Below are 52,130 nucleotides of genomic sequence, written 5' to 3'. Positions count from 1 at the left end.
CCGTAGCTCCACAAGACAAGACAATGCAGACAATAAAAGATCTTAGATAATCTATGCAAGTAAATTCCTAGATTCCAGATCTACACTGAACATGTACTGAATAAAAATGACCTTCTTTAAAAAAATTAAAGGACGAGACCATTTATAACAGTGGATCAATTTCAGCTAATAAATATCATTTTCTGTTTTTGCTTACTCTTTTTCAAAGTTATGCATCTTTAATTTGACAACTCTTCAATTTTAATAATATCTGCAGTTCCTAAGAGGACATGATTTCTTGCATACCTAAATGCAGATTCAGTAATTATCCAGATCTGCTTTTTATGAAATCACAGGGGGGAGCCTATCAAGAATGCTGACAGAGCAAATCTGCCTGTTGCAGTGAATTGAGTAAATTGCTGATAAATTATGCTTATAGTTAGAAAAGGCTTTAGTTTACTGTTTAGTGTTTACAATGTACAATTGTTAAGAGTCAAGACAGACGCAGCTAAATGCTTATTCAGAAATGATGGCTAAACATTTATTTATCATGCTTAGTAGGCCTGGTAATGCACAAATGACCTTAGAATTAATTCTCTATTTGACATTTTTCATGAGAGTACAGATGGGAATAATCTATATTGTATGCTTAGGAATAATATCAACCACAAAAGCTATAAAATGTGCAGTAGATGAAAGGACGGTATGAGCAGAGATAAGTAATTAGGCTGAATCTGGACTGGTTCCGGCATGAACATAGATAAATGCTGAGAAAGACAAAACTTGGAAGGAGCAAAAGAGATGCATCTGTTTACTAAGCTGCAGACAGATTTAAGGCCTTGAGGAGTGTAGAGAAGATTTGTATACATCTATGTTTAATCTCCAAATGGGGCTGGTTGCCCTTACTGTAAAATGTTATTTGAAAAAATATTTGTCCATTTTGTAATAGATCTTTGATCTTTATTTTCGATAGTATTGTATTGTATAGGGACATCATTCTGGAATTGTTTTTATTTTCTGGTGGACATGTCCATCTTGCATGATAATAACGGTTACACACAGTGAGACATAATATAGACATGGATCTGACTTTTCTCAACCAATATGTTTTTTTTTCTCTTTATAATTTTAAACTGGTTAAATTGTGTTTTTAAAATAATTTTTCATACAAAATCAATCAATAGAGTTGAACGAAACCAACTCTTAAATGCATCCTTAAATAGGTCCTATATAGCGACAAAAGGCAACAAATCAACCATTATTTTCAAAGAGTTAAGGATGTAAGACCATCAAAAAAAAAATATAACGCAGAATGTAATGTGTTGGTTATATGTGATTATTTTATTATGTATGTACATCTAGTCCAGTGTAAATGTGCTTCACCACAGGCACAGGCTTCTGCTTTTCTATTAAAATAACACTTTTATGGAAGTTATATGAGCTGTTTGTTTTGCAGCAGGGACTTTTCACTTTAAAGTCAATTCAAACTTGTAATAGTCAGTTACTTCCCAACTGCATGAGACCTGAATGGCAATATACTATAATAGTATATTGCCATTCCGGTCTCATGCAGTTGGGAAGTAACTGACTAGTAATAGTAATAGTATTACTATTTAATACTTTTCTACACACCTGGCTGTATCATCTATTGCCAGGGTTTTCAACCAGGGAAAGATCTGCAGGGGGTCCACAGAGAAGAATTATCATAAACGATTATGAATAAACAATAATTAGATCAGACAAGAATAAATGTGATCAAACTTTATAGCTTTTTATATAGGAGGTCTGAAAGTCTGGCTGTGTAAAAGTTGTAAATATGCTATCAATTATTTCGAAGGTCTATATTCTGATACATAAACGCATAAAAAGTCTGGATGCTGACGATAGATTGTTGAAATTTCTTAGTTTTAATTAGCAGGCAGGCTTATTGAAAATAAATCTGGCGTAATAAGGCATTCACACCAGCAGATGGAGTCCTTCTCCACACGCGTTCATGCTGTCCGGAAGACAGATGTAAATATTTTCATGACGTAAAGACAAGAGACAATCTCACAGTACCCATCCTCTACAGTCGTCCACCTCTAGAAATACTCCGTTTCTCCGTGAATAATCTATTCTTCGAAACAGCCTTCGTCCTTCCTGTCAGAGGACCACGCGAGGTGGTCGCTGACAGCATTCTGTCTTTATTTATATATTTATTTTAAAGCAAACCGCGATTGGTAGGGTGTGATAGGCTATTCATAGCTTATGCATCATTGCTCTGTGGGCGAGTTGGTGTAGTCTGCGGATCAGATTGCTCCTGTTTGAATTTTTTCTTTTCACTGCCGAGAAGCCAGCTATCAGGATTCATCATGCAAAAAAGGAGGAAGCCAGAGCCGATCCAGCTGAACCCAATTCCAGATGGGAACGCTGTAAACGGAACCGGGGCCACAGAGTGAGTTGGCGTCAGTCTTACGATGCCATTTCATGGCGAATAAGCTATTAGAAGACTTCACGTTCACTTTAAGTTGCTTAGGCTAATTCATGGATTGTTTGGCTCCTTAAGAATATTGTTTGACACTAACAGGAATACTTCATAGATTTGGCATTGCTTAATCTGATTTATTGGGCATTCAATTGTGGATATTTTTAAGGGTGGGTGTGTTGGTGTTTGCAAGTGTCAACAGAATTAAAGCCCACGAATGAATTGTAAGGTCATTATTAGTTGACTTACATAATACCACAAATGGGGGGTCATTTTACAAAATTGGGTGACTTTTTAAATTTAATAAAGTGATTTTAACTGTCAAATTTTAAACATTCAATCAGATAATGTCAAATCAAGTCACCTTGCTTTATACAAGACAGATTGTTTCAAAGCAGCTTCAAAGTACTAAACAGGAAAATGCCGGTCATATAAACTTAATCAAATATGAGACAAATTCTGCGGTAAATCAGCTTTACAGAAAACAACAGTATCATTATTCAGCTTAAGTCAGTTCAGCATTGATTCAGTAAAGTTTAAAAACTTCATAGAGTATAAAATGACTACAGAAGACAGTAGTATCATTATTCAGCTCAATTCAGTTCAATAAATTCAATAACCGGTGTTGCAAAATTTGTCAATCAAGAAAGTTGAATCAGCTAAAGCAGCTCTGCAAAAAACTGGTGTCATCATCGTTCAAGTGTTAGGGCTGTCAAATTAATAATATTACTCAATATTAAGTCTTTACACGTTAATAAATTGCATTGGGCCATATCAAGCTAACTTAATAGATTGGAATGTTGGAATATAGCTATGAGACTTGTAACAGGTTTGAGGATGCTAGGGGCGGTTTTAGTTCACAGTATTTCTGTTTTCATTATTTATCAACAAATAAATGCTGCCTTGAGCATAAGAGACATCTTTTGACCCCAGTATATAGTGTTATTGAATGTTTTTTTAGCTGTGCTTAGAAAAATGTCCATTTTAACACAGTAAAAGATGGCCTCAGTTATGTATTGTTAGTCATTTTAATGAGGAACACACTGTTTGTGGAATGACCCATATATCAGTGTTGTTTAGTATCCATCAGGTGAACATAAAAGTGCTGCATCTCCTGCCACTAAGATCAATGAGAATAGCTTATCACATTTGGACAGAGCAGCCAACACACACAACACTGCTGTCCTCTAGTATGTGGTTCAGACATAAATTAGTGTAGAGGCCACAACTCTGTGTTTTGTTGATCCTGATGGATATGTTTAATTAATGTCACAGCATTCTCTGAGCTCAAGTATCCACCAGTTTATCTCAGTATGTGATTACGGAGGATTTTTAAACTGACCACCATATAGATACAAGTGATGGCGTATTGATTTGTTTGCCTGCTTCACATCCCCACAGACAGATATGGTGACAGTGAGGACCACCTCTGTCAGTGCTATACCTTCGTTTGGCAGACCTGTGATTTTTTTCCTCTTGATGTCGAGCCAGTGGCAATCCTCACAGCCTGAGCCAGTGGTGCATGTCATTGCCTCTTGTTTCGTCGGGCTCATTTGAGGGCTCAGACACTTTCCCCTCTTGTAGTCTCTCCATTTGGCATTAAGAGACTATTCATTATTTGAGGATAAAGTTTCAGTCTGGTATATAGAAAATGGTTATTATTTCTACATAAATAAGAAGTATTAGCTGTGCTATAATAGTGCTGCAGAAGTGATGTTTGGGAGAATGACGGTAAAGTACAATTACATTCCTTCCTGAAGAGCAGGACAGGCTGAGGCGAGCTCGCTTTGGAATGTGTGTGTGTGTGTGTGTGTGTGTGTGTGTGTGTGTGTGTGTGTGTGTGTGTGTGTAGTGGTGATTCAATCCTGTGGAAGTCAGTGTTATTGAGGGAGGCTCAGTGGAATGTTAAATACTGTGACAACACTTTTTTCCTAGAAGTTTCTGCTTTAAATCTGTCGTGGAAAGAGTGCTGTTATATTCTTTTCTAAGTTCCTGCTTATCGCTTGAGAAGAACTTCATATGCATCACCTCTTTAATGCATTTACTAATTATGTAAATTAGAAATATGAATGCAATTGTAACTGCCTCCAATGATGAGTAAATTGATTTACCAGTCATAAATATTATCTTAAGTTTTTTAAGACCGGATATGATTTTCTTCTTCGTCTTTTTTGTTTTGGTGACTTAATGCAAACCAATATTCTACGTTCAGTGTGTCTCACCACATATACATTACCGTTCAAAAGTTTGGGGTCTGTACGATTTTTTAACATTTCGAAAGGAGTCTCTTATGCTCACAGAGGCTGCATTTATTTGATCAAAAATGCATTATAAACTGTAATTTAAACTACAGTTTAAAATGAACGTTTTCTATTTTAATCTATTTAAAAATGTAATTTATTCCTTTAAATTGTTATATTCTAATAGGCTGATGTGGTGCTCAAGTAACATTTCTTATAATCAATGTTGAAAACAGCTCAATGTTTTTGTGGAACATGTAATAGTATACATTTTCATTTTCGCTTGTGTCATTCATATTAGAAAAAAGTGTCTGACTTGCAATATGTTGTATTTATGTATTGTATGTATGATGTCCAAATGACTAGTAACCTTGTTTTAGTAATTTGCCAAAGCCAGTTTTACTTACATTTGGCACTTGGCTATGCTAATTTTGTATGCTGCCAATTTTGTTTCATCTCTCTCCATTGGCAGCAGTACCTCTGCTGCTATTGTTTCCCATGAGCTCTATGCTGCATTGTGTCTTTTCAAGATAATAATCAGTAGGAAACCACACAATGTTACAGTGTTACACAATCACACCACTCACACACCATGGCACCATCTGCTGCTCTCCATTTTACTTAAGAGCACTGCTGGGTGTATGAATGCTCTATAGTGCATAAAAAAAGAGCTTGATTATTCCCATACATTCCCTACCTGTTCCCTAATTCTCTTCTTTTAATGTGCTTATGTCTGAGTTTAAATTGATGACAACACAGATGTATCCACAGGAATGATTTATGGAGCGTATAGTTAAATATTGACCACAGAACATAATCTCAGGTTTTGTGCACCTCCCTAGCGGAAAAATGGTTTGCTTCTGTCTAACCTCAGCTGATCCCGGCGCTCCCTAGTGTTTACATTCACATTCCAAGGTACGACATGTGAAGTTGACCACTTATTTCCTGTGTTTGATCATACTGTATCCACACACACATCTTCAAAAACGCTTGAAAAAAATGGAATTGAAGTTATGATTCTTTCAAGTACTCTTCTTGGGCCTTCAGAGGCTTTTCTGTGTTTGAATCTCAAACCATAAGTAGCTTATGCAATTTTGTATCTTTTCTCAGAAAGAATTTGCCCTTTTTGTGGTGTATCAAAGGGTAGACTAAATAATTCACTGCATAGTAGGATTGAATTATTTATTACTTCGTTCCAAACCCATAAGACTTTTGTTCATTTTCGGAACACAAATGAAGATATTTTTAATGAAATTTGAGCGATTTCTGTCCCTCCATAGACAGCTTCTCAACTGACATTATTTGTGTTCTGAAGATGAATGAAAGTCTTGCGGGTTTGGAACGACATTATGGGTGTAAGGTTGCGTCCGAAATCGCATACCCTTTTGAGTAGGTACTTATTTTGAATTAGTAATCACTTCACGACCACTAAAAAAAATATGTTCTTAATAGCATGAATGTGTGTAGTATGATGGTAATGTGGACATTCGGGATGTTGTCATTATCATGTGACCTACCAGGGTTTCGTCACTTCACTGCCATTCATAAATCCTCTCTCGTGGCCTCATGGGATAGTAAAGTGTCCATCGGATGCACACTTCAGAATCTCACTAGAAGAAGTAGGTCATCCGGGTACTTTTTGCCTAATCTTTTATGAGTACTGTGAATTCGGACATACTTCTTTTGTCACATGCTGTTTTTCGCCTACTATATTGTAGGGAAGAATGCGATTTCGGTTGCAGTTTTCCTACCTATTTGGCAAAAGGGAAGGCAACAGCTCTATTTCTCTGTCATCGGGTAGCACTGATTCCCCCCCCCCCGTTGAAGTACCCTTTTATCATCTGAGTTTTTTGTGATGTATTGAACAATGTTGTCAATTTTGCTGTTATGCATTTTATTAACCAATTTTTCAAATTATAAATAATGAATTTGTTATGCATTTTATATGTAGTTGTCATTGTGTTCCAGAAATGATTCATGTTGTTTTTATTATAATATAATAAATAAAGATAATCTTCAGATATTACTGAAAAATAAAAACCAAGCAAAAAATTAAACATGGTAAATTATAAACCAAATTAAAATGTTACAAAAAATTAAATGTATCTTTTTTTGTGATGGGGCAAAAAAAAATGTTGGCATGGCATTGGCAAGTAAAAATTTGAACTACTGGTCTGACTAGGCCAGCAAAAAAAAAAAAAAAAAATCTTGCAGTGGAATCACTCTGGATATGGAGTCATTGTTCGCCCTCCTACATGCAACACAAGTTCCACAAGTATTTTTCTCCACTCTGGCATCTTGTGCGTCCTTCACCATTATCACGTCTCCACCACAGCTCATCCACGCCACCCACTTACACCCACACAGCAGCCTCGTAACCATGGTTATAACTGGCCTTGCTGTCAAAAATGAAAACACTTTGCCTCGTTCTGCATATAGATTAGATAAAGACATCCTGGAGTACTTGCGCTGCTCTCATCCACCTGAGTCGTGCTGTCTGTCCTGGAGCAAAGCGTGTTGCAATATGTTGCGGACTGATCAGCACGGTTTGATGTAAATTTATGTGTGAGTGTCAATTATTGTGGCCTGAAACATTGTTCAGCAGCAGGACAACATGTTTTCCATCTGAATCGGCTCAATGCTTAAAAGCCCTTGAGGCTCATAGTGTCCGATGGTTCTGAAAACATTCATTTTAAGATACAGCCGCATCACAGATGTTTGCAACGTGTGGCACACAAGCTGCATGAAAAGTTATGTTTAAATAATTCATAATTGGTATCAACATCATAATCGTAAGACTTTTAATTGGTTCGTTTGAAAAATCCACTTGGTAGATGCAGTTAAGCCATGGTGAAGAACAGTGGTGTTGAAGGAGATGCAGAGAGGATGGAGAGCAGAGGGTCACGGAAGTTCACTCTTCCAGCAGAAAGCTAAGGAAATACATCACCATGACAACAGGGCCAAGGGAAAGGCTCTCGCATGCTTAGAGGAACTCACTGTTTCCTCAAACAGAACTTTAGGAAGAAGATGTTATAAAGCCTTCCCACCACTTTGTACAATAGCATATTCAATATTTCTACATGTTTTCTTCCTTAAGGATGGGAATGTGTTTCAGCATGCAATAATTTGTCTTCTTATGTTTTTACTTATCTCTAAAGAGGAATCCTTCTTGTAGATTGACATTAATGTTTAACAAAAAAGCAGGAATAAAGGCCCATTCACACTAAGAACGATAACTATAAAGATAACTAGTAGCCAGTGTTGGGCAAGTTACTTAAAAAAAGTAATTAGTTATAGTTACTAGTTACTTCTCACAAAAAGTAACTGCGTTAGTAACTGAATTACATCATTACAAAAGTAACTAATTACCAGGGAAAGTAACTATTGCGTTACTTAAATTTTTTTTTAAAAAGTTTAAATATAAGAAATTTCTTGGATACCCCCAATATGAAATGTTAAATGAATGAAATTGACACTAAATAGAACATCTTATTATTATAAAACATTGTACACTAATCTACACTATTTTAATGTTGCTGTGGGACAATGTGAGAGACACCTATTAATTTAAATATTAAAATAGTATCATTACTATAGTGCAACAATAAAACAATAGATGGTTTAGAACTTTTAATATTTATTGCACAGACCACAACTGGCCAACAAATAAGTCTAAAAATAAATTATGCTTCTTAAGAAATGTACCAAAAATAAATAAATAGTAGCCTAATAAAAATATACATACACTAGTGCATATAATTAAAATGATAAAACTCACACACCTTTACAACTGGTAGACATTCTGTATAGCCTACTTGAAGTATTTTCTTCCTCACAATAGTAAGTTTAACAAAAAGAGCTTTCAATATAATACTGAACAATGTATCAACATAAATAATAATAATACAATATAATCTTTTGGGGGTTTATTTTTATAACCTACAGAGAACGTCATTATCAGAGGTTATTTTAGCCAAATTCTAGTCGTGTTTGCCGCACGTGCTCACAACCTTCAAACAAATAGGCCTATGTTTGAACGTTCCCTGCAGGTTATTTTGGAGTTTATGTTATATAAACTAATTAAAACATTGCATATGATACCAATATGCTACAGAGATTATTCAAATGCTGATATGTGTAATTTATTTATAAATAAAGTATTTATGCTCGGACACATTCGGTCTCTGTCGCGCACTGTCGAGCGCGTTCTCGGACACACTCGGTCTCTCTCGTGCACTGTCGAGCGCGTTCTCGGACACACTCGGTCTCTCTCGTGCACTGTCGAGCGCGTTCTCGGACACACTCGGTCTCTCTCGCGCACTGTCGAGCGCGTTCTCGGACACACTCGGTCTCTCTCGTGCACTGTCGAGCACGCTCGCGGCATTCGCCTCGCTTTTGTCGAGTCCCGCGCCTCATAAACACTCACACACCAGAGAAAAAACTTTGCAGCTCCCATGGCTGAGAGAGAGCCTACTCGGATGAAAACCGCTTCAGTGAGCTCAATTAAAGTAACGCCGCATTTTTATTGACAGTAACGGTAACGGCGTTGTAATGGAGGAAGCAGTAATTAGTTAGATTACTCGTTACTGAAAAAAATAACGCCGTTAGTAACGCCGTTTATTTATAACGCCGTTATTCCCATCACTGCTAGTAGCATCCACATATCATTCTGTTTATTCTAAACACGGGCTTGTCTGCCGCTTTAAATGCTTGAGCTCGTTACAGCAGGATGGATTCTGATTGGCTGTCAATGTTTTTATCGTTCATCAGCTGGATAAAATCTGAAAGTGATTCCATCTATATCGTTTTCTCGGTGCCGTTATCGTTATAGCTGTGGTGTGAACTCTGCTATTCTTTAATATTGTGAACGATTTTATATACTATTATATAATTTATTCTTAATTTGAAATGGCTTTTATTTTTATATTTTCAGTTTTCATTTTAATTTGTTTTTAGTAATTTTGTTGTTAGTCATTTTGTCATTAGTGTTTTTTTATATTTCTATTTAGCTTTAATTTATTTTTATATAATTGTTTGTGTAATTTTAGTACTTAAACTTCAGCTTTTTTTCAGTTAGATGCCAAGGCAATATACATTTTTTTTCAGCTTATTTCAATAAATGAAAATTATTTTTAATAGCTTAAGTTTTAGTTCACAATAACGAAACTGCACTGTAGTTTGAAAAATGGAAAAGGTGTCATGACATGATGCAGTTTTGTTCTGTTTATGTAATCAAACATACATTAAAAATGTAATGCATCTAAAAATATGATGACTTGAATACACATATCCTGTGATGAGCATTTATTTATATATTGAATTAAAATTCATTTTGAAAGTTTTGAAAAAAAATATGTCAGGGTGATTCAACTGTTGAAGAAAATTCATTACATATTTAAAAGTATGACATTTTTGGAAGTAAGAACATTTTGGCATAACGAAATGAATAGGGAGGACCACTGCAAATTCTCATTACTGTATTGATTTGTTGATTAAGCCATTTAGCTTCAGCATTTTAGAAATTAAATTCATTTCTGTCTGTGTTTGTGTTAGAACAAATCTGGAAGCTCTGCAGAAGAAGCTAGAGGAACTGGAACTGGATGAGCAGCAGAAGAAACGCCTGGAAGCTTTCCTTACCCAAAAGCAGAAGGTTGGAGAGTTAAAAGATGATGACTTTGAGAAGATTTGTGAGTTGGGTGCAGGCAATGGAGGAGTGGTCTTCAAGGTCTTACACAGACCCTCAGGCTTCATCATGGCCAGGAAGGTAAGTTATGGTGAAGCAAACTTTATATTTCAGTTTCAGCTTCAAGTTTGTAAGAAAGGTCACTGAAGTCCATTGATTGTCTTTTCCAGCCTTGAATCGATCAGATGCCGTTTTAGAGCTCAGCTTCAGCTATTCATGTCATCATGTCTTTTTATAGATTGGAAGACTTTAAGAGATTGCAGCAAAAAACCATGACATTCTGTTCTTAGCATGCTGAATGGATACTATATGCTAATTGCATTTGAGTCAAATAACACTTAAAAAACGTGTCCAAGAAAAGACATCTACTATTAAAGCCAAATTACCAGTAGTCCACTACATACTGTGATGAAACAAATGGTTTTAATATGAGAGCTCCCAGGGAAGAAAACAAGCTGAACTCCAAACAACTCATTTACAGCATACATGAAACAAAGAACTGACAGTATGCATGCAGAGAAGTAACTCCTCCTTATCAGCTAACTGTATAATGCAGACACCCCTGGTAATTACAGAGAGCCTGGTAGAGCCTGGTACTGAAGGAAATTAATGAGGCTTCAGAATTATGCTTTGTACTGCACTTATTAAGACAAAATCGCAACATGGTAAACATCAGGATGAATGTTAAACATTAAATAAAGTCAAAATATGTCAATGTTTCTTCAATTTCAGGGGTTGGTTTTTATTAAAACAAACCTATTTTTTCACTTTTTCTTATTTTCATGTAGTTGATCCACCTCGAGATCAAGCCAGCGATAAGGAATCAGATCATCAGAGAGTTGCAGGTGCTGCATGAATGTAACTCTCCCTACATAGTGGGCTTCTACGGGGCTTTCTACAGTGATGGAGAGATCAGCATATGCATGGAGAACATGGTACTGTGTCCTCTCTCGGTGTCAAACATAATACAGAGGAAAATGAGAGAGTTTATCTAAATATATTAAGTTCAGTAGTTTACGGTCAGTAAGATTTTAATAATTTTATTTGTCAAGGATCCATCAAATTTATTCAAACTGATATTTCAAATAAATGCTGTTCCTTTTACTTTCTATTCATCAAAGAATCCTCAGAAAGAAAAAAAGTATCATGGTTTCAATGATACCAAATATTAAGCAGCGCAACTGTTTTCAACATTGATAATAATAAGAAAAGTTTCTTGAGCATCAAATCAGCATGTTAGAATGATATTTGAAGGATCATGTGACGATGAAGACTGGAGTAATGATGTTGAAAATTAAGCTTTGACATCACAGGAATAGATTACTTTAAAATATATTAAATAGAAAACAGTTATTTTAAATTGGAATAGTATTTCACAACTGCTGAATATATATCCATCGAATTCTTTTTTTTAGGATGGCGGCTCCCTGGATCAGTCCCTGAAGAAAGCAGGCAAGATCCCAGAACAAATACTGGGCAAAGTTAGCATTGCGGTCAGTATCTCTGTAACCTATCTCAAAAATATCCTCGATCTCTTGTGGACTGTTTCCAAAAAAATAAGGCTGAAGTACAATGCTCTATGTTTCTGGACCTGTTTTCTTTCCATTCATGCAGGTGATAAAAGGCCTTTCCTACCTGCGGGAGAAACACAAGATCATGCACAGAGGTGATTGGAGTCACGCTATCTCAAACCGTCATTTGTTCATTTACTCTTTCTGTTGACACAGTATTTACTGAAGGGAAGACCTTTTCCTTTTCTTGCAGATGTTAAACCATCCAACATCCTGGTGAACTCGCGTGGTGAGATCAAGCTGTGTGACTTTGGTGTGAGCGGACAACTCATTGACTCCATGGCCAATTCGTTTGTGGGCACCAGGTCCTATATGTCTGTAAGTTTACATTCTCAGCAAAAAAAAAAAAAAAAAATCTATATCTATCTATCTATGTCTATCTATCTGTCTATCTATCTACCTATATATATATATATATATATATATATATATACCTGTCTATCTACCATCATATATGATGATTTGATGCTCAAGAAACATTAATTATTATTATCAATTATTATTATCAATAGTTTAAAAATTCTTTGATGAATAGAATGTTCAAAAGAACAGCATTTATTTAAAATAGAATATTTTCTAACATTATAAATGTCTTTACTGTAACTTTTGATCAGTTTAACTCATCCTTGATGAATAAAAGTATTGATTTATTTTATTTATTTCCCCCAAAAATAAAATAAAAATTCTTACTGACCCCAAACTTTTGAACGGTAGTGTTTAGTGTTACAAAAGCTTTAGATTTCAGATAAATGCTGTTCTTTTGAACTTTCTATTCATCATAGCATCATGAAATAAAAATGTAAATAACTGTTTTCAACATTGATAATAATCATAAATGTTTCTTGAGCATCAAATCATCATATTATAATGATTTCTGAAGGATCATGTGACACTGAAGACTGGAGTAATGATGCTGAAAATTCAGCTTTGATCACAGGAATAAATTACACTTTACTGTATATTCACATAGAAAACAGCTATTTTAAATTGGAATAATATTTCACAATATTACTGTTTTTGTTTGTATTTTTAATCGAATAAATGCAGCCTTGGTGAGCAGAAGATACTTCTTTTAAAAACATAAAAAATCTTACTGACCCCAAACTTTTGAACGGTAGTGTATATATATATTTTATTTTTTATTTCTACAACATAATTAGGTTCTAGATTATTTGACATTGTGATTATTTCCTCAATATTTAATTTGGAGTATCTCAGAGCAGCCATTTGTTTGTTCAGGCTCCTGTTTTTCATCATATCTCTTCCTGTATGATAATGTTAATTTCCTCTCCGTATGATCCCTGTTTTTCTGTGTCCATCTGTAGCCTGAACGCCTTCAAGGGACTCACTACTCTGTCCAGTCTGACATATGGAGCATGGGTCTCTCTCTAGTGGAGATGGCCATTGGACGCTTCCCTATCCCACCACCTGATGCCAAGGAACTGGAGCAAATCTTTGGTCAGCCCCTCGAGGGTGACCCCTCCGCCAGCGAGGCCTCCCCTAAACCCAGGCCCCCTGGTCGACCCGGCGGGTGTGAGTGGCTTTTTACCATCCTATCTGCAAGAACATGTACAAACTGATCAATTATGTTTAAGGTGTTTCTGACTATAAAACATTTGATTTATTTTTTATCTGTTTGTCCTGTCAGCATATGGTCCAGACAGCAGACCTCCCATGGCGATATTTGAGCTGCTTGACTATATTGTCAATGAGGTAAGTTTAAAGTGGTACTTATAAGACCACTAAACAGCTTTATGGCAGTGAATTAATTAAAGTGAGGATTAATTGGCTGCTTCACTTAGGCTTAATGGAGCATTTTTCCTTTTTCAGCCACCTCCTAAGCTACCAAGCATCTTTGGTGCAGAATTTCAAGACTTTGTTAACAAATGGTAAGCAAAAACATAATGTTATTTGCATTTAGTTTTATTCCTGTAGCTCACCTATTAGAGCACGACACTAGCTGTGCATGTTAAGGTCATGGGTTTGATTTCCAGGCAACTAGGATACTTATAAAATGCAGTGCACTGAAAGCTGCTTTGGATAAAAGCATATTCTAATCTAAATGCACAAATGCTTCTTCAGTGGAGCTTGCTGCTCCATCTGGTGGTTGAACTAAAAAACAGTTTGAAATCTGTTGCCGTTCTACGGAGCCCCTAAATGGACATGGCAAAAAAAAAAAAGAAAAAAAAAAGGGAGATTTGCTCTCAAAAGTATTGTTACTTCAAGAAACATTTTGCATCCCATCTAATCAATATTTTGACATTTTTCATACTTTATTTCTCAATGTGTTTCCTTGTTTTGCTTAGTTTAATCAAAAATCCAGCAGAAAGAGCAGACCTCAAGCAACTGATGGTAGGAACAATCCTTTTCTATCAGTTCTCATATACAGATATTATTTTCTATTGCAAGAATGCACCTCATACATCTAACATAATTGTCTTTTTCAGGTCCATGCCTTCATTAAGAACTCTGAGGCAGAGGAGGTTGACTTTGCTGGATGGCTATGCAGCACCATTGGGCTAAATCAGCCAGCAACTCCAACTCACAGTGTGGGAATGTGAGAGCAGCCATCTTTTTCTAAGCCAACCATTTAGTGTTTCTTCTCACACAACATCTCCAGTTCCACCCTGAGGCCAACAGTAAACTGCTGTCTCCTGAATCCACCCCCACCTTTTTTTAAATGTTGTCTTGAGTATTAACAAGCATACTGCTGTAATTAACAATGCATCAACCTGATGGGGGCTTGAAATCTGTTCTGTCAAATACTGTTTGTTAAACGCTTTGATCAATAAGACTTTTTTTTTTAACAACCAAATCAATGTCATTTTGATTGCAAAAGCTATCAAAAGGCTGACACACTGCACAGGAACTTAAATGCAAAGGATTCCCCTCTAAATATGAACTTATCAGGATATACTTTTTACATTTTCAGCTATCCCTGAAGTGGTTACATCATTTCATTGTTATATTTTGTATTCTGCTTTATTTCAATATGGTGAATGTGCGGTCTTTAACTCAAAGTGAGAGAAAAAAAAAAGGTAATTTAACTTATACAAACTTATATATTATAATAAGAGATTTATTTAACATGACAACTGATTGAATGTGGCAGTGCTTAAGTGGTATGCAGTGGATTAAAAAAGACAGATTTATCAATTTTCAACAGTTGTTTTATTTGAAAAGCATTTGTGAACTCCAGTCTGTTTATGAGCCCTAAGCTTGAGCCGGAGCCGGAGCAGCTGCCGGCTTCTGGGCCTTGGTCTTCTTCACAACCCTCTTCTTCTTGGGTTTCAGCATCTTGGCCTTGATCTGCACAGAGTTCAAAGGGTTAGGAATTGCTCAGCTAGTGATTAGACAAGAGACTTGGTCATGAGGGAACTTACATCAGGGTTGTGTTCCAGGATAGCACGGCGACGTGCAGTCTTGGCGTATGGGTTGAGCTTCAACATCACTCTCAGGTTCTTCAGAGGGTTCTTCTTAAACACTCTGCGATTAATTTTGCGGCTGCAATAAAATTAAATAAAAGTTACTCGACTTGTACTGTAAGCCTTTGAGATTCAAAGCAAGATGGCTCGTTACTCGACTTGTACTGTAAGCCTTTGAGATTCAAAGCAAGATGGCTCAGAACTTCCATTACAATCAGTGGTCAGAAACACGGACCAGAAGTAGGAATCTCATCATTGCAATATGTTGGCAAAATGACAGTCAAAGTAACCAAAACCTACTTAGCAGGACGAAGTGCCTTCTGGACTTCCTCACTCTGGATGATTCTGTGCAGATCTGTGGTGTTCATTTTGTGCATGGGCAAGCTGGAACATGACAAGAACGTAAGTCCACAAGCTTGTGTTCAATATCTACACACATATACATGCATATATAAAAAATGTTGCGCATTTGAACAAGTGCGGATTCATTCCACCATATGCTGACTCAGAACTTAAAATGTTATCATTGTGTTCATAAACACGGACTAAGTACAAGTTCATCACTGTTGTACAAAGCACAACCAGAAAAGGATAAGATGAAAGGTTAAGGTTACAACTCACTTGTAGTCAACTTTAAGGGAGGAAGCTTTGCGCCAAGTGCCGTACAGGTTATCCAGCTTGCGGAAGGCACCCTCGGTCCAAATGCAAAAGCGTCCGATGTGTCCACCTGGAGCCAGCTTTAACAGGTCCAGTCTGCTTACGGACTGCAGTGTGACGCCTGAGTAAAAAAAAACAACCTTGTTAATGATTTTACATCTAGACAAATGAAATCCATTGTGTTCAATTAGTCAGAACTTCCACTAAGATCATAGAATTCATAAACACGGACCTAGAAGTGGACATCATCATATATTAAGTGTGTTAAGGTTGAGGCAAATGTCAAATACAAGATCACTTTGCGTACCAGGGATGTTTCTGAAAGCTCGTGTCACACCGTTGTCTTCGTTGTAGATGATGCATGGTCCTTTACGCTGGATACGCCTTCGGTTCCTCATCTTACCCTTACCGGCACGCATGCGCTGAGAAGCATAAACCTGGAGACCAGAAATACACAAAATATTTAATTGTGGTAAACTGCAACATTTTCAGTCAATATCAAGAGTTTGAGAGTAGCTCACCTTCTTGATGTCATTCCATGCCTTAAGTTTCTTCAAGAGAAGCACAGCTTCCTTAGTCTTCTTGTATCCTTCAACTTTATCATCAACGACAACTGGGACTTCAGGAATCTCCTCAATGCGGTGACCTGAAACATTTGTCATTCGTCACAAGTCAGGGAAACAAAATAAATTAAGTTTAAGTATGGTCATTTTTTAAATATTCTATATTTGTTACTATTCTCAGCTTCTGAAAGGGAAAAACCAAATAGTTTTGATTCGGCCCTTCTGCAAACGGAGGATTCTTTTGCACTGAATTGAGCAGAATGCTCAAGCATTATGAAGCACTTGTTCGCTCACCTTTTGCCAAGACCAGGGCAGGCAGAGCAGAAGCAGCCAGGGCAGAGCAGATGGCGTAACGCTTCTGGTTAACATTGATCCTGCGGTGCCAACGGCGCCAGGTCTTTGTGGGGGCAAACATGCGGCCACCACGACACATCTACAGCGGAGTCAAGGGTCAACATTTCCCACTAAACGCTCGTTCACACCAAACGCATGTTCACACCAGAGCAAATTTGTTAACATCTTTCAGACCAACACAAACATTTTCATGTTGTCAAAAAAAATAATAATTGTACAATCTTTCATCACAATTCGCAGAAAACTGCAATGTAAGATCTGTGCTTTTGGTCAAATGCCCAGACCAGCTGCTGTAACAAAACAGAATACTAGAGAAAGTCAGTACTTGGTGAATGTGCTTTTCTACAAGGCCACTTGATTTACATGCTCATTCAACCCATCTATTGCTCTTTTCTTGGTGTGAACAGCCCTTAATACCCAAATATATATGTGAACTTGCTCAGACTCAGAATATTCGTCAACCTTCCACACCAGCATAAGACAGCAGGCAACTGTCGCTGTGTGTAGAGTCGGACGCAAATTACACCATCACAGCAAGGGTTGCTTACAATCAAAGATTTGACAAGTTCTTCAAGTAAATAGCGAGTTAGTTCAGGATACATTTCCGAAAGCACCCTGTCCGGAGCGGTGGGTACCACCACCGCGCACACGGGGGATACGGGCCACGGCTCTTCCTGTGCCCCAGGATTCGGCGCTGGTCTGGTGACCTGAAATGACACATCTTTTGGAGTTATATTTGATCACATCATAACAGTGAAATATTTCAGACACAGACCAAGTCTCATCAGAACTTCCATCATAATCAGTTGTCAGAAACACGGACCGAAGTGGAATATCATCATTGAAGCAACGTCTTAACTCTGGATTTAAAACAGCACTCACCGGCCTGTTCGCTTACAGCATAGGGCTGGCGCTTGTTCTTGCGCATGTTGGTGTGCACAAAGTTCACAACATCAGGGCGGATGGGAGCCCTGAACACTGCAGGCATGACCACATTTTTGCCAGTTGTCTCCCCTTTCTCGGAGTAGACCGAGACTAACGGTCGGGCACAAGCCTAAAACAAAAAAGACGTATGAATAACTTCCACATATTTCCAGGTTTATTCATTAGTTAGATATTTTAATCTTGCTCAGTCTTTGTTTTCATCAACCTCTTGTGCCAGCATGAGACAGCAGGCTACTGTCACTGATCACAGAGTAAGACGCAAATTACACCATCATAGCAAGAGCACCATTTTTAATAAAGAAAATTAAACCAGTAAATACAGTGATAAGTGATGTGAATTAAAGTAACAGTTCAGCCTAAATAAAACATGTGCCATCATTGACTTACCCTCAGGTAGCTTGTATTACTTTCTTTTAATATTCATTTTTTGTTAGCAGGAGGATGAAAAAACGACAAACTGTCGTTTTAAAGTGAACTATCTTTAATATTTAAAGATCCAAGAGCCAAGCGTCTGCGGCTCAATAAAACTAGGCCACAACACGCAAGTTGACATTTCCAACAATGTTCTTACATGTGTTGTCAACTTGGCTGTCAAATTCTACTGGATCACAAAGTGGAGCTCTAAAGAGAATAAATATGTGTTCTTTATAAGCACGTCTGAATATTGGAGTCAGCTTCCAAATCATGACTACTACACGTGCATACACGCCGCACTGAATCAAAATGGCTGCCGAGATTCGCTGTAGTGCGAGGATAATAGCTAACGCCTAACATTTCATCCAAAAAACAACTCATCATGACGTACATACACGCAAAACAACGAAATTAAGAATCTTTATTGAAAAAAGCATTCATTGGGCTCACCATTATAGTAAGTTTTCACGGCACGCCAGGAACCACGGTCCTAACTCGATGGCGGCCACGGAAGAAAAGGAAGAATGATGCACTACACAGGCACTTGCATATCCATCCGACACACGTCACTTCCGTGTCGGTGGTTTCATAGTAGCCAATATCTTATTTTATTAATTTTGATCTAGATATAATATAAATATTAGTTTTAATTAAATCATTTTAAATCATCATTTATTATTTATTGACAATGAATTGCAATAAGATAAAAGAATAAAAGTGGAAGTGTATATTTTGGCACTATTTAAGTAGTGGAAGCTGGCGGATGGGTCATGTGGAACTACTTTAAATAATTATTTAAAATATTTATAAACGTTTGGATTTTTTGGGGGTATTTAATTTATCGCATTTTTAGATGAAAATAATATAGAATTTTAGTTTTTTTAAATCGTTTTGTTGTTGAAGATTCATTTTTAACAACAATAGGCGTGGCAAAAAGACGTCTGCGTGACTGCGTCTTAACCCCTGGTGACGTACATTTGGCGCGCTGTAATCAAATTGTTTTTCAGCAAAAGTTTTTCATTCAAACGGGGAACATTCTTTATCACATCTTTATATTGACTTTGTTTTCAAACGAGGGGAATGGGATCCAAAATAGTTTCCGACGCCAACGCTTTTGTTAAATTTCTCAAGTGAGTAATTGTCGTTATATTTTCTACTGCGATTAAACTTGAATAACTGGCAGGTCTGTCATATTTTACTACGTACAGTATATGTTATTTACGTAATTCATATGCTTAACTCATATTTCTTTCCTTGCCTGTTTTAGGTTATGTCAGGATGAAAGTAAAGACAACTGCACGTATATGGTAAAATTAATGTGGATGCATTTGTATAGAGAAGATGCTCAGTCATGTGTGTTGAAAATAAGTTGTTTGTTTGTTTCAGGATGACATTTCAGTACTCCTGGTGGAGAAGGAAGAGCTTTTACACAACATAATCAGTGGAAATCAGCCTGTCTTTGTCTGTGAGAAAGCAGTAAGTCAGTTTGTGATTGCCCCCGATATACACTCATTATGTGCCATTCCTATTTACAGTAAACATTACATCATTTGTAAACTTATTTTATCAAAAGCAACCAAAGTGTGAAGCAGAATCTACAGACACTTCAGCTGACGCCAGTGTTGTTGAAGAGACACTTTATAAAGTGGAACAAGATCTGGGGCCTCAGCCTCTCTCTGTCATGAAAGCAAGGTAAAAGAAGCGGCTTGTTGCAATATAGCATAATTAAAACTAGCATTGTGATTATGAATAATCATAACTCACTTTCTTCAACCAGGCAGCTGCTGTCGTGGTACACCATGGCTCATAACCCCAACATGCCCCAAGTGGAAGTCCCAGGCGCTTTGCACCCTCTCTGGGTCCGTTGTGACAAGTCTGACCCATGTGCCATTGCCTGGCTTGGAGTAGAAACTGTCTACAGTGGGAACAAAACCAGTGGTGTTAAACTGTATACAGTCTGCTGCAAAGGTAATAGCACTCATTACTCATGTATTACATTATGGATCCAATCCAGTAATTTTACCTATAAGATTATTCTTTGTAAAGAAAAACAACATTCTCTTATTTCTCAATTTCCTGCAGGTCCAACAGGAGATGAAACCTCTTTCACCACATTGGATGAGCTTAAACAAGAGCATCAGAATAGACACCATCCTTCTACTGTAAAAATAATAATATATCTTTTCTGTATAACTCCTATAGGTACTTCACTATTAAACCTAATTATCAGATTTTTCTTTCTTCCAGGTGGCGACCAAAGGCTATGCACAGTTCAACATGTTTTGCTCCTTGAAAGAAGAGAGCATGATGTTTGAGTCTCAAAGCAGTGTAATAGCGAGTCTGACATGGAATAATGTGGACAAAGTCTTGGAATGTCCTCCCTTGTCTTCTAAAGCAACTCTGGTCAGCGCCTATGCCGCATTAATTTGCCTGTGACACTTTAGTCATTTAGTTTTGTTTATACTGTATATTGGGGTTCTTAGTTTTTAGTTTTTTTTTGTTTGGTTTGATATTACAGAATATCAAAGTCTCAGTTGGAGACATAAGAAGTCCATTGCATCAGACCCACAGAGAGATGGAGTTCCTTCTGGTATGGAATTATTTTAATATTATTTATATACTATTATAGGGTTTATTTACATAGCCAAATTGCAGTAGGTTTGTTATAGATGGATTTTTTTTTTACTCTTAATATATAATTGCTTACAATATAATAATGATATCATTAAGCAATTTAATGTCATTATTTTTATTTTAAAACCCTTGTACTAGGCTCTGGCAGAGGGTTTGAGAACGGGAGAAACTGAATGGTTGGAATCAATGGAGACTCAGTCTGCAGTGGACCTGACCAGAGCACTCATAGAGGGTAAATACAGTGAGATTGATCTGTGTGATATGAATACACAGCTGCAGAAAGAAGCAGCAAATGGATATGAATGTCAGTCTTGGATTTTAATTTTTTTGCTTTATAGTGTGTGGAGTTTGAGGGAGATGTATTATTATGTTTATCATGTTTCCTTCTTTTTTAGAGCTTGAAAACCTTGCTCATGGAGTACCAGGACACACTGACAAACTTTCTGAGGTAAATTGATAATATAATAATCAGGGTCGGATTTACCTCATATTGTGACATAGGCAAAATACATTTTTGGGCCCCCCCAAAATGTAAAAAATTAAAATTAAAAACAGTGTTGTCAAAGTTGATATTGTGGTGTTATATATTGAATGTGTCATTATATTATTAACATTTGACCAAAATCAAGCTCAACGTTGATTTTTTTAAAAAGTTTTTGAGCAGTGAATGTCGCATTTTCATTAGAACGGCCACATCTGAGAGGCAGTAAGTGCATCGCCTTACGTTTTCATCAACTTACAGGTTATGAAGTTAATTATAGCTGTTGATATTTTTTCTATCATTTGGCCAAGATCTCATGTCATAAAAGATGAAGTGCTTCGCACTGGCTTTTTAAGAGAGTATTGGCTGTGACTTCACATCAAATGCTAGACTAAGACACTCTTCTCCGCTCCTCAAGTACATAAAACATTAGCCTTTATATGTGTGTGTGTGTGTGTGTGTACTGTATATGTGTGTGTGTGTATATATACATCTCGAAAACGCCACGCCGATATTGATCCTCATTTTATTTATCCCTTTGTCCCAAAGTCTGCTTGCCATGGTCCATAATGTTTGAACGAAACAACAACAGCGTAAGCGTATTTGAATTTTTATTAATTTATAAAGTAATTGTTGTACTGAGGTTTAGCAGTAGAGTGAAGTAATAATTAAAAAATATATATATTTCCCTTCATTGTAATCGGGGGGGCCCCCTGGACATGCAATCTTTGGCGCGTGCCTAGAATGCCTATGCATAAATCCAACCCTGAATATAATCTAATATGATTTTGACAGTTCTCAATCATTCACTTTCATTATATTGAAGTGTAGCCCAGTTCAAAAATTCTCTTTTTGTGTTCCACTGAAGAAGGAAAGTCATATGTATCTGAACGACATCAGCGAGAAAATAATGACAGAATTTTTATTAATGGATGAACTATTCCTTTAATCTTTTGTAACAGAAACAGAAAGCTAAGAGAGACGCTACTGCAGTTTTCAGCTCGATGGTAATTGAGAGAGGAGACCTGGATTTTACTGAACAACTGTGGGAGAAGATGAGGAGGAGTAAATATTAGCATTGCAAAATTTCACACACACAGCAAAACAATTTCACTGTAACTAAATTAATCATTATTATTTTTTTCTCATAGGTGTAACTTCATATCAAGACATAACAGAATGTCTGAAAATTGTTGTCAAAGCAGTGAAACTTGGTAAAATCAAACCATGGGTGTGTGTAACTGTATTATGCATAAATGCATAAAATATTTTTTTGGGTTAAACATTGTGATTTTTTTATTTTTAGCATAATTTTTTTTTTAATGGTATGTAATGAGTGTATTTTTCCCCCTTAGATCCACAAAGACAGCAATAGCACTCTCAGTAAGTTGATCCTGCAGTCGTACCAGCAGCAGATAGACACCATGCCTCTCACTGGCCTCACTCCCGCTAATATGCTGCTGGAGTTGGGCCTGGACAAGATCAGGAAAGACTTCATCAACTACCTTGTTGGTACACTAACTTTCACATTTTAAATGTAGCTATTCTTATAATTCACTTGGCTACATAAGAAAGTTGTTCATTTTTAGATGCTCAAAAATACTTTGAGAAGCAGACTAAAAGACTTGATTCTGACTTTCTTCTTTTTTAGGAAAGGAACTTACAACTCTCAACTATTTGGTAGGAAACACTTTTGATTTGATTTTTTAAAGATTTTGGTTGATATAAATAATATGGTGCTGGAGTGGTTTATGCATTTTATCTCAAATTTCCAGAGTTACTACTTGGACACTGATGTTGACCTGCAGGAGCAGGTGATAAGAGTGAGGAAACTGCACCACCTGCTGGAGATCCTGGGCACCTGCAGTACTTTTCTCAGTCTTCCTCATGACCGCCTTTTCCTTTTCACTCAGTGAGCTTCCTGCCCTTTCCCTGAATTATTTATTAATCAAATGGTGATTCAAAATGTACATAAGTAATATATCATTCCATTTTTCACAGGAAATTGTGGTTTATGATTTAGGGTGCACTTTTCCATCAGAGAACACTGCATTGCAAGAGATTAAAAAATAGAGAGAAAAATAAAATTTCAGTTACTGGGTCTTTGTAAACGTGTTCTAACCATGATATTTGATGACAGGTCCTGTTTGCAGTACTATAAAACATCCAACTATGACGAGGACCACGTCTTCCAGTTGCAAATTAAGCCTGCCCTCATTAGCTACTTTTATGAAAAGTGAGTTGATGCTGCATTTCTTACGAGCTGTCATATTGTCTCTGCATTACTTTCAGTGCTGGGGAGTAATTGATTATATGTAATATAGATTATGTAATCAGATTTCAAAAATGAAAAACTCATTCAGAATACAGTTACATTTTCATTGATTACATGATAATTTAATATTCACAAAATGGCAGTACATTATTCAGAATTCATTGATTCTTTTTAATCTTTAAAATTTTCCTTTCTCAAAAGTTTTATGGAATTGCGCACACAGACTGGCCACAAGTCAGGCGACTATAATTACATGGAAACACAGCATAAACAAATAAAATATTTTATCTTATTCTTATTTAGTGTTTTAATTGGATTGTTTTTATGTTCAAATTATTCAAATGTTCAAAATTGTATCATCTAATTTATATTTGGTAATAGACTACAATTTGTAAGTAATCTACCCAGCATTGATTACTTAGCCATTTGATGTAGGATGTACTGAACAGTGTAATGACATTTATAAGTGTGAATTAATGTTGGTTTATATTATTCTCTCAGGGAGCAGCCATTCTCTTGGGGCATGGAGGTGTCCAGTGGACAGGGGTCTAAGGAAGTCAAGACAGCATTGTACCTCAGTGACAAGCCTCTAGTAGACCACATCAGTTTTGACTTGGGTAAAGTCACCGGCAGGTTTTTTTTTTCTTCTTCACCAGTTTCATATCTTTTGTTGTTGAGTTTGTTGAAAACGAAAAGAAATATGACATTTAAACTAATCTTGTCACACACATGCAGATGTGCCCCTGGATGAATCTGTCAATGGAGAGTGTGAGAAGATGTCTTACTACAGGGCCATGGTGAGCTGTAGCCTCATCAGCTTCACTTAACACCGGTAAGACTCCATTTAATGGAAATGTACTCAAAGTAAATGTAGTAGAAAAGAAATAAAGTTTGTATTCATTTGTTTATTTGTTTTTTTTCTTTATTTTTTATTGCAGTAGTTTTAATTTGTGGCACTTTTTGTGTACAATACTGTTCAAAAGTGTTTTTTATGCTTTTGAAAGAAGAGTCAAATGATCAGCAAGGAACGGGGAAGGAACTTTTTATTTAATATATTTTAAAATGTCATGGAAAAGCTGAATTTTCAGAAGCCATTAATCCAGTGTTCTGTCTTCTAAAATGATCATTTGGTGCTCAAGAAACATTTCTTTTTATCATCACAGTTGAAAACAGCTGTGCTGGTTAATATTTTTTGCGGAAACGTGATGATAATTTTTTTCAGGATTCTTCGATGAATAGAAAGTTTAAAAGAACAGCATTGAAATCTGAAAAAAAAAAAAATCTGACCCCAAACTTTTGAACGGTAGGGTTGAAGGCAACTGGTTTAGTCCACATAGAAATAATATCCAAAACTGAAAGACTATTTGCCTATATCATTTAAAGGTACACTAATGTAACTTATTTTTGTTGTTGTTCAAAATTAACTAAATTTAAATAATGATTAAAAAAAATCAATCCTTCCTCCAAAACATGTTTTACCCTGATTCACTATAGTAGGCCTATTATAAATGTTTTTATTTTAGAGCTGTTGGGATGGTTTTTGTGGTAAACTTGCCCGTGCATGTCTTGTCATATCCATAAATACAGAAAAGTTGCTCCGGCTACTTTGACGTGTGTGTGTGGTGTGGAACAAACGGAACAGAACAAACTGGAATTAAAGAACAAACAGTTTATAATTAGTCCATAACAATTAAACTTTTATGAGCAGTAGGATAACCATATTCATCCGCACAGTCCCGCAGAGCCGAAGCACAACCAAAACAATGTTCTTCTGCAAAATGCATGCAATTTTGTTTTTTAACTGCTAGAGGGCCAAAAGTTATAGTGTACCTTTAAATTCAGCATAGTATCCTTAACCTCAGCGTCCTTGCCTGCAAAGAGTATTAAATGAGAAACAGGGGCCGAATTCAGTTAATTTCCCTTATAAAAAAGTGAGCTAGTTGCGTTTGCGCAGCAGGATCATGAGAAAGACAGCGCTGATCAAAATGCAGAGGGTGCACACCGTGGGAACCACAACCTCAGTCACCATCTCCATGTGGCTGGTTAAAGGATCTGAAACATATACACACAATCATGTTTATCAGCCCAAACATGTTAGCGCAGCCCAGTCTTCACATTGCTTTTGCATAACAGAGCACTCAAAGGGTTAATATAGTTATCTTCTAGCTGTGGTGTGTTTGTGTGTGAGGGCTTACCATGAATAAGTCTTAGAATATTGGCAGCTGTATTCCGCTGTTCCTCTAATGAAGAGAGAGAAATAATCTTATGATGTCATCAGGGCACATTAACCCTTTGAGGGCCACTGTGTAAGCTCACATTAAAGCGGCACAATTCAGTCAACTGGGTTATAAGAAAAAGGACGTCATTCACATCCTTGACATTTATTCATTTATAATCTGGCTGTTTTGTTTTTTAAGATTATACAGCACATACAGTATGCAGCATTTCAGTTTGAAATATGAATGAGCAAAGTTCAGATTAAAAAGATTATGAAATCTTAATAATCAGATGATTTTTTTTTGCTGATAATATAAAAACAGCAGTGAGTTCATCAAAAGTTATGTTCCATATAGTCCATACACAATTGCTCCTGATGAAAACTTGTGCAACAGTCAGGTTCCGCAAGTAAAAATCCTATTCATTTTCTCCTTATAGAAACTGATTTTTCCGATAACCTTTAAAGACACACCTATTGTGAGCTACAAGATTATTAATTAATGGTATATAATGTTATATGTTTTTGTTTGAGTCATCAGCCCACATTATTTCAACGTATTTTTTTAACAAATCACTTTTAACATCGGAATTCATGGTGAGAAAATATATTACTCTGGATTCTGTGGGGAAAAAACGTCACCAATCAGAGAATTGAAACAAAATGATAGAGTCAGTCTCCCTACGCTTTATTAGGTACACCTTGCTACTAGTATCGGGTTGGACCCCCTTTGCCTTTAGAACTGCCTTAATTCTTCGTGGCACAGATTCAACAAGGTTCTGGAAACATTCCTCAGAGATTTTGGTCCATATTGACATGAGCATCACGCAGTTGCTGCAGATTTGTCGGCTCCACATCCATGATGTGAATCTCCCATTCCACCGCATCCCAAAGCTGCTCTATTGGATTGAGATCTGTTGCCTGCGGAGGCCATTTGAGTACAGTGAACTCATTGTCATGTTCAAGAAACTAGTTTGAGATGATGTGAGCTTTGTGACATGTCACATTATCCAGCTGGAAGTATCCATCAGAAGATGGTTACACTGTGGTCATAAAGGGATGGACATGGACAGCAACAATACTCAGGTAGACTGTGGTGTTTAAATGATGCTCAATTCGTACTAAAGGACCCAAAGTGAGCCAAGAAAATATCCTTCACACCATTACACCACCAGCAGCCTGAACCGTTGATACAAGGCAGGATGGATCCATGCTTTCATGTTGTCGCCAAATTCTGACCCTACCATCTGAATGTCGCAACAGCAGAAGTCAATACTCATCAGACCCGGCAATGTTTTTCCAATCTTCTTCTATCCAATTTTGGTGAGCCTGTGCATTGGGTGAGCCTCAGTTTCCTGTTCTTATCTGACAGGATTGGCACCCGGTGTGTTCTTCTGCTGCTGTAGCCCATCTGCTTCAAGGTTTGAAGTGTTGTATGTTCAGAGATGCTATTTTTCAGACCTCGGTTGTTACGAGTGATTCACTGTTGCCTTTCTATCAGCTCGACCAGTCTGGCCATTCTCCTCTGACCTCTGGCATCAACAAGGCATTTTCGCCCACAGAACTGCCATTCACTGGATGTTTTCTCTTTTTCGGCCCATTCTCTGTAAACCCTAGAGATGGTTTTGTGTGAAAATCCCTGTAGATCAGCAGTTTCTGAAATACTCAGACCAGCCAGTCTGGCACCAACAACCATCCCACGTTCAAAGTCACTTAAAACACTTTTCTTCCCCATTCTGATGCTCAGTTTGAACTTTTGCTGCCATGTGATTGGCTGAATAGATATTTGTGTCAACAAGCAGTTGAACAGGTGTACCTAATAAAGTGTATTAACTACTGCATATTTTGCAATAAACGTAAAATATATGGTTTCTACATACATAATCAACATTTCTTTGTTGTTAAAAGCCGTTAAGACTTGTGCCTTTGTCTTTTGGTCTTCTCTTACAAATATTTTTTTGTTTCAAATCAAATTTGTGATTTACCTCATAGCTGGTTGGTTTGGTCAATGACTTATAACTCTTTAAGGAAGACTTTAAAAAAAAAAGATTATAAATGAATGGGAAAAATACTTTTAGAACCAAGACAATTAAAAAAGTGAGCGAGCACTGTTGCACTCGACAGTATATAGAACATTCTAATGAAGTAAGGTTTCTCAGTGTACTGCTCCTTTAATGATCATATGTACTTCAATAGCTGATCTGGCTTTTTCTTTATGTTGGCATTTAATTAAGATATGGCCTCTGAAGATTTGAGATATTTCAGCTTCTCAAGATTAGAGTAGGCCAGAACTGGAGTTGCTTAATGTTCTTTTTATCCAACTACACCACAAAATCATTTTGAGTTTTTTTTAACGACATTGTCGGTAGTTTGCCAAGCCAAAAAGAAAAGAAAGAAGTTTTTTCTTTACCCTAGTGTCTAAACTTCATCATGCACTGGCCAAACCTTTGGCATCTCTGCATGATCTTTATTTTCCTTGGATTTTTCATCTAGCTGGAGGGGCAAACAAAGAAAAATCCTGTTAGAGGTTTCAACTCAGTCTGTTTCAGACCTCCCCAAAAGCCTTTGTCGATCCATTCTCATGGTAAGCATTCCAGGTCCCTATGGACACTACCACTAAGTAGAAACCTCGTCAAACCACAAATGAGGTTAGCATAATAAAACAGTGGAGATCCAGATGAAGACAAGGAATGTTCTCATGCACTGTTCAAGGGGAATTTGTACCCATTGAATTTGTTCTTGATTAAAGGCTACACGATTATTCTTTTTAGTTGTGGTCAACAAATGGAATTTTTCCTTGTTTGCCCTGGTTCAACTAAGTTAGAATCAATGATCCACTGACCTGCAGCCAGGAGCTGATTGCTGGTGGAGCAAGTCTCTGTAGCTTTACTCTTCCAGTTCTCAACCTGCCAATGATGATAATGATGATTCAGAGCATATGGTCATCGTCTCATTTAGTCATACTGTTCTCTTACAGATGGAGGTTTGCACAGAAGGACACTCCTTTCAAGATTCTATTCTGATTCTTCTACTCTAATCTTGTCATTTTATGTGGTATTTAACTTGGCTGTTTAAATCTGTTAATTACACCACCTTTAATAGATTATATAAACAATTATATATACAATTATGTTGTTTTGTATCATCTGAAAATAAACATTTGGAACATGTCCAAGGTGATGAGTTGGAGTTTGTTCAATAAACAGAAAAATAATTAGAAAAAATAATTTATATGGTAATTACATTCTAATCTTGGGGGTTCTCCAACAATGAGGTTGTTGCCTTATTCCTCCTAAACAGCTATTTAATTGGAAAATGTTCTTTGCAAACATTTCATTGACTCTAAATAGCATGTTTCGGTACCAAAACAGATGCACTAATCCAAAATGTTTGTACAATCTGGAGCAGAATCAGTTCATTTAAAATGTTAATTAGCACTTTCCTTAAAAATAACTTTTATTATTTAACTCTGAGTGTGTGGTATAACTCTTTTTGTGTGTTTATGATTTAACGAGTGTCCTTGTAATGTATAAAACTGACATTTAACGTTAAAAGCCAAAACATAAGTAGAAGAAATTGCAACTTTTATATGCTTTCATAACTAGGTAATTGTAACCTCCATTCTTTTCTTTTTAGTAACACATAATGAACAGATGAACAATATAGATGTTACCTCTCTTTGATTGGGAAATCCATTAGAATTAATGATGCGTTTGTAGAACTGAACAGAGGCCTTGGGGTATCGAGGTTTATTTTTGTTCTTGAAGTCTACGTAGAACAGGCCGAACCTCTCTGAGTAACCCTCATCCCACTCAAACTTGTCTAGCAGGGACCAGGCGGTGTAGCCCTTAACATTCACTCCATCCCTGATAGCTGCAGGATAACAGGAAATAAGATACAATGATAATTTGTTACAATTCTGTTTACATTTACTCACCATCATGTTGTTGCAAACCTGTATGACTTTCTTCTGTAGAACACCAAAAAATATATTTTGAAAAATGTGAAATGTTTTTTTTTTTCATACAAAGTCAGTGGGGTCCAATATTGTTTTGAACCCCATTGACTTTCATTATATGGAGAAAAACAGTTGAAACATTCTTCAAAATATCTTCTTTTGTGTTCATCTAAAGAAATCCATACTGGTTTTGAACAACATGAAGGCAAGTAACTGATGAGGAAGTTCATCCATTCATTGATTAGTTACCTTTGAGCATCTCATTGATGTAATCCTTGTAATACTGAATCCTCCAGACATCACACAGTTCTGTGCACATTATCTTCTCTGAGACCCCGTTCTCAGTGATGAAAATCATGGGGTTCCCATATTGAGTCTTAAGTCAAAGAGCATAAGTCAAGAGTTTAAAGACTTGTTTATATCTGATCTTATCATACACATTCAAATTTCCTTGTAGTATTCTTGACATGATACTGTCACAAAGACATTAGTAATAAAAAATATTCATGATTGAAACAAGATCAAGATTCATCATGAGGAAATGTCATATGAAACCAATGGCTTTTAAACGATAGCCTTTGTGCACCTTTATAAAGTTGAGCAGACGGCGAAAGCCCCAAGGAACCGAGTAGAGCCATTCTGAACCAGGATCAGGCCAACGTGGATCGACCAGCTCCGCTATATCCCGATCTGAGAAGTAGGTGTTGCCACGGTTGGAAGGGAAGCTCTTTTGGGTGACGTAGCGTGTCGTGAAGTGTCCCACGCCTAGGAAGTCACAGGTGCCTTTGATGTAACTCTTCTCCTGAGAGGAAAAGGAGGGAAGTCGAGACGTTCCCAAGCCCTGCTGTGTGCTTTTCCTCCCTTGGATACAAAATTGGTATTAAGATGCTGAATTTTGCCATTCTTGACCTCACATGTTCAACCAACATCTACTTTGCAACAGTACCTATGAAATCCTTCATCACATGAGGATAATCTCCATGGAAGATGGGTGTAGCAAACCAGCCTATGTAAAACTGCACATATCTCTCAGCAGCCTCGATGTCCTTCTGGTTAGTGATGTCCACAGGCTCTCCCCAGTCCCCATACAGTGAAATACCCACCATACCTAGAGAAGAAAGCAGCGAGAGGGTTCATAGGGTGTCATTTTTGATAAACTAACAGACATTTGTAAGCTCATACCTTTTTGTTTGCTTCGCCACTGAGAATCGTAAGTGTGCCAAACCTTAGCATGTGCCTGTTATTAAACCAACACAAAAAGTATTGCATATATCTCCATTTTGAAATACTATGGTGCAATATTCTGTCAAGGGAATGATGCTACCTTAATGATGTGGTGAGCTGCTCTGTAGGCCCCCGTGCCCCTGAGCTTCAGTCCTGGAGCATGTTCTCCAGTTTCATATCCTTCCACTGCCACTGACTGACACACATTGAGCACATTAATAAGCATATCCTTTACACATTTATTTAATTTGCTGGCATTAAGTAAAGATGTGTTGAGTGAGCATACCCATGGGTTATTAAAAGTTATCCAGTATTTCACACGGTCCCCATATCGTTCAAAGCAAAGGTTGGCAAAATCATTGAAATAATTAATCATGCTGATGTTCTGCCATCCACCATATTTCTCTTGCAAAACCTGTCCAAATGTACAGACATGATGATAAATGATAAAACTTTCCAAAAAGGATACAGAGAAATCTATTACATCAGGCAATGCAGTGGATAGGTTACATTTAATTCATTAAATGTGTATATTTTTACTTGCCAAAACTTGACAGATATTGTTGAAAGATATGTAAAAAATTAATCAAATTGACTCCTGATGAACTGACTTTAGGTTAAATGCTGTATTAACGTTTCATAAATGAAAACATGGATGTCACTCAGGACAAACGAGAACAGTAAGGTGTGGTCACATACATAAGTGAAATTTCTGTGTTTTTCATGGGCAAAAAAAGTTCCTATAGACTGAGCATGTATGTCACCGTCTTCTTAAATTCGTGTTTTTGTAGTTTTCACAGAGACCGTGTAACAGTATCGTTTTCAAAAAACTTGCACTTTGAATCCCATATTCAAAAGTTTGCCTTGTCCTATAAATGAATGGCCAAAACGCATAAAAAGTTTTCAGTTTTTAGTTTTTAGTTGAAAAGTCACTTTTTACACCAAGCCGCTTTTTGGTCAATGTGGGGAATCACGAAATTGAATCAAGAAACGGTAAATGTGAGCATATCTTAAAAGATAAATTTACGTTTATACAACAATGATGTACTAAAAAAGGAAAAGTTTTTCCTTTGCGTTTTTAACCTACAGACGACAACGTTGACAAAATGATCCCATTCACACGGATCCACGAAAACGACTAAAAACGCTGTATTATGCTGCCAGGCCAGTAGTTGGCGATGTCACTCTGTAAAGAACATGTAGAGTGATGTAATACGCATGAGCATGACGTCACCGTTTTCACAAATTCATAGTTTACACAGAGACTGTAACGGTATCATTTTCAAATACTTGCACTTTGAATCCAGTTGGCTTTTTCAGGCCCTCAAAACAGTTGTTGCGTAAATGAACAGCCAAAAGCATAAAAAGTTTTCCGGTTTTAGTTGGAAATGGTGTGGTGTAAACACCGTTTTCACCTCCATTTGTGAGAAAATTTTGCGGGCAAAAAAAGGGAAATTTTGTAGCGAGTCTAGTGATGCATTGAAGAACAGCACAGAAGTCAATGTCAAACAAAGTTTCTGAACACAAGTGAAATAGACTTTTTTTTGTCCTCACATGAAACTCCCAATCGCGCAGATTCCTTGATTTCGGCCACGAAATTTGCTATCACGTCAAATTTTACAACATGTTTTCTGGGCTTTTTGTAACCAGGCATTATTATTATTAGGCTTAAATATTAATTTTCAGTGGCACGTCAGCTGAACATTCAAAAAAGTAAAAGTTCTATAGATCCCATTGAACATAAGGTACATGCCTTGTTTTTATTCGCAAAAGATTAAATATGCCATTTAAGATCTATTCATTAAAAGAGAGTACACACCTGTGGCAGGTCCCAATGATACAGGGTCACAATGGGAGTGATCCTATTTTCAAGCAGCTCATCAATAAGAACATCATAATACTTCAGTCCTTTCTCATTCACATGGTCAGCTGTAAACACACAAAAGTGGAAGTCAAATTTAATGGGAATGTATTATTATCAAATGTTCTACAGATACTTACACTTGATACCAGTTGGCATGATCCTGGGCCAGGAGATGGAGAACCGATAATGATTCAGATTAAGCTCTTTCATCAACAAAATGTCATCCTATACAAGAAAATGAAGCAAAATGTTGTTGCATTTCACAGCTGGGACATTTCGTAGTGAATCAGCATGACATAGAACCAACATGGGCACCTTGATTTTGTAGTATCCATCACACGAAGAGTCTCCAGTATCATTCAAGAATGTCTTTCCCTTCTTATGAGTGAACACATCCCAGATGCTTAGTCCTTTCCCATCTTTGTCCCAGGCTCCCTCTGTCTGATAGGCTGAACCGCCGGCTCCCCACGAAAATCCTGACAAATGAAGCCAAACAGTAAGGAACACGTCTTAAACATTCTTTCACATGGAGTCTTATTAGTCAGTTTACTTATTTAACTTTTATTAATGACATCCATGCAAATCTGTTGATTTCCCAAGAGCCTTTGTGGCCGAGGAAAAGGGATCCGTATGGTATTGGTAGGATCATACCATTTGGAAAAGTGCCATAATAGAAGGAGTCGTGGTTGTTCGCTGACCAGTCGAAGTCCTCAGCCGCAGACAGACACAACACCAGCACAAGCACATGACACACTCGTCCAACACGGTGTGACAGCATCATATTCCAGCGTTCAGCGACTCTCTTCAGCACCACACTCTCCTGATCTGAGAGGTAGTTACCCTTTCACAAGACATGATTCAATGAATCACTATGACTGGAAACAATGTCTTTTGCCTAGTAATCAATTATCAAACCTCATACTCTTGATTTAAACATACCTATCACAGAATCTGCATTGATCCCTGATGGAAATGCCTTTAAAATCGACGAGAACTATCCTGGGGTTTGAAAGTTGACGTACAAAGTCTGTTACTGTTCAGCCTGGGTGGCAAAGCACTGTGCTGGACTAAAGGTGGTCCCAGGACCTCAATGTAGACCCATAAGCCTTCCTATTGAGGGTCAATGGACTGTGATCACATTTTGCAACGGTGGACAGATCTCTTACAAACGAGGGTTTCACTCTGTAAGCAAAGTTAATGTTGGAGAGGCTGATACTCTTGTGTTTACTATAACAATGACACCATATGGTGGGATAAATTGACCCAAAATATTACACAGCAGCTATCTAGGCTCTCATTCTTACTCCAATATTATTATTGTTATTATATAACCCAAAAGAGAACACTGTCTCATAATTTACTCAACCTCATGCCATTCCAAACCCGGAAGACTTTCGTTTATCTTCTGAACACAAATGAAGATCTTTTTGATGAAATAGGAGAGCTTTCCCTCCATTGGCAGCTACACAACTGACAATTTGACACTTCAAATAGTTCATAAAGAGATCGTAAAGCTAATCCATATGAATTGAGCGGTTTAGGCCAAATTTTCTGAAGAGACTTGACCGCTTTATACGATGAACAGATTGAATTTTGGCTTTTATTCACATATAAACATTGATCATTGAACATGAACAGAAGCTCAACTGAACCTGCTTGATGCGCGAGAACAAGCCTCTTGCTGAAGCTTAAACGTGCTGCGTCACACATGAGAATGAACCTCATTGGTTCTTACGGAAGCTCAATCGTGCTGAGTCACACACGGGAATGAACCTCATTGGTTCTTGCCGAAGCTCAAACGTGCTGCGTCACACACGAGAATGAACCTCATTGGTTCTTGCGGAAGCTCAAACGCACTGCGTCACACACGAGAATGAACTTCATTGGTTCTCGATTGCAAGCGAACATGCTCGAGTTTCCGTTTACCACACCTGATGTGTGAGTTGATAAATGTTTATATGTGAATAAAAGCCTAAATTCAATCTGTTCATCATATAAAGCAATCTAATTTCTACTAAACTGCTCAATTCACATGGATTACTTTTACGATTTCTTTATGAACTTTTTGAAGCGTCAAAGCGGTAGTTTTGTAGCTGTCAATGGAAAGACCGAAAGCTCTTAGATTTCATCAAAAAGAATTTCATTTGTGTTCTGAAGATGAACAAAAGTCTTGCGGGTTTGGATTGACATGAAGGTGAGTGATTAATGACAGGATTTTCATTTTTGAGTGAACTATCCCTTTAACTTGTATTTTCCATTAAAAAACTGCCATCATCTGTGAGTAGCCTATTTATATATTTGTGGCATCATTTTTCTCCAGAGCTGCCCTCGCTCTTTTTGTGAAGTGTTGCACATTGTTAACAGGTGTTTAGAAAATGCTGAATGCTGGTAGTGTTTTTACTACATTGCAGGTTCATGCTGTGTTTTGATGGGGCAGAAGTCTGTACCTTATTATATCATTATTACTGGCCAACAGAGGAAATGCAGCTGTCTGATCATCATACTCGCCTTTATTAGCATGTACCAAGGGGTTAATGTAAAAATGTCATTCACACATCATACATTTACATCAAGGCAACACCAAAACACCAAACCAAACAATCAGCATCACTCCAGGTCTATTACGCTGAGCACCTTCAAAATCCGCAGAAAAGAGTTTATTCTCTAAGAAAACATAGAAACTCTCTGTACATTAACAATGAAGTACAAAAAAGTTATAATACTGGCTCAGCTAGAACAATTGTCATGCCCATGCATACACAACCTATTCCACACACTCAGTCTAAATAGAAAAAATACCTCTGCAAGTTAACAACATGAACATATACATACATAATACTTATCATCAGCTTCATAATCATAATGCATTCAATCTGAAATCAATACAATACAATATTAAATAAAGCCTATACAGTACAGCATCACTTGGTAAACACCATGAAATAGGATTGGTGCAATCTTTAATTTATATGTATTTAGAAATACATAAAGTGCAGGCTTGGCCAACAGCACAGTTATAGGAGGAGTTCTATTTGTGCTACACATAGTTCTGGAGGATTTTATAGATTGTGAACCAACAGTTTATCTAACGCAACACCAATCTAAGACAGAGAGAGCCAGTTACAGTCTCTTTCAGCATGCCAAATGTGCAGATTACACACCTAAACACAGGAGTAAATGATAACGCTCTCTTTGCAGGCACAGTCAGTAGTCGTCGTTGTCTTCTTCCTCATCTTCTAGCACCATATCGAGATCATCATCTGCATCATCGTCATCGTCCTCTTCCTCCTCGTCTTCTTCTTCCATGTCATAGTCTGTTTGAGCACCCAATACTAGTTTGGTCTGGTTGATCTCCGTCTCATCATCCAGGTTGACTTCCACCTGTGCATATCAAATATAAATGTAATTAAAAAAAAGATCTGAAAGATGTAAAGGTCCTCATATTTAAAATAATAGTTCACCTACACCGCCATTCAAAAGTTTGGGGTCAGTAAGATTTTTTTTTGTGTTTCTAAAATAAGTCTTATGCTCCGCCAGCTAGCATTTATTTACAGTAAAAACGTGTATATTGTGAAATATTATTACAATTTAAAATAAATGTTTTCTGTTTTAATGTATTTTAAAATGGAATTTATTCCTGTGATGGCAAAGCTGAATTTTCAGCATCATTACTTAGTCTTCAGTGTCACATGATCCTTCAAGTCCGCGTGAACCGGAAGTTGCAAACGACTTTTCTCCAGTGTTGTGACGTATTTCCCAGTGAAAAGGAATATTGAACAGAGGGCAGGGTTTTACTCTAGCGCTCCTCCTCTCCATCTCTGCTCATAGCAGACTAACGGTTTGAGGGGAGTGGTTAAGCGTTTCCCAACCCAAGCCGTCAAACCTACATCATCAGAGAAGGAACGCCATTCCAGACCGGAAGTAACTTTTCAGACTTTGATTAAAGATTACGACGGCAAACAATTTTTTTCTGTGTATTAACTTGCACGGATTAATTTTTCACCACAAGACTAGTAATATGCGCTAACAAAGTAAATAGGGTCAATTTTGATTTCAGTTGGACTTTCAGAAATCATTCTAATATGCTGATTTTGTGCTTAAAAAAACATTTCTTATTTTTATTCATTCAAAAGAACAGTATTTATTTAGAACCTAAATCTTTTAATGCATCCTATTTGTAAAAAAACCCAAAAACTGATTGTGTCATGTGATTGATAATAAAGGCAGAGAGTTTGAATATACTTGACCACAAATGAGATATGTATGGGTTACTCTTATGATGCTTCCCTTATGGAGCTTAATTGCAGTATAAATCACCATTCATTTTCGTTGTGTAAAAAAAAGACCAACTTGGACATTCATGAAAGAAAGAAAAATAATAATAGCTTAAGACAACATTGGGGGGATATTTTATTTACAATACATTTTTTTTTTTTTTTTATAAAATATTCGTATTTTTGAGAGTACGACTCATTTTAAGTACATATGTTTTTTAATATCTGAATATGTGGTGTTTATTTACCTCTGGGACAGGGGCTTCATTTGGGCTTTCTTCAGTCTGAGCACTGATCATTGACTTCAGGGTCCCCTCCTCAAACTGATGAACGTAAACAAAGACGATCAGTTTTATGCTCAAAGATCACAATGAAATATTTACATACGTTTGTTCTTGCCTTAAGTCTGTTGAGCTGATCTTGCAGCATGACTTTTATTTTCAGAAGAGTCTCCTCTTCCTTCTTGAGCTCCTGAAGGCGACTCAGCATAGTGGACGAGTGTTTCTACAGCATTACTGAACACAAAAGCACGAGACAATGTCTTTCGTTGCTTATTACAGAGCATGGCCTCAGATTTCAGAAACAAACATGCATTGCTCTATCTATATCAACTTCAAATTACAGTTAAACAATGTTGACATTAATTGCACACCCTGCAAGATCAAATCGTAGATGGAATTGTTGTTTGGTTTGTGAGTACATCATGTTCCTGATCTCCAGTGGTTTACAGGCTGCTGTTGCTTTTCTCTTGGAATTACGCTGTCATACCATTAGTTACCGAGCTAAATTATTATTCAGTTTAACAGTCATCTTAATAATGCATCATCAGTTATTTTATTTGCATTTTCTTATGTAAAACAGTATCCGAACCCATCCGTGTAGTCAGCTCATTTAGCAAGAATGCTAGCGGAAATAAATACAGTTACAAGCTATTTATTTCTTTAAGCCTTACTTAGTTTTTAGCCTCATAAACAAAACGACGTGACTTACTTTATTGGTTCAACACGCTCTGTGGAACATGCATGATTTCGATTAAACTTTATTTTCTTCTCAACTCCACAGTTGTAGCATTCTGAAGAACATGTCACGCGCACTTTCAGCACGCATGCGCTTAAAGCACGTGAAGACTGAAGAGTGCCGCAGGTTTGAACCTTTTTTTTTAGTCTATGGTCTGACTCTGAACTGACCAGAATCCTTTTGTTATAGCTTCTTATTTATGTAATATACATACATACATACATATACACATATATATATATACACAGTATAATACAATATATTCAAAATATAATATGATATGGATAAACACACATAATAATGGCGGCACATCATTATATTTTAGATTATAATTTTGATAATTCTAGATAATTTTTTTATACATTTAATTTATTATTAATTCATTCATTTTATTAATTAATTTTAAAATATATTTTAATATTCTTATTTTATATGTTATTAGTTGTTTATATTAACAATTGTTTATAGGCTATATAAAAACAAAACGGCAAATATACATAAAAATGTCGGTACATTATGTTTGCTTCAGAAAAGTTCTTCTGTTCTTCAGTTAAAATGTATTATTATTATTATTATTATCATCATTATTATTATAAGCCCTCTGTTAACTGTTCAACTTTCGGACTAGGCTTTCTCAAGCCAACATCAAAGTTTGTTTACAAATTTTACTCATCTAGTTAGAATAATTATAACCTTTTTATATTTAGTAATACTTTTATATAGGCCTGTATTTTGTTTTTGATTTATTTAATATTGTTGTAGATATTTTTTAAAATAATTTTAGTATGCTATATTTAAATTCATATATATATATATATATATATATATATATATATATATCTTTTTTTTTTTTTTTTTAAATAGGACTCAATCACAGCTCATCCTTTACTGACAATAATCAGCATATCACACAGCATATTATGCATATTATGCCACTCTGCACGGAGCGCATTAGTGACGCCATGTGGTCAGTTTGAGGACAGGCGTTATACCATAAAAGATGGAATTTTTGGAGACACATCAAAGTCTAAGTAATATTAAACAGTATTCATGCTATTCATATTCATTCTTTTTATGTATAACCTATATCTATATATAGAGATAGCTAGTAGAAACAGAAAGCATACGGTATAAATTTACATCTGTCCCCCTGTACTGTGTCCTCACCTGCATATGGAGATGTTTGAACTGGCAGGTGTCAACTTTACAGCACCAGGAAGCCTAATGCATTGCAAATGTAATGCATGTTTCGATGCCAGCGCACAAAACACGCACCCTGCTTTTTAGATGATTTGCACCACATTAAACATCTAAGCTGCTATTATCCGATCATTGTCTGCATTTGTCTTAAGAGTCTATAATACCATTAGAGGGCATTGTTCTTTTATTCAACTGCCTGATCTAATAAAACCTTCAGTGTCAGCTTGAAAGCAATGGATGCTCAGAAGGGCATCCAAGATTATTTCTCGGGAACATTATTTATTAGGACCGTTGTATGCATCACACACAAAACATATTATGCAGTGTCCTTATGCATGTTTTGCATTAGATGACTGGAATTACTTACAAAACATAAAAGGAAACCTTGTGTGATATATTCACAAACTCAAAGTCTCCATGCAACCTTTTGGGAGATTTAAGCTACTTGCAGGCACCTCCTCGACACATCAACCTGTTCAGAAGGCATGCACGAGTTTGCACGTGCCCAAACAATTCCCAAAGAAGGGGACATAAAGAAAACGCTCATTTAAAGAAAACTCACATAAATCACAGATGGAACTCATTGATGTGAAGAACATCTAAAAGCTCTCTTAATCAATCTCTCAAAATCTCTCAAAATGAGCCCATTAGGTTCTTTTATAGGATTCCTTGACTAAACCCATCCAGATGTGTACACTACACAGCATGTGAGCCCCACTGGACAGTGTAGAGAACAAGCCGTCTGAAAGATACTCCTGTGTGTTTCATGCAATCATGCTAAAATATATTATGATGATACAATTATTTTATCTTTTTTTGTTTTGTTATTTATATTATTATTATTAGTAGTAGTAGTAGTAGTAGTAGTAGTAGTATTTAATTATTTAAACCCATCCAGATGTGTACACTGGTATGTGAGCACCACTGGACAGTGTAGATGTAACATAATCCACAGAAGGCAGGTTGAGATGAGAACCCAAGTGCAGTTTTATTTAACGATGGTGGCAAAGTAAATAGAAAAAAAAAATTACTTGACTTGAACAGGCTTGAACATGAACCATGAACAGAAACTCACCAACAAAGCTAGACCAGACACAATGAGGGCTATATACACAAAGACTAATGACATAAGACACACCTGAACGTAATGAACCAATTAAAACATACATGGGCTGCATCCAAAATCACATAGGCTACTTCCCTTCAGTATAGTAGGCGAAAAACAGTGTGTGACAAAAGAAGTAGCCTATGTCTGAATTCACAGGCTACTCATAAAAGGGTAGACAGGCATAAAGTACCCGGATAACCTACTACTTCCAGAGAGATTCTTAAGTGTGCCCATGAGTCCATGGGAGAGGATTTGTGAAAGGCGGTGTTGCTGGTGTCAGATGATTATGACAGCATGGCAAATGTAGTTTCCAGATTACATTCATACACTTTCAGATGATGATTTGGTGCTCAAGAAACATTTCTTATTATCATTATTAAGAAATGTTGCAAGGCGACAAGAACAACACTCCGTAGGCTAGACCGTCCCATTTAACAACACTCGGTCCGACCTTTGGAGTCTTTGAAGGATGCATCCTCTGAATGGGACACAGCTAATATGTGAACAAGCCAGTTTGAAAGATATTCCTGTGTGTTTTATGTATAGCACATGTTAAAACAGTCATATTATATTTAAATTTTTTTATATAATTATTTAATGATTTAAATGTCATTATTTTTATTCATGTATTTATTTTTTATATTTGAATTATTTGAAATTATTTTACCAAGGCATTCTATACATGACACAACTTTTCCGATTACATCATTGTGAGTGTATGATATAATTGCATAGACGGGGCTTGCGTGAAGCTCATTCGTGCAAGACTCTCCTACTGATTCTAATCAGCTCCTCAATCGTTGCTCTCAATCTCCATGTATCTCACGTGAGGATGGCACCAGCAGACATGTTGTGGCAGATGTGGCACGTCCCGAAAAGCTCTTTTTTAGGCCAGGTGAAAGCCAAGGCAGTGTTCGTGGCAGAGAGACCGCCTGGTGCTGCCATCCAGGTGAGGTCAGTGGGTTTAGTGAGTGCACAGAGCTTGAATGATGGTCACTGGAGACATATGAGTCTCTGATAACACAAACCTGGCCAAGTTCACCCACCTCTAATGTCACGTCTACTCTCTTCCATGGCCAGATATCCAAAGAGGGCTTAGTGCTTGTGCGGTGTATGTCAGACTGGTCAGAAGGATGTAACTGGAGCGCTCCGTCAGTGCATGGGGAGCCCATAGCGCTGCTGCCTGCTTCTTTTGGGGTCAGAGGGGAAATGGTGCAGGGCTTACACAGCTGCCAGTTCCAAACACAGGCATGGGAGTGACTCACTGAGCGAATGTGCTGGTGGGTGATTCTCACGGAACATGGCAAGAAAAATATTTCACTCTTAAGTCAAAGGAAAGAAATAAGACACTAAAGAAAGCCTGTTCTAATCAAATAAAATTGTATTTGAAAATAGTTAAATTATTATAAATGATAATTTTATTACTAAATCATTGATATATACAATATAAAATTATAAACGATAACATAAACATTTTGTAATAAATAAAATTGAATTCAACTTTATTTGTTGTTATAATTTCAGAGCATGAAGCTTTTTAATTATATGCAATCAATTTAAAACCAATAAAATGTAAATAAATAATTTGTAATAAATAGTTATATTAAATAAATATAAGATCACATTTCAGAGCATTACGAATTTTTTATAATATGAAATCAAAGGAAAGAAAACAATAAAATCACATATAATTTATAAAAAGTGTATAAAATAAAATGATATATACAATAATATTAATTTTTTTAAAAGATAAAATAAAATGTAAGATTACATTTCAGAGCATTTTTCATAAAATAAAATAATATATTAAATTGTATCACACCACCTAATATATTGTATATTTCCATTGTTTAATTAAAAAATTATATAATCATAATTTTTTTTTTTTTAAATCTGTGTGTTATGGTAATGAGAATAATTGTGGAAAAAAATTGGAATAGTAAAAGTAGAGTAGTAAAAATAGCCAATAGTAAAAATAAAAGCACATTGTGCTTGATGAAGACCTGACAGGTTCATTTATTGTTATCGTTTTGTCCTGCACCTGAGCCCAATTTGGATTTTGGATGTGCACACCTTTTTTGCATTTTTGATTCTTAAATACTGAAAGTTTTAAAGTATAAAAAAAATAATCTTATTATTAAGGGATTAAATATAATATATAAGCCAGACATTTCATGACAGGCTTCTTGAGATATTCAGGACATCCTCATGGTGGGCTTAACTGTGGCCTCTGGCTCCGGAGACTAATGTGCTGCATATACCAATCTGCGCCCAGCAGAGCCCCCAGTTGCCTTCTCCCTGTCATCACAGGGGCCGGGTTGCTGCTGGCCTGCATTTTCTCGCAGTGAGACCTTTCCTCGAGCTGGCTGGTTGAGTGCTGTGGGGCCTGCTTCAAGCCCAGAGCTGCTCTGTTTGAGGGTGCTGTGTGACTGAGGAATGCGGAGCTGGGCCTGCTGTTTGAGGGGCCTCACGAAAGGGGCCTTACGGGGCCTCACGGATTGAGCCAGCAGGATTGACCTTTGGACAGTCGAGTCAGGAAGTTGTGACTCAATTTCACAAAGCAGCAGTGATGGAGGGAAAAGTATACACACTATATAACAGCGTATATGGCAAGATAGAGAACAATTCATGAAAGAGGACGAATGGAGCATTTTTGACTGTCCCAAGCTCTAGCAGTTTAACATGGGAATAATATTCTTTTCATTGTTCTTTATATCAAATTGGTAACAGTGCCAAAGTATGTGGTCACTCTTGTCAAACAATCCATTTTCATGCTCTCTATTTGCTTTCTCATTCAAAAGATGTTTATTTGTAGGGAAGAACAATGTGCACAATGCCGGCCCGTTACAAGAACATGCCGTTTACCATTTTTAAAGCTGCAGCACTTTTCCCCCCCACATAAACTATTCTATAAATGAAAATGCACCAACAAACAAAACCATAATGTCCAGGATGTTACCCCTTGAGCCTATAATGGTGGAAGGAGCTCTGTGCTCCAAGGAAAAGGAAAAGTGTGTGTGGGGAGACTTCAGACTCTTTGTTTTCAAAGCTCCGTCTCAACCTTCACCTTTCCCATCCGTTCACTCTTCCTTTTGGACATATCGTTGTATAGGCCTACGTGCAGAAGTGTATATGCCGAGACTTCATGTGTCATGTGTGCGTGCGTGTCTGGATGCACGCACACATGACACATCTGAAGTCTCGGCATATACACTTCTGCACGTAGGCCTGTACAATAGTGAACACAACTGTCCTCAAAAGACTCTATATATTGGCCGCTGTTCAGAACTGGAGCATTGATTCAATATAAACACTGCCGCCGTTAAACCACAAAGTAAGGCGTGATTCCTGTTTTTGGGGGGAAATTCTATTTTTTCCCAATTTTCGGTTTCACTTTCAAGGTGTGGCCTTGCGTTCCCTCTGCGGCGGTGTTCAAACACAGTTCACAGACTCAAGGCAGCAGTCCGTGTCTGCTGTGAAAGTGGGCGAGTGCGGATGTGTGAACACACTGAGGTTCTTTATGTGCGCTATGATTTTCGCACCAAATGAATCACCTGCTTTGAGTTCCCGCAGTGGGTTATTATGACATCAAAGACCATGATTAATAAAAGAGTCTCAGACCATCATCAGAACAACCGCAGAAATGCGACTTGGTCAACAGAGTGGTCTTTGTCTGTCATCGCTTGCTCTCAAAGGGGACGTACGAATCAAGAGTCCTGCCATTAAAAAGAGCAGATAAGACAAGCTTACCTTCTCCGAGTGACAAAGAAGTTTAACTAGGACAGGCTTCTTCAGAAAAAAATATGTTAGAATGTATCACTTTTATTTAGGAATTTGTATGGGAATCACAAGGAGTCAATTTAAATTACAGTTCGGTCTTTTGTGGATGTTCGAATGCATTCAATCACATGAGCGTCTACACTACGAAAATAAATTTGTTTTCGACTACCTCTGGAAGTGGTCGAAAGTGGACAAGCTCAAAACGTTAGACCCCGTTAACTCCTGTATTTAGAATCCAATCAACCAAAACCCATCTTAGAGGTGCAGTAAACGATTTCCCATCTTGATAGCTCCGCCCCCAAATTCACGAACGCACTATGCAGCACAGGACTTGATATAGTGTTCCTTGCAACTTGCCAAAGATCCAGTGATCCATGTGCCCGATTTCGACGCTGGGGAAATACATACAGCAAATTTGCCTGTGAACGCTTTATATAAATACAATATATAAGTCTAAATCCGTGTGATCACTTATATCAAATGACAATTGTCATATCGTCCAGCCTTAAAACTTGTATCGTTTTTGTCAGTGTTTATTTAAAAACGTCTAATTATGCAGAATATACGATGGTAAATATTTAATTGATGAGTTTTCAATACAATATATAACAATTCAATATATAGGGTATGATTTTACCCCTAAATTCAGCATATTGACACACAAATGATAACTGCAAATCCACCTTTCGTTGCTTGGAGTCCATTTATTTAAATTAAATTGCAGCGACCCATTTGTTTCTATGTTTACATTTACATTTATTCATTTAGCTGACGCTTTTATCCAAAGCGACTTACAATTGCTATATATGTCAGAGGTCGCACGCCTCTGGAGCAACTAGGGATTAAGTGTCTTGCTCAGGGACACATTGGTGTCTCACAGTGGATTTGAACCCGGGTCTCTCACACCAAAGGCATGTGTCTTATCCATTGCGCCACCACCACCACTATGTTCTGTAGCTTTCGGCAGCCTGTAAAAATATACCTCAGATTGTGTTTTTCGCGGAATTCATGCTGAAAACAAATGCTGTCGCTCAGTCTTTTTGCCACTTAGTCACTCCGGCCGTACCTCAGATTGTGTTTTTCGCGGCATTCATGCTGAAAACAAATGCTGTCGCTCAGTCTTTTTGCCACTTAGTCACTCCGGCCGACGGTGACGTCACGCGCATACCTTCTATAGGTCCCTTACTGCTTATTGGCTACAAGTGTGTTTTGGTGCTCGGTCCAATCCACTTTTAAAAGCGTTTCTCAGAAATCGCTTACTGCACCTTTAATACCTGATGTAAACAGGGCCTTTGTTTCATTAAGAAGAACCGGCTCTTAAGAATAACTCATTTTGAAATCATACTACACTGGACACCCTGTATGTTTGAGATTCACAAAGAAGAACCGACTCATAAGAATCCTTCCCATGGGAATTGCACACACTACACTGGCCGTGCTATAGCCTTTGTTTTTGAATCATTAAGAACGACTCTGCGCTGTATATTAATTTGAGGTGTTCCTAAAACCTTGAAATATGGTCAGTTTACAACTGAATGCATGCTGGCATTGTTGAGAGCACAAACGACTGATGTGATTGGATGTTGAAACAAGCTTTTAGTCCTAAAAGCATCAATCAAATGCAAGTCAATGACAAACTGTCACACTAAACAAACTGAGTGTGGAGGAGAGCACTAATCAAAGCAGCGCAAATCCAGTCCATATGAGCAGCGACCACAGTAAAAAGGCCTGTTGATTTAGGCTGGACTAAATGGAGAGAGCTTCTTTATGTTACAGCAAGGGAACGCCTCAGATCACGCATGTGGTTTGTGTGAGTGTTTGGACTGCTGGTGATCTGATGTGGTTCAAGAGGGAGAGTGAGAGAGAGAGAAAGAGCCTAAACTAGTATCCAAAGCCAGTCACAGGAGCACTGCTCTGCCACAGCTGAAACCTTTAAACGAATTGACCACCCGTATGCAGCAATCCTGCTCTAGGAGGCCTGTTTCAGAGAAGCTGGGGGGAGTGTAATCCCAAGACGCTCACAGACTGGCTCTGTAGCTTTTGCCCCGTGGAGCTCTGGTGTGGTTAACATACACATTCATCCAGGCCCATTTCCCCTTCGTCTGCCTGCTAGTTTACATGTTTCAGATCAGCTCACCAACAGTGGCATTTCGTGTCAATGTGCTCGGTAACGTCAGACATAATTCTTGCTGTTTTCATTTGTCATTGTTTTCCTTTCTTCCTTCTCTCTCACACATCAATAATTCATTACAAGTCCATTTTTTCCCTTCCCCTATTCATGTGAAGGCCTTTTAATTCCAGATAGCATTCTGCACGGCTGAGTGGAGCGCTGAAAGATTTTTGGAGGGAAATTTTAACTTTATTTATTCTCTTTCTTCTGAATGCCAAAGGAGAGGAAAGGAGGAATTAGGAAACTATAAAACATAAATCCACCCTGAGAAAGGGTGAGAAAGAGTCTATTCAGCTAAATGTCAACAGCAGTCAAAGGTCAGGTGCGTGTCCTTTACAGGTTCTTTAAAATGTATAGTTTAACAAAGACGCAGATTTTGAATGCAAAGTTCTAAGAAAAAAAGTTCAAACAGAAATTAAAAAATGGTCAGTATTTACCCACCTTCATGTTCTCATCTTCATGTTCTCAAACATTTATAGGCCACAGGCTACAGACACTTCGTTGGGTTTTGTCTGAGTCTTATGGCGTCGGTCGGAGCTTGTTTTCGCCGATTGAACATGTTGAATTGGAGTCAGAATGTCTGAGAAGTGACGTGCTGTAATCTGGTGACTGTTGCGTTGGTCTGCATCTGTCGGTGCAGTGTGAATCGGCCTCATGACGTTCTTTCTTCCATGAAGCATAAAAGGTCAATTTTTGAAAAATATCCTGGACCTCCTCTAATGAGCTATAAGTGAACACAACCAAATCATTGAGTCAGTAAGTTTTTATTAAAGAACTGGATCAGTCCAATTAGTAAAATAATCATTTAGACCATTGAGATCTGGATCCAATGCTTAATTTATAAGATTCAATGCAAAAGAACGATTAGCTCATGAATTCATCATCTTGGCTTTTCCCATGAGCGCATACATTTTTCTCACAAAGCTCTGGCTTCAGAAGACTTGGAAGTCATTTGGATGGTCCTTTTTTAATCATGACAGCCCCAATTCTTATTATATCGAAGAAAAATGGGCAGAATATTCAACAAAAATTCACCTTTTGTGTTCAATGGAAGTCATGCAAATTTGGAATGACAGGTTGAGTAAATCATTACAATTTACATTTTTGATTGGATAATGGTTATAAACACTTAAAATGTATACTGTTCTAAAGTTTGGGGTGGATAAGATTTTTTATTAAAAAAAATCTCTTAAGTTTGCTTATCAAGGCTGCATTTATGTGATCAAAAATACAGTAAAAACAGTAATATTGTGAAATATTACAATTTAAAATGAAATAAAATTCTATTTATATACATGTATATTTATATATAAAATGTCATTTACTTCTGCGATGGCAAAGCTGAATGTTCAGAAGTCTTTACTCAAGTCTTCAGTGTCACATGATCCTTCAGAAATCATTTATAATATTATTTGGTGCTCAAGAAACATTTCTTATTATTATCAATGTTGGAAACAGTTGTGCTGCTTAATATTTTGCAGAAACCATGATACAGTTTTTTTTCCCAGGATTATTTGATAAATAGAAAGTTCAAAAGAACAGCATTTATTTGAAATAGAAATATTTTATAACATTATAAATGCCTTTACTGTCACTTTTGATCAGATTATTGCATCCTTGCTGAATAAAAGTGTTAATTTATTTAAAAAAAACAGTAGTATATCAAATCCTAGTGTTTCAGACATCATCTGACAATAATAAATGATAGCTGCTCCAAACTTCTCATCTCAATCAAATGTATACATTCCGTTTAGTGGGACAACTAGGTTTTCTTCTCTTCCCCGTTGCCATTTGTTACATCTCCTTGGAACATGGCCTCACTTCTGAAGCAGTAATTCCCCTACAACTCATGCACATACACTCAAATTTGACAGAATAACTTTTCTCACTTTAGAGTTCCAGTGGACTGATAAAAGCTTCAACAATGTCATGAACTAACAAAACGGAGTGCATTACTGATGTAAGGACTAGAGGGACAAATAATTAGGAGAACTTAGAGGTGTGAATTCTACAGAGCTAAATTAAATTATATAGTTGACTACTAAAGGTGTAAAAGGGTTACTGAGTGTTGTGCATCATACCTGAATATCGTCCACGGGATGCAAGGTAGAGTGAGGGTCCGAATCAGATCTGGAAGGCCTGCATTTTCTGTGTGGATTGAGTCTGTAGACTGTATCTTCACTGAAAAAAATGTAGCGTACAAACAATTTTCACTCAGAAACTGCTAGTAAATTTCACAAATAAACAATCACCAATAATCTTTATTTTACCTACAACTTTGAAAAATAATTTTTTACAGCGTATAAGGTTGATATCTGCATTAGCTTCAGGGAGAATGTGTGAACACACTGACAAAACCATTCATTTACAAACACTTCCACACTGAGGTCTAGCACCTGTAGCCCAAGTGCAACCCTGCTGAACACACAGCTGTGTGTGAACAGTGTAACAGCGGCATTGCACACTTTGATCGACACGACACACAGGCAGCCCTGAGCTGCAGAAACATCACACATCTTGTCTGATATTCTGCATGCGCAAACTGTGAAATTCCAGCCGTGCGAAACTCAACCCGTGACAAATGATCAGCCAGGGGAATTCCAGTGGGTCCGTTGCCATACAACAGGGGGTGTGTGTGTATGTGTTACAGTGGGTCCGTTTGGGTTCTGTGTGGATTCCTCCCAACCGCACACACTGATCCAGTGGAGAACTTGGCTCTGAAGCCACAGAAATCCATTTTGGATTATTAATGTTAAGCCCCGAGCCTGACCTTTCCAAGTCCAGGAGACAACTAATTCACCCACTCCCTTATAGACCACAGTTAAAGTCAATGTGAATTGATTTTGCAACCCATTTACCTTTATCTTCGGTAATGTGACATATTTATGAGTGAAGTAGGATATTCAACAAGAAAATCATGATTTTATCCACTGGAAATTGATTAGTGAAAAGTGGGGATGAAAAAGAAAAGTCATTCCTGCGGAAGAGCAAGTTAAATTTGTTTACATTTACAATAATATTCCAATAATCCATTTATTTCATAACTGGAAGTAATGATAACTTGATTCAGAGGTTGATTAAGTAACAGCTCTGGGTTGTGTTTCCTAAAAGGATCGTTAGCCAACTATGGTCGCAAGTTCCGTTGAACTCTGTTGGTAATGACGGAACTTGCAACCATTTTGCTTTTGGGAAATGCACCCCTGATGGATTCAATGAGTTCATTTGGTGAAGGATTCATCAGACTGATTCAAGTGGTAACTCATCATGAGCTTGTGAGACTTTGACTGGCTCAAAAGAGTCATTTGTTCATGAATTGATTCACAGGCAAAAAAAATTATGAATTTTTGAAGGCCTTTTACCAAGCCCTTTAAAATCAGACCAGAAACATGCATTTAAAAAAAGTAAATTTTGGTTTTGATTCACAACTCAAGTAACTGTTTGACAATTCACAAAACCAACATTAGAGGATAAGCCACATTAACAAAAAACAAGATAAACTAAAACCCACAGACACAGAGGGAAGGAGGATGATTAAAAGTTACAGATGATTACATTCTGTGGTGGTATGACATAATGCATTCAAAATTCAATATGCAGTACATTTTCACTCCGATCTGTCATCACTATTGGAAAGCTTGCATCTTATAACCTAAATACAGTGGCGTAAAAAAATTTTTTATGGTATGCAATGTCAACATACATTCAATGCCACAGCGAGCAGCATAATCATACACTGTAGGTGTGAAACCTGTAAAATGTCCATTTATTTCCAAAGTCTGTTCAACAAACGCAGCACTGCGCAACTCAACAGCTGATGTCATTTCCTGCCATTTCCCTGGCTGGGCTGGATGCCACCAAATACCACTTTCCTAAGCCATGCTAAAGTCAAATGAGATCTCTAAATGATTGAGTCTTTTACAGCTCATTTCCAAACTTCCATTCACTCATGACATTTTCAACAGCTTTACTCGCCGCCCTTCCCTCACTACCTCCCAGGTACTTGTGTGACTGAGTCTTCTAATGGATTGATTTAATATAAAAATATGGAAAAATAAATTAAGTTCATGTGCCTGGCTGAGCAGCAGATGACATGTGGTCATCCCAAAACCAACAGTTGCCTCTCTCCAATAAGTACGGAGGTATTTCTGGAGCCGTGGGTCTACTCTGTCTCTTTTCATTTCACTCAAACCAAACTGGATGTTTACATGTTCAGAAAAATGTTTTATGCTTTCTCTGTTTCTGGTCACATGGCCTGGTATCCATCATCATCTTCTCGTGTTGAGAGTTGAAGTCACAAGGCTGGTTCTGTAAGTAAGCCCTTTCTTTTTTCTTTTTTTCAAAGATATTGACCGTAATCTGGGGCCGATGGTGATCTGTGCCAGAAAGAGACGGCTGCAGATTTCACAAGAATGCTTTCAAGATCTTAACAATTCCTGTGTATGTGTTCGACAAGGTGTTATCAGACCGATCTCAATCGCACAAGTCATGGAGTATGACTTCTAGTTCTGGCATGTCTGGAGGCACGCACACATCGGGGAGAAAAAGCCCATCATGTAAAGCACAAAAAGTAAGATTGGTACAGAACGTATTCTGTTGTGACAGTTATTTATTGTCCATCAGCTTGATTGTTCACCCAAAAATGACAATTCTGCCATCATTTACTCACCCTCTGTATCATGGGCGTTTCCTCAGAGGAGGCAAGGGAGGCAGTGCCTCCTCGAAAAACTGGATGAGAAACTAAAATCCACGGTACAAAAATAAAACAATGCAATATGCCATTAAAAGTGTATAAATCACATTTTTTTCTAAAGTGACAGTAGAGTGTTTGAAGTGAGAAGTAGAGTTTGGTGGGGGGTAATTGAGAATGAAAGGGGAAAAAGTCATGTGAGAAGAGGCAATGGCTGCATCCAAAGTATGCGATTTCGGACGCAGCCAAAGTCTCCATCGTGCTATGATTGATTATATGGGTTATGCGAAATGTGACCTGTTTTCCTGTTCATGTGAAGTTCGGCATAAAGCCTATTGGGCTGTTCACACGATAACCCCCCCCTTCTCGTTTTCATGTGCATTCTGCATTTACAAATCAGTCTGAATAAATAAAGGTGTTAATGGAAGGACTAATTAAAAAGTAAACAACTAACCCACTTGATATCATCGCTTTATGTCATGTTACATTCAGCTTGAAAACGTGATCTGCGAGGATTATTTAGTGAGCAGTGTTTACTGAGCTTTAATGACTAATTATTCCAAAATAAGTTGACTATTAAAAAGAACAGATGAACATCATTTCGAAAATAAATATGAAATTTGTTACCAAGTTAATATTTGGGAATAAATGTAAAAAGTATAAAAAATATACTATTTTAATAAATGGACTAATAATTACATTGTTAATGTAAAAATACAAAATATAATTGTTTTGGCTATTGTTGTTTTCTTGATAGTGTAAATAATGTTTTTTTTATTGCCGTCAAATCAATTAAAAGCATTTAACATAAAAGTTTGTTTATATAATATATGTGTGTGTATAATATATATATATATATATATATATATGTTTGTGTGTGTGTGTGTGTGTGTGTGTTTCTGTGTGTATATGTAAACAGTAGGCTATGTGTATATATATATATATATA

General features: G+C 37.0%; 5 protein-coding genes across 5 annotated transcripts; 2 read left to right on the top strand and 3 right to left on the bottom strand.

Moving 5' to 3' along the window:
* Positions 1-2,008: 2,008 nt before the first annotated feature.
* On the top strand, positions 2,009-15,100 carry map2k1 (mitogen-activated protein kinase kinase 1). The gene is made up of 11 exons (XM_082181587.1): positions 2,009-2,413; positions 10,237-10,447; positions 11,155-11,301; positions 11,782-11,859; positions 11,981-12,032; positions 12,131-12,255; positions 13,263-13,470; positions 13,586-13,650; positions 13,768-13,826; positions 14,244-14,289; positions 14,385-15,100. Exons 1-11 carry the CDS (start codon positions 2,331-2,333, stop codon positions 14,496-14,498), a joined length of 1,188 nt encoding a protein of 395 aa, XP_082037713.1. The 5' UTR covers positions 2,009-2,330; the 3' UTR covers positions 14,499-15,100.
* On the bottom strand, positions 15,086-18,888 carry rpl4 (ribosomal protein L4). The gene is made up of 10 exons (XM_082181588.1): positions 18,746-18,888; positions 17,819-17,990; positions 17,537-17,643; positions 16,877-17,015; positions 16,541-16,665; positions 16,327-16,456; positions 15,984-16,140; positions 15,663-15,746; positions 15,321-15,441; positions 15,086-15,246 (listed from the first exon to the last, which is right to left on the bottom strand). The coding sequence occupies exons 1-10, from the start codon at positions 18,746-18,748 to the stop codon at positions 15,151-15,153; spliced, it is 1,134 nt and encodes a 377-aa protein (XP_082037714.1). The 5' UTR covers positions 18,749-18,888; the 3' UTR covers positions 15,086-15,150.
* A 355-nt stretch (positions 18,889-19,243) lies between these two features.
* On the top strand, positions 19,244-29,070 carry zwilch (zwilch kinetochore protein). The gene is made up of 19 exons (XM_082181584.1): positions 19,244-19,425; positions 19,563-19,602; positions 19,682-19,771; positions 19,869-19,987; positions 20,073-20,263; positions 20,378-20,457; positions 20,543-20,698; positions 20,814-20,885; positions 21,068-21,161; positions 21,325-21,377; positions 22,373-22,475; positions 22,562-22,641; positions 22,766-22,922; positions 23,062-23,090; positions 23,186-23,322; positions 23,551-23,646; positions 24,187-24,302; positions 24,421-24,517; positions 28,878-29,070. The coding sequence occupies exons 1-18, from the start codon at positions 19,376-19,378 to the stop codon at positions 24,510-24,512; spliced, it is 1,755 nt and encodes a 584-aa protein (XP_082037710.1). The 5' UTR covers positions 19,244-19,375; the 3' UTR covers positions 24,513-24,517; positions 28,878-29,070.
* On the bottom strand, positions 24,773-34,158 carry lctlb (lactase-like b). The gene is made up of 14 exons (XM_082181589.1): positions 33,598-34,158; positions 33,262-33,422; positions 33,084-33,171; positions 32,902-33,011; positions 31,369-31,497; positions 31,183-31,278; positions 31,041-31,095; positions 30,805-30,966; positions 30,445-30,719; positions 30,108-30,234; positions 29,574-29,773; positions 28,743-28,806; positions 25,881-25,925; positions 24,773-25,737 (listed from the first exon to the last, which is right to left on the bottom strand). Exons 1-14 carry the CDS (start codon positions 33,725-33,727, stop codon positions 25,622-25,624), a joined length of 1,758 nt encoding a protein of 585 aa, XP_082037715.1. The 5' UTR covers positions 33,728-34,158; the 3' UTR covers positions 24,773-25,621.
* A 1,278-nt stretch (positions 34,159-35,436) lies between these two features.
* On the bottom strand, positions 35,437-38,364 carry snapc5 (small nuclear RNA activating complex, polypeptide 5). Its single transcript, XM_082181874.1, has 4 exons — positions 38,211-38,364; positions 37,620-37,735; positions 37,469-37,543; positions 35,437-36,327 (listed from the first exon to the last, which is right to left on the bottom strand). The coding sequence occupies exons 2-4, from the start codon at positions 37,707-37,709 to the stop codon at positions 36,151-36,153; spliced, it is 342 nt and encodes a 113-aa protein (XP_082038000.1). The 5' UTR covers positions 37,710-37,735; positions 38,211-38,364; the 3' UTR covers positions 35,437-36,150.
* Between the last annotated feature and the right edge of the window lie 13,766 nt (positions 38,365-52,130).

The sequence above is a fragment of the Leuciscus leuciscus genome (assembly GCF_965113295.1).
Source record: "Leuciscus leuciscus genome assembly, chromosome: 10".
NCBI classification, from domain to species: domain Eukaryota; kingdom Metazoa; phylum Chordata; class Actinopteri; order Cypriniformes; family Leuciscidae; genus Leuciscus; species Leuciscus leuciscus.
Note: the sequence above shows the minus strand (reverse complement) of the source record. Positions and strands in the feature narration are given on the sequence as shown.

Coding starts and splice junctions, on each gene's coding strand:
- zwilch (XM_082181584.1), top strand. CDS start 19,376: ATGGGATCCAAAATAGTTTCCGACGCCAACGCTTTTGTTAAATTTCTC. Junction 19,772..19,868: donor TCTTTGTCTGTGAGAAAGCA/GTAAGTCAGTTT, acceptor TTTTATCAAAAG/CAACCAAAGTGTGAAGCAGA. Junction 19,988..20,072: donor CTCTCTGTCATGAAAGCAAG/GTAAAAGAAGCG, acceptor TTCTTCAACCAG/GCAGCTGCTGTCGTGGTACA.
- rpl4 (XM_082181588.1), bottom strand. Junction 17,644..17,818: donor TGCTGTAAGCGAACAGGCCG/GTGAGTGCTGTT, acceptor GTGTCATTTCAG/GTCACCAGACCAGCGCCGAA. Junction 15,247..15,320: donor TCCTGGAACACAACCCTGAT/GTAAGTTCCCTC, acceptor AACTCTGTGCAG/ATCAAGGCCAAGATGCTGAA.
- lctlb (XM_082181589.1), bottom strand. CDS start 33,727: ATGATGCTGTCACACCGTGTTGGACGAGTGTGTCATGTGCTTGTGCTG. Junction 33,172..33,261: donor ATGGATACTACAAAATCAAG/GTGCCCATGTTG, acceptor TTTCTTGTATAG/GATGACATTTTGTTGATGAA. Junction 31,498..32,901: donor ATCATTGGGACCTGCCACAG/GTGTGTACTCTC, acceptor ACATTTGGACAG/GTTTTGCAAGAGAAATATGG.
- snapc5 (XM_082181874.1), bottom strand. CDS start 37,709: ATGCTGAGTCGCCTTCAGGAGCTCAAGAAGGAAGAGGAGACTCTTCTG. Junction 37,544..37,619: donor ATCAGCTCAACAGACTTAAG/GCAAGAACAAAC, acceptor TACGTTCATCAG/TTTGAGGAGGGGACCCTGAA. Junction 36,328..37,468: donor ATGAAGCCCCTGTCCCAGAG/GTAAATAAACAC, acceptor TGATATGCACAG/GTGGAAGTCAACCTGGATGA.
- map2k1 (XM_082181587.1), top strand. CDS start 2,331: ATGCAAAAAAGGAGGAAGCCAGAGCCGATCCAGCTGAACCCAATTCCA. Junction 11,860..11,980: donor TGGGCAAAGTTAGCATTGCG/GTCAGTATCTCT, acceptor CCATTCATGCAG/GTGATAAAAGGCCTTTCCTA. Junction 13,471..13,585: donor CCCTGGTCGACCCGGCGGGT/GTGAGTGGCTTT, acceptor TTGTCCTGTCAG/CATATGGTCCAGACAGCAGA.